A 72,089-nucleotide genomic window follows, 5' to 3' on the forward strand; every position below is an offset into this window, starting at 1 on the left:
TTGAGTAAACCCATATGGAGATGAGTTGAAAAAGTAGTTTTTTCTTTTTTCCCTCTAAAATATGATGATGTAATCTAGTCTTATTTTATTATTTCCACTATTATTTTATAATTTCCTTAGGAGGTCATATTTAGATCTCAAAGGTCCCCTAATGAAGCATTGTTCCCTTATATCATTTGTTGCATTATAATCTATTAGGTCATGGATACATTGTTTATTCGTTTACAAATAGAAACATGGGGAAAGCCATACATCATCACTACTAGAATATATACTCATAACCAACAAAATAATAACAAAAATATCATGAATACATTAGCCATAGAATCCACATATAAATGAGTATATTTACACATGAAAAACCAAGGGAATGAATTTCACATTAATGAAGGTAGAAACCAACCGAGGATGGGATTACCACATTCCACCCGACCATAGATTGGCTGAGCCAAATATCTCTTTAGCCAATCACCCTTGTGCCATATTCCAAGAATTTATGTGGGACTTATAACCAACCAAAAAGAACCAAATAGGCATGGATGTTGCTATAGTTATCCACCTACACTGTGAGGAATTTTAGTGCCTCCTAGTCTCTCTGGCTTTACCATAATCCACAGTTTGATCCAGGGATCACTAGGCCCTACACTAAGACCCACTCTCTAGGATTTATCGTACATCCCATCCCGGGACTACTAGGCCTAACAGAGAGAAATCCAACTCTTGGCTTTACCGTATATCCCGCCATTCACTGACAAGGATTCCTAGGCCCACCGAGGCACACGATCCTGGCTTTATTGTAAGCCACAGTATGACTCAGGGGTTACTAGGCCAGTGGCTTTACCATGATCCATAATCCAATTCAGGGACCACTAGGCCATGTGTTTCATTTCGAAGATCCACCTCACTCAACTTTGAATACATCCGACAATCCATCTCAATCGAATTATGAGAAACCATCTCATCAAGGCTATCCGGAAATGGGAATGATAAGATGAAAACATCGTCACACCTCGAAAAACCCATGCCATGACAGAAAAGAATCACATGCAATACCATGCATGCCAAATCTAGCAAAGAAATCGCACATGAAAATAAATACGTGCAAAGAATCCCACTGTAGTTGCTTGATCCTTCTCTTCCTTACTTGCTCCTTCCCTCTTCTTGCCTTCTTTTTCCTTTCTTGCTCCAAGCCAAGTGCTCCAAGAAAAATCTGTGTCCAAGAGTGAGAGAGAGAGAGAGAATAATGAGAGAGCTCCAAAACTGAACTGACCAAGCTTTCCAACTGATCCTCAAAAGCCTTTTTATTAATGAGGCCTATATTTTCTTCAATTTCCATTATTTTCTTTCAATTTCTTCCCTTCATGCAACCTGTGACCTTTCACCTTCCTTTCTCCTAATTTCCATGATTTTCATAAATTAATGTTCCAAAAATTCCATTTTCTTTTTCAAAGCCTTAGCCATTGCCTTTGCCAATTTTATTTAGCCATAATAAACCGAATGAGCACCCAGTAGCATGTTTTCCCACCATTCATATTGAAATACGTGTCCCATGACCGTGGTCTTATATATTTTTACATGGATTTTTAACCAAGGCTATTAAAACAACCTTTGTAGACATCTTCTTACTCAATTGCACCTTTAGGGAGGTTAGTGGCTATTTGCTGCATAATTTTCAAGGTGCCATGATGTAAATGGCTCAATCTTCTATGCCAAAGTTCACCAACAATGCAACTCTACACTTTCTCTGCCTTACTACTTAATGCAACATAATATTCCACATCCAACTTGTATAGGTTATTCACCCAAACCCTAATATGATTCACATGTCTAGTGGCTACATATCTTAGGAATATGTTCCCTTTTCTGAAGATTACATCATAACCATGGCCTTCCAAAACTGCTACAGAGACAAGATTCTTCTTTAGGCCTGGAACAAACATGACATATTTTAGGTAAAGAGGAGATCTCATCTCCCTTTGAAAGGTTACTGTACCAATCCTACTAGCACTGTACCTTCCGTCGTCCCCAAGCTTAATATGAATATGGAGATATTTCTCCTCCAGATCACTGAAAAATACCTACACCCTGTCATGTGGAATGAGGCACTAGATTCCAAGCACCACACACTTTCCACCACTGTGTTGGCCATGCATGTGATAAGGGTGCAGTCTAGCTCAAACTGTGAAGCCAATGCATCACTTGCTGCTCTACCTGAGTTCTTCTTGCCATATTTTTTTGTGGAAACTTTGTGCATAGTGCCTAAATTCATGACAATTGAAGAATTTTATTTTGGAAATGTCTTTCTCCTTGACCCCTTGGCTAGATTCTAGTTTGGTTTGAGATTTCTTCCCCTTTCCCTTCTTTCCCTTTCCAGCCGATGCAAAACGTTTCTTGATCCTCGCCCTTGGATGAAGTTCCATCTTTGGTATTTCGCTTGTTATTGTACCAAATCAGACCACAAGTGTTCCCAATTCGGTAATTTCTCCCTCCCATTTACTGATTCCTGGTAACTATGCCAGCTTTTGGGAAGGCTTAGAGGAGCTAGGCTCACCAAGTCACCTTATGCAACATTCACACAAACCCCTCCAGCTCATCATGAACTTGGGTAAATCTATTGAGATATAGTGTAATTGTATCATTTTTCTTCATCTTGATGTTTCGAAGTTTGTCTTTGAGGGCCATTTTTCTATGATCATTGGTATTCTTGAATAGATCTATTGACACCTTCCACATTGGGAAAGGATTTTATTTCCCATGGAGGTTTGAGATAATGTGATCTCACACTCACTCCAAGATTTTTCTCCTTGCCTTGGCTATATCTTTCTTCCAGTGAGCTAGATTCTAGGCATCAACTGATCCTGGTTTTGCAGTGTCTGTCTTGACATATTCCAACAATCCATTGTCATTAAGCACCACCTCCATACAATCCTTCCATGCAATGAAATTCAAGTTGCCTTCCAAGGTATACTCTAATCTCAGTCCGTTGAAGGTCATTTTCCCAACTGTGAAGAGTTCCTACTACACTAAAGCTGCAAATTCGAACCTCCTGGGAAACAACTTCAAAATTATTGCTCTAACGTGAATCATTCTTTGATATCATGTATAAATTTGGCGACAGAATTGCAACTTCTCAAGAAATTTTAATATAATAAAGATACAAAATTCTACTCTACTGATCTACGAAATTCAATTCACAATTTAGAACAATAATCTTAGACATGCAATAAGAAATAACACACATGCATAATATTTTTTCTAGGGGAAACCAAATGGGAAAAATCCCTCAAGCCTATTTTTCATTAATTAGATGAATAGATAATGTATTATAATTGCTTGCCTGCTTTGAGCACAACCTGCAAGTAAATAACATATATCTCTACTCAATGATAAGCTATCACCCAAAATTAGTCAATTTATACCTATACTTGAGCCTCTATTTCCTTGCGCAATTCCTAAAGAATTAGCCCCTATATTTTAGGAATTTTCGTCCAATTGATTTCACAATTCCCAAGGTTGATAATTTGACTGCATTCAACACATGTACACTCAAACTAGTTTACAACTGCTTGTTACACTGCCTTGGAATCTCCACCACATCTTGGAACTCAAATTATCTGCATGCACTAGTTATTTTAGGTTGATTGATCAGTTAAATGGATGATCACTGAGTTAGAATGTTGCCCCCCTACACAACTAACCTTACACTAGTTCCTCCAACTGTTAGAACTAGTTTAATTAAACTCAACTAGATATAATTGAACTAGATTACTAAAATCTAGAAATAACACATGCTTAACTGAACTTGAAGCCCTCTAACTCGAATTTATTGATCTAATTGAGTGACAAGAGCCATGTCAAACAAGTTAACTACATCCAAATTGTCTGTTGATGTGGAATTTTGAATTTTCTCAAATTGACTAAGGCAAAGTCAAATTGACACTTTCTTGCTACACTTCGCAATATGACATGATGAGCATGAACATGGGGAGGAGCCATTTCCAAAGAGTTTGTCAAAGTTTCAAGTGTTAGCTATGATAGTTGAGCATCCGGTGTAGACATATACAAAGACATTCAATAGGGCACCAAAATTTCTAGTGGAGGACTTTGGGAAATGGTTAAGCATTTCAAGAAAGATCTTAAGATGTTGACGTAGAGAGTATAGATAGTCTGAGACACTATCTTATAGGAGAACATGAAAATTGAGGAGCTCATAGGGGTATGTGCTGAATTAGTGAAGAAATTGTCTAGCGTTGAGGAAAAACTCAAGTTCCTCACAAGGAAATAAGAGGAGTATAGTTGGAAGTTCCATAGTAGCCCTCTCCAGGAGTACATTGATATGGCTTGCAACACTACCAACCCACATTTATACATTGGGGAGAGTAGGGAAAAGTTCTCCAAATGGATCATGTTGGGTGACTAGGTGGAGTAACATGAATTAGGCATCAAGAAACATCATCATAGTAGACTTATTCCATGTGCATGTATTCATGCATTAGATCCTTCCCACAAGATGGATTGGTGAGAGGTTATGCGTTGGAACTCTATTGATGAGATGATTCCTAGGAGGATAGTCTTAGCCAAGGGAATATTATAGCTTGGGCCCTTAGGCACAAACAATGATGAAGGGTCGAGGTCGTATCATAACCCACAAGTCCCAGAACTTAGGCGGCATTGGGATCCAAGTGGATCTATTAAGAGAAAGTTTGGTTGGAAGATTGTTTGGGATCCAAGTATCGAAGGATCCATTCTCAATCGTTTAGCATGGAGGCATGGGATAACACACTAGTTGGTATATGATCTTGGTATCAATGTACAAATGGTTCTGTTATGGATAGAAATAAATTGCTCGAGGGAAAATTATCTTAGGGTGGGAGTATTTGTAATATTCCCTTTCTTGATATGGTCAAAATTGACAAAATTTACATGTGGTATTTACCGTGGTATTTTCCTATGGTAATTTCCCCTAGTATTTTCCTTCATTTCTTGGGAAAAATAATAAAATAAATGCATCTAGAAAGTCCATCGAGCCTACAAAAAGGGAGAGGAGCTAAGAATTGGGATCATCTTGAGTTTTCTTATCCTATTATGCTTTGTTGAGAACTTGGTAAGGCCATTTTATTTTTATCCCCATGACTAAAATCTTGCGGTGACTTTTTCTAGTGGAACCATTCAGGGTCTATGATTGTGCTTCAGTGTTTTAGTGTAGTCTTGTTGAGCAACCGTGCATGCCATTTGGTAGGGAGGTTCACCTTTAAACATTATGGCATGTATCATTTACAGTTAGTAATATAAATACAGGATGGATCTTTTTCATATCCCTTGTGTTATGTGTTTGACTTGTTATTATTTCAATTAAGAAATTGAAATGTTCCAGATCTATTGATTATTTATCCATTTAGGATCTTACATACAACATTCTCAAAAACCATAAATTATGTCATATGAAACTTTTTCATTTGGTTTTTAAAAAGAAATTAATATAATTAAAGAAAATACTCCAAGGAGGGCACAAATTCACCTGAAAAATAATGGAAATTATGGAATGATTTTTGCCAAATCCAGGTAGAAATTTTAGTAAATCTGGGTTACAGTTGTCAAACTTCAGTATTTTGGGTGCCTAGGGGGTTTTTGATGGTGCTAAATCCATTTCCGCCATAAAAAAAATAATTCAAACTCCTATGATCAATTTTTTTCTAAAAAAAAAATCACCAGTGAAAATAACTTTCCGGCGGAATTTGTGGCCTTCTTAGATAACACCTAATTAAAAATGAAAAAAGGCATAATTACTTTGTATATAAAGCTCAATCTTTGATTTGTGTATAGTGTAACCATATAAATTAAATTTTTGGTAAATGTGGATATGAATCAATCACGAATAAACATCAAAAGACATACTTAATTGTATATCTCAAGTTGCCAAAATTAAAAAAATAATAAGAATTATATCTATAATAATAATAAGATAAACCTATGGAAATTAAAAAAAAAAACAAACCAACAAACATTTAACAAGCATGGAGATTTACCCCACTTTATTATGGAGATTATAGGCTTTGTTACAATATCATGGACCAATACCATGGCTTATCAATACTAGACGCCAAAAAATACATAAATCATTTCATATCACACTTGTTTATATCACATTATTTTGAATTAATGAATTTAATTGAAAGGACAAAAAATGCATAACTACTTTGAAAATAAAGCATCTTGACCTTTGATTTATGTATACTATTAAGAATATTTTAGAATTTTCTATGTGATTAAATCTTTGTCATTCACGTCATAATTATTGATACTTCAATTAAAATTATAGAAGTCAAATTCCAAAGTAGGCAGGTCTATTAGCATGAAGACTAGCTTATCCATACAAATTAAATGGTTTAAAATGTCAATAAGCATCATTCAATAATAAGAATCAAAACACTTATTTTATCATACATCTTCCAAACACAAGAATAACTACATTTGAAAACAAATCCTAGCCTTTGATTTGTGTATTCTATTAAGAATATTCTATATTATTCTATGGAGGTGAAATACCTACCATCTACCTAAAAAGCATTGATAATTAAATTAAAATTATGGAAGCCCTTTTTGAAAATAGGTATACCTATGTTGTAGTGGTGTAAATGTTTGTTGGTAAACATTTACATCTCATCTCTATTAAAAAACAATAAAAGGTTAAAAACAATATACAACATAGTATGGGGGAGAAGTTATAGTGCCTCCAAATGATTGTAAGCATTTAAACGTTGACTCAATTAACAATAAAAAGTTAAAAATAATAAAAATAATAAAATTCAATTTGGTATATTTTAATTTTGTTTTTATTATCATAATACACATATCACAATAAAATATATAACATATAAATAGTAGTTATAAATTAACATGGATTTTGCCATATAAATTAAAATAATGATTCCATAACCATATTTAAAGTTAATTAATAAAAATATATAACATATAAATAATAGTTATAAATTAACATGGATTTTTCCATCTAAATTAAAATAATGATTCCATAATCATATTTAAAGTTAATTAATAAGCCCACAAAAACTTAATACTTACAATATAACAAAACTTTTAACTATGGATTCACCCCCACTTTATCATGAATATTATTAGCTTGCTTTGTTACAAAACCATGAATCAATATCGTGGCTTATTACCACATGCTATTAATGACAAGTGTTGGAGGCAACATAGTCCCACTACTTAAGTGGATGTTATGCTTTTAGAAAAATTGAAAATTGATATATGAAGTAGAAAATTTTATTGCCTATTAATGGATATGGACTTGCATGAATTTGGTAGGTAGTAACCACTACTAAGTTGACACATTTATACTTTTACTCCTACATTTTAATGCATTGGAGAAAACATAACTTATTACCACATACTACCAATAACAAGTGTTGGAAGCAACATAGTCCCACCACTTAAGTGGATGTTATGATTTTAGAAAAATTGCAAATTGATATATGAAGTAGAAAAATTTATTGCCTATTAATGGATATGGACTTGCATGAATTTTGGTAGGTAGTAATCACTACTAGGTTGATGCATTTATACTTTTACTCTTACATGTTAATGCATTGGAGAAAACATAAATAATGGCATACATATATTTGTTGCGTGAAAGGCGCTCCACAATCCACTATGGGGGTAGATCTCACATAAACATGTAAACATAAAAATGTAATGTTTAACATTTAACATTTTTAATCTAATGTCGTCCCTATTTAGAAATCAATCTAATTATTATTATGTATTAACACAATATAAATTTAAATATAAAGACGTTTATGAACACTAAAAAAATAGGTATGATAAATAAATAAAAATATGAATAAAGTGGAGATATGGTAAATAAATAAAACACTTTTTATATTTACTCCAAAGGTATGGTAAATAAATAAAAATATAAATAAACTAGAGGTATGGTAAATAAATAAAACCTCTTTATATTTAAGGAGACTCAAAAAAGAGGTTTTATTTAGTTGAATCCTCTGGGCCAAATATCATTTTAATACCATGGACTAAATACCATATTTATAAGAGAGGTATGGTAAATTAATAAAAGTATATATAAACCAGAGGTATGGTAAGTAAATAAAACATTTTTTATTTTATTTTATTTATTTATTTATTTTATATTTACTCCATAATTCACTTAAAATTGATGGCACATGGATTGGCCCATGGTATTCATGTCGAGTGTAACCTATTTAAAGGGGGATTTAAACCAAGATAGATCTATCTTTACTCTGGATCTACTAAGCTCTGAGAGGGATCAAATATCCTGCTATGAAAACTAGAATAGAGTGAAAAAAGATTTGATCCCTCTCGGTGCGATAGATCCAGAGTAAAGATGAATCTACGCTGGTTATTTCTGTTAGCCTCCTGCTGCAGCAGGTTAATCATCTTTCATGATCGACATTTTTACATGCCAAATATGTCGTACTATGCATGCTGCAATGCTCCATATTTGCTACAGATGACCAGAGAAGTATCCATGAGAGTGTGCTAGTCTAAATGCCACTGCTGTGTTCCATTTTTGATGAGTTGATCCATTTTCATGAGTTTTCAGCTAAGGGAGGTCCAAACAGCTTAATCTTGGTCTCCCTAGGTTTCAATTTCCTGTTTTAGAATATAGAGAATAAACATCTGTCCAAACTGTTTAATCTTGGCAGATCTGTAGATAGGTAGAGAGACAAGGGTGCTCAACAGCTTAATCTGAGCCCCTGGATGCAATAAGTGTAGTTGTAGATAGGAGGAAAGCAAGAAGAAAAGAACAAAAAGCTGGGTATGCTAGTTCAAGTGCACCCAAACCAAAAAGAAGAGAAAATGCTAGGTGAGTAGGTCGGGTAGGTAGCTTTGTGGTTGCAGAATCATGGCTTGTGATCCATTTCAGATTGTCAAGTGTTATATCTATCATATCACAAGTTGAAGGCAGTTGTTCAGTCGGAGGACTTCAAGCGAGGCATGTCTAACTTCCCCTTTTTCCTCTTTCCCCAAATCACTCATTAATTCCCCCTAAAAGAGGTCAAGATCTGCTTGATACCTCTTAGTTTCATCATTCTCCATATCATTTGCCTTGGTGAAGATCTGCTTCACTCAAGGAATGTTCACACTTCTTCTATCAGTCATTTTCCCCCATTGATTGCCTAAGACATCATTCTTAGCGTTTTTTTCATCATTATCATATTAACTACTAACTTTATTATGTAACTCCCTATCTCTTTACCCCTCCCCTACTAAAACTATGTATATAACTCCCCTGTATACTTATCCCTTCCCCTTGGTTGAAAAATAACCATATATATCCTTGGGAATTGCTAAGTTTATCTGAAACTTAGCAAGAACCCTCATTGACCCCTCTAACCATCTTCCAAATGCATAAGGACTCATTCCTTTGCATAGTTTCCCTTCACATGTATAAAAGCATCTCTTTGGCCTTGGTTTGCCTTTATAAGGCATGAAACCCTCTTTGGTCACTAAACCCCTCTCAAAACCACCTCACTTTCCTCCTAAGTGCCTTTGGACTCCTTCCAAGGCATAAGAATACAAAAACCATGAAAAACCTTCACAAAATGATAAAATTCTCCCTTTTTGGCCATCGGACCCCTTCCAATGCCTTAGAATCCATCCGAGACACCAAAGGCTACCCCTCCGAATTCATTTTTCCTTTGCATTTTAATAAAATTCATGCTCCGATGAGAAAAGGATCTATTTGGTCCCCCTCTGATGCGATATCGCTATTGGGAGGGGGAAGTGGCATATAAAAAGCATATTTGGAAACCCTCTGAAGACATGTGCCCTCCCTCCGACGTGATATCACTGTCGGAAGTCGGGCGATATAATGTGTTAACTCTATGTTGCATTGCCAAAAGCCTGGGCCGGACCCGATCTCCATAAAGAAAGGGCATATAAGCATTTCGGGTCCGCGGCATTTCAGAGGTTTTATGTGTTGGGACCAATGGTCCGGCCCGATGCGATTTAGCGCCAGCCGTTGGATCGGCCCACGCCGGATCCAACGGCCAGCATTCAATCTTATGAACAGTAATCACTCCCGCCCCAATTTTGATGGATTTTCACGTTTAAAGCATTTTTTGCCTTATAAGAGGGAAAAGGGCCATTTTCTTTTAAACAGTTCGGCGCCCGTGCCCGCCCCACCTCCAAAAGAAACATGGCGTTCTTTAGTCCATATTGGATCTCTCCAGGCCCGAAATAGCTCCAAATTGCAGGATTTTGGCCTCGACGTGCCTCCAGCATCCAGTCTTCCGCCAGTTAGCAGTTGTTCATCATTTTTAGTACCATTTTTTATCGGCCAGCGCCGATAGCGTTCCAAAGGCCATGGAGGACATTAGCAGCAGTTATTTTTTGCATTAAAAGGCAGAAGGGGGAGATGGGATAGTTTAAAGAGTATCAGCGGTGAGAAAAGGCCCAGATTCAGTGCCAAAGTGTATCAGGATGCGGCAAATGTATCAGTGAAGGTGTTCAATGGAAACTTTGAACCCGAAGCAGAAAATCATTAAAGAGCCTCCCAGCAGAGTCAATAAAGTAGCTCTGAGCCATAAAGGCTCACCAACTCACAGTTTTGGCCACTTAAGGCAACATAACCACTTGCAGGCGCAGATGAATGAATTTAAAGCACACTTATGGCTAAAAGAGCCAGCACAGGGCCATAAGGACAGATGTTGATCCATTTTTGAGGTAGCTGCCCCAACGCAGCACTTAGATAGATATTTCTGCCATTTACTTCTATACAAATTAGGTTAAAGGCATTTATTTGAGGAGATCTATCCCAGATCTCTTGTTTGTAGATATTTTTTCTATTTAAACCACCCTCTGTTATGAAAAAAGAGTTGGTTGGTCGATAACTTCCTCTAGAATTGCATTGTATTTTCTGATAGTCTCTATAATCAAAGATCGCTGGAATGTTTGGGAGATGAACTGACTGTTGTGTTTTGATGTCTGAAGAGTGACTATGGAATCCTAACGCTTCTACATAGCCCAATAAATGTTTCTTATCTCTGTTTACAGTTTATATGTGTTTATGCCATCATTGTTTCACTATCTAAATAGCAGAAAGAAAGAATAGTTCAGAGCTTACTTAGTTGTATTATGTTCTCAATTTCTGTGATTTATCTATGTTTTCCTCTGAATTAGTCCTAAATATGAATACTGACTTGCTCATATTTACACTAGTTCCTTCATATATGAATGTTGTTTAGGAATCCTTGATTGCTCCTATATAAATGTTCATTCACCTTCCCTCTGTTAGCATAATGAGAGCTACTTAGTTGCCTTTCATTCACTAACCTTCGTTCCATCTTTATTCTAGCTCGATATTGTTTTATGTGTAGCTATCTTGCTCTGTATTCCTCTTGTGACCAAGACAACGCAACAACAAGCCTAATCCACGACTCCATGCCCAATGGTTTGAACTTCTCACACTATGCATCCCAACTCTGTTTGAAAGAATCCTCCATCCCACCAAAATCAAAACAAAACCCAAGAAAATCATAACTAGCCTAAAATCAACCCAAAACAAAGCTAAATTATAAAGAGAGAGCCCTCTCTGATTGCAGGTAGGCTAGGACCTGCAGTCCAAAGATTGGTTTGTGGTTACCTCGGCCGTATCCTTTAAGGAGCTTTAAGGACAACTTGAGTGATAGCAATTTCCATCTTGTTTCTATTTACTTTTTATGCAAATACTTGGTTAAATTATGGTAGGCCCTAACGGATGGTAAATATGTTATTTAAGTGAATGTGATCTATTTTCATGGTTTTTAATTAGGAATCTTAACAAAGAAAAATTATAGCACAAACCTTTAAAAATCATGGTATAAACATTGCAACTACATCCATAAATTATGGTCTAATGAAATGTTTGAAAGATAAATGTTTTTCAAAGCTAAACATTATAACTTGGAGTGATCAATGCTAAATTAATAGTGGTCAACACGAAAATCTATTGCTATAATCCTACCATGGAAAGACTAATAATCATATACTATTAATATTATTATTAATAATAATCATCTACTAATTCTCTCCATAGACGTCTGACATCAACTAGTACAACCATATTTATAAATGTGGTTGATATACATCCATGAGTATTACATTTATCAACCACATTTACTAATACAATTATGCTAATAACTTATTAATAATAAAAAAAAATATCATATCACTATTCCTAAAATAAAATGACTAAGTTCTTCTCAATTAAACATTGAATAGGTAATATGCATTGGTATGAATGATTCTTGTCATAGTGTAAATGGTCAAATATGATCTCCATGGTTTTCCAATCTACCATGTTTTGCTTTGATAGACTTAGAAATCAAATAATTACAGGGAAGTAAATATCTTGTCCCATAAAATTAGATAATAATAATATGACATGCAATACAATAAAATCTCACCTATTATTTTTTAAACCAATACTACAACTCAGTTACAATAAATCAAAGCATTAAGTTGGAAACAAGTGTAAAAAATATTCACATGCTATAGTCAGTCCACTTACAGATATACTTTGTCCACTGCCTCATATTTTCTTCTCGTGATCAAATCCCGTATTATTATTATTTTTCCTATTATTTATGTCTTTATTCGTTGTTTTTATTCATTTTTTGTCTAAGTAGTATCGAAAGACTTGGTATTGGTATCAAATATTCTTCTCTCTAACTTGTGAATTAAAACAAGTTGACTGATAAAATTACTCCTGTAAACATACTCAAACTAATTTTTGTTTATTATTTTTTCTTCTGCAAATAAATAGCCATGGTTGAATTTATTTGTAGAACAAGTAGTGCTATTGGATGGTATACAAATTTGCGGTTTTTTCTGATATTTTACGATTCATTAGACTTCATCTTCAGCTAATTAGAAAGTATAGATGCACTCAAATTTGAAATCTTTGGAAATTGCAATCACAAAATTTTTCATTTCTAATGTGTACAAGAAACATCAACATTTTCGTTTAGTCCATGAAAATGCCCTCCACTTCGATCACATCGTCAGCGAGTTTGAATGTTGAACCAATTTTACAATAATAGTGTCATGGCTTAACATGTCATTAATTCCATTTCGAAAATATAATTTTTATGGAGTGATTAATGTTTTTTAGAAATCTGTTAGATCTATAAGATTTTTTAAATTCCATGTTGAAATATATTCTCAACAAACTAAATTGTATAGTTAATATAGTATTTCTATTTTAAACCAATAATTAATATGTTTATATATGTTTAGTGTAAAACAATGTAAACTTTGAAACGGGAACTATAAACTCAAAACAGGAACTCTGGCCAAAAAAACATTAAAAACAATGCCAAAAATGAAAAGTGTGTATACAGGAACAATGGTTTTTTTTTAGGACAATTTTGAACATGTTTTAAAAATGGCAGTGAAAACGAAATTTTCGTGCAAAATACAGCTTGAAAATGAAAAAGTGATGATACTAGAACGATGATTTTTTTTAGGGTCAATTTTTTTTTTAGGGTAGCTCCCCCCACCCGCAATCGGTTGGCCACCTGCTCTCTCCCCCCACTCCCCACTGTAACTACCCTCTCGCCTCTCTCACCACCCTCTTCACCCGCCTCCTCCACCCCTCACCCCACGCGCCCCTCCCGCAAACCCTCTCACGCACCCCCCACGCCCCCCACACCCTACCCGGCCCTCACACTACCCGCCTTACCCGCCCACCCCCTCACACCCCCCTCACCCTAACCATCCTACTTGCTCACCCCCTCACGCCTTCCCCACGCACCCCCTCATGCCCTCCCTACCTTGCATAAAATAGAAGGAAAAAGGCACTTCAATGTTGTATTTTAGTAGCTCCCCAACTTCAATCCATTCCACAATCACTCTAGCTAAACCCAATTAATAAATAGATTACATGCCAATAAACATCAACCAACTCTCACTTTCCTCAGCAATGATGTAGAAATATATATAGCCTATTAAATGTGTTTACTGACTCTCACTTTCCCCAACAATGATGTAAAAATATATAGGAACTATTAAATGTGGACCATTAAAGTGACCTTACGTATGTAAGCATGCAACTAAGAACATAATAGATACATATTTCTTTAAATTTTAATTTTAAGATTTAAAAGAGGGAACCAAATATAATTATTTAAGGTTATTTATTTTTAATGTTTGATTCCAAGGCTCTGAATACCATTCATGCCTGTCAACAGTGACAAGAGCTTCCGCAAATCAATATATAAGAACCTCTCTTCAAACTCTCACTTTTACAAGGAGTGGCAAACTACAAAAATTATGTAATCTAAATAAACTTAACATAATGAGAACCCACCTCCGATGACCACTTTGTATATAGAGAAACCAATAAAATATTTAATATAATATTATATAAGCTGAACCCCTCATCCATACACCACATTTTATATTATTTATCATTTTCCAAATCATTTTATATTATTTATTATTTTCGGTATATTAGTTCAAGATTAGATTTTAAAGATTCGATCTTCAAGACTTGAAGCATTCGATTGATAGGTAGAGAATTCAGAAGCCACACACCACAGAAATTTAGTCAATCGACTGAGATAAATAACAATTCAAATCACCATAATAACAGTTATTAAGACAAAGCAAGGATTCAAAAGATTATCGTACATATTTCCGATAAATAAATTTTAAGTATTGACATATTTCAGATAAATAAATTTTAAATTACTAAGAGAATTAGACACAAAAAGATTACTAACAGAAGATGCTAGAATTTGTGACACACGAAGATGGTCATCCAAGTACTTCTGCTCTTGTCACTGTTGACAAGCATGAATGGTATTCAGAGCCTCAACTCTACACTCGTGATGATCTGAGTGGATTCTGGAAAAAAAACCCTACCTCGTCAATTACATCTCTTTTTGTTTTTCATGATGAGAAAGATACAACGGCCCAATCACAGGTATCATCAGGAATAGAATTTGTTAGTGTGGAGAATGATTCATCAAAAGTCTTGGAAAATACTCCGCCCTTAGTTGATGGCTGATTTTGAGAATTGGCCAGCCACCTCAGGCAGGCAGCCGGGCCGCTGGGGTGGTGCGGGGTGGGTGGCGCCGCCTACCCCACGCCACCCTGGCGGCCTGCCTGCCCGCGCTGCCCACCCCGCGCCACCTTGGCGGCCCGCCCGCCCGCCCACCTGCCTGCTCGCCCGCGCTGCCCACCCCGCGCCACCTTGGCGGCCCGCCCGCCCGCCCGCCTGCCTGCCTGGGGTGGTTGGATGATTCTGAGAATTGGCCATCAACTAAGGGCGGAGTATTTTCCAAGACTTTTGATGAATCATTCTCGCAGACAATGGATTGTCCGTCGGGGTGGTGAGGTTGGGACACTGAACAATTAGTGAGAGAGGCTTTTCCTGCGCAGATAAGAATTCTTGTAATAAAATCCGTGGTGCCTAGAGGTCCTGCTAACAATATGCATTTAGAGCCAAGGGATCTACTTGTCCATGTTAATGGTGAACTTGTGACACAATTCTTGTTCCCATAGTATTCCCATAGTTTAAGTGTCGGGAATTTCTGGTTATTCCAAACAAAATACAGTGGAAAAATCCTCTGTTTCCACTGTTGGGAATTTTCTGATAAATTTCGAAACAACAAAAAAAATATGAACAGAGAGTAATACTCTGTTTTCGGGATTTCTGATAATTCAAAAACACAAGAACAGAGCATAAAATAATACTCTACTTTGCCTCAAGATCAAAAACTGATCAAAATAATACTCTGTTTTAATATAGCGAAAACAGAAAAAAAATTGCTTTGCTGTAACTGGTGTTGCAGCAACGTAGTTTTTTTTAGTTGCTGTAACTGGTGTTGCAGCAACGCAGTTTTTTTCAGTTGCTGTAACTGGTGTTGCAGCAACGTAAATTTTTGGTGTTGCAGCAACGTAAATTTTTGACGTCAAGTATTTTTTGAGTTACGGTGTAACAGCAACGGTGATTTGACGCAATAACTTTTGGTGTAACAGCAACGAAGATTTTTGACGCAATAACTTTTGGTGTAACAGCAACGGAGATTTTTGACGCAATAACTTTTGGTGTAACAGCAACGGAGATTTTTGATGTCAAGCCTATTTTTGACTTACGGTGTAACAGCAACGCACAAAAAGAAACTTCTATTTATGAAAGATAAACTAACTGATAAAAATAAGTCCTCCTCACGTAGAGGGATCTTCACAAAATATAATGCTAAAGAGCATCTTCCTCTTGACAGAGGGATTACAGCAGGAACGCTTTAGTTCCACAAACCAACTATCTCAGAAAATTACAATTTCAGCACTGCTGTGTAATACAAAAAAAACTCTCAATCTATTTCCTCTATTTTCTACTTCTATTTCTATTTCTGTGTTTTCTACACTGCTGTGTCTGCATTTTATAGTGTGGGAAAGGGTCATCACCGCTTTAACTTGCTGATGAAGTCTCTGCTGTACTCAGCTGCTCATAATGAACAAAATTTGTTCTTTTGCTGCATTTCTTGAGTCGGTGATGATGAAATCTATGGCTAATAAATGCTACGATGGCTCGAGGCTGGTTCTTTTCTCTTTCAGCTATTCTGCTCATTAATACAGTTGTTGAGAAGTAATGGTGTAACGCTGGATCTGATCTTCCTCCTTCGGGAGCACAAAAATAATTAAAGATTGAAAAGATGGTAATTGGCGGTGACTTAAAAGATCAGGAATAAATGTGGGGCGCCGGATCAGAACAAATAAGTAAAGTAGCTTCTGCTGTTCTGTTCACTGCAGTTGAAATTATAATTTCAACACTCCCCTTTAATTTCAACTGCTGGGTTATCAGTCATACCCAGAAGTTTCCTTAAAAACTCAAAACTTTTCTGGTCCAATGGCTTTGTCAGAATATCCGCAACCTGTTCCTGAGTCCTGCAGTGTTGTAAAACGGTTTCTCCATTGTTCACCAATTCTCTGATGTAGTGAAACTTTGTGTCTATGTGTTTTGTTCTCTTGTGGAATACAGAGTTCTTGGATAATGCAATAGCTGAGCTATTGTCACAAAAAATAATTGTTGTTGTTGCCTGCTCCTGGCATAGACTTCTCAACATTCTCCTCATCCAAACTGCTTGACACGCTGCTGCTGTAGCTGCCACGTACTCTGCTTCTGCTGTAGACAATGCCACAATTGGCTGTTTCTTGGAAGCCCATGAAATGGCTCCTGAACCTATGTGAAAAATGTAACCAGATGTGCTTTTCCGGTCATCTACACTTCCAGCCCAATCACTATCTGTGTATCCAACTAAATCTGAACATTCTGAAACAGTATAAAATATGCCATACCTTTTTGTACCTTTAACATACCTCAGAATTCTCTTTGCTGCCTGCCAATGTGTTTCTTTTAGCTTCTCCATGAATCTGGAAATTAAACTAACAGCATACATTATGTCTGGCCTAGTTGCAATTAAATACATAAGGTTGCCAACTATGCTCTTGTACATGCTAGGGTCAAAATCCTTGCTGCTGTCCTCTTTGCTGAGTTTTAATCCCATCACTGTGGGAGTTATTGCTGCCTTGCTGTCCTGCATGTTAAATCTGCTCAACACTTCATTTACATATTTTGCCTGTGAAATAAAAATTCCATTTTTCTTTTGATCTACTTCTATTCCTAAGAAGCATCTCAGCAAACCCATGTCATTCATCTCAAATTCTTCTTTCATGACTGATTTGAAACTTTCAATCAGGTAGTCATCATTACCTGTAAAAATCACATGATCAACATATAACACAACAATTAAAATTTTACAGTCCTTTTCTTTGATGTAAACAGTGGGTTCTCCCTCACACTTCTCAAATCAGTTCTCCAGTAGATAGGAATCTATCCTACTGTACCACGCTCTTGGTGCTTGCTTCAGCCCATAAAGAGCTTTCTTCAATCTGCAAACTTTGTGCTCTTGGCCTTTCTTCTCATAGCATAGATGTTGCTCAATGTAAACCTCTTCCATTAATACTCCATTCAAGAATGCTGACTTCACGTCCATTTGGTAAACTTTCCATTTGTTTTGTGCTGCTATGGACAACACTTCTCTCACGGTTTCCATTCTTGCAACCGGTGCAAAAGTATCCTCATAATCTCTTCCATACTGCTGCTTGTATCCCTTGACAACAAGTCTTGCCTTCTGCCTTTCTATCTTGCCTTCAGCATTACTCTTGGTCTTGTAGACCCATTTAACTCCAATGACTTCTTTACCTTTTGGTAGCTCAACTAAATCCCATGTCTTATTTCTTTCTATGGCATTCATCTCCTCATCCATAGCTTCTATCCATTTCTTATCTTTAATTGCTTCTTCGAAATGAACAGGGTCATCAACATGACAATACAAGGCAAACAGGGAATTCATACCTTCATCATAAATATCACTTAAATTTCTGAATTTCTTACCTCTTTCATTCGGTGTGCAAGTGCTTGTAGATGCACTTGAATTTCCTCCTTGTGGTGTGCTTGGAGAAGCACTCTCATTTCTCCTCAAGGGTGTCTCTTGCTGTTCTAGTGTTGGCGCTACTATTTCGGGATGTGATTTAGCCAACTCCTCATCATCTTCATCATGAGACAAACAATTTCTAACATTAACTGTTTTCTCTATGCTTCCATCCCAAGCTTCCTACTCAATAAATTGAACATCTCTGCTCACAAAAAAATTCTTGGTGGATGGGATATACAACCTGTAAGCTTTGGATTCCTCACTGTATCCAATGAAAATACATTTCTCCCCTTTGCTGTCCAATTTCTTCCTTAGCTGATCTGGAATGTGTGCATAAGCCACACAACCAAAAACTTTCATGTGGGTGACTCCTTGCTTTCTCCCACTCCATGCTTCTTCTGGCACTTTATTCATTACTGCTTTTGTAGGACACCTATTCAAAATATATACTGCACAGTGTACAGCTTCAGCCCAATAATCATTTGGCAAATGCTTTGCCTTCAACATGCTCCTCGCCATATCCATGATTGTTCTGTTTTTCCTTTCAGCAACTCCATTTTGCTGTGGGGTGTACCTTGTTGTAAATTGCTTATTAATTCCATTTTCTGTACAAAAACGTAAAAATTCTTTGGAAATATACTCACCTCCTCTGTCAGTTCTCAAAACCTTGATACACAGCCCACTTTGATTTTCTACAAGTGCTTTGAAATTTTGAAAATTTTCAAACACTTCACTCTTATTCTTCAGAAAATAAACCCAAGTCTTTCTGGTAAAGTCATCAATAAATGTTAGAAAATATTGGCTGCCTGCAAGTGATGGAGCTTGCATCGGTCGACATAAATCTGAGTGGATAATTTCTAAGGGTGCTTTTTCCCTTATGCTTTTTCCGGTTGGAAAACTTTCTCTGTGTTGTTTCCCCAATATACAACCTTCAGAAAGGTTGTCTGGCTTTTCTATCAATGGTAATCCTCTTACCATTCCTTTTCTACTCAATAAATTAAGACCTCCAAAGTTGAGATGTCCAAATCTCAAGTGCCACAACCAATTTTCATCCTTTGGTATGCTTTGGAGAGCCTCTTGTGTCATTGCTGCAATTTCTTCTTTATTTTTCAAATCTGCCCTTATTCTGAGAGGGAACATCCTGTTCCTTGTCATCTTCACTTCAGCAATACAACGTTTGCTGGGTAATCTATCCATGATGGTGCATACATCATTCTCAAAGAAAGCATTGTAACCCTTTTGAACAAGTTGTCCAATACTCAAGAGGTTACACTTCATTCCAGGAACATAATAAACATCTGCTATGGTTTTCTTTTCACCTTTCTTTGTAAATATTTTAACTTCTCCTTTTCCCATAACATAAATTTTACTATCAGCCCCAAGTGTGACTTGTGACTGCACACTCTGATCTAAAGCAGAAAACAGGGCTATGTTTCCTGTCATATGGTTGCTGCAACCAGAATCTAGAAACCATATATCCTCACTGTTTGTTTCAGCCATATTACAAACTAACAACACATTATCTTGACTGATATTTTCTCTAGTGATATTTGCACTAGATCTATTACTCATATCATGCTGCTTCTTCCTACATTCATTTGCATAGTGCCCATATTTTTTACAATAATAACATTGGACATTGGATTTTTCATACCTTTGTCCTTGAGCATGATGTTGTCCACTTTGCTGGCTACTGCCATGGCCTTGGTTCTGATTTGAATTGTTGCCTCTTCCTTGAATGTTTGCTGAACTGTTTCTTCCACCTCTGTATTGGCTTCTGCCTCTTCCTCTCTTGTTTCCTCTGCCTTGACCTCTTCCTCTTCCAAATGACATCTGGGTCTTGAAGGCTTGCTCTAGAGATGAGTTTTCATTTCTACTCAACCTCTTCTCATGTGTTATCAGTGATGCATAAAGTTCATCAACTGAAAAATTTTAGAGATCCTTTGTCTCTTCTATGGGTGGTAACAATCACATCAAACTTTGAGGGTAGGCACCTCAATGGTTTCTCCACAATCCTCCTTTCTTCAAGAGTTTCTCCATGAGAACTTATCTGTGTGACCAAACCAATTGCTTGTGTGAAGAATGAGTCAATATTGTCTGACTCCTTCATATGCAGGTTCTCAAAATCTTTCCTCAACAACTGTAGTTTTGCTGTCTTCACTCTCTCCATACCTTGATAGGCTGTCTTGAGAGTTTGCCATGCTTCTCTGGATGTCTTGGCTGCTGCTATCCTTGGAAACACACTCTCATGCACTGCTTGATATAAGAATACAAGGGCTTTTGAGTCCTTCTTCTTATTGCTCTTCAACAACTCTTTCTCTGCCTGAGTTAATCCAATAAACTCTTCTTCATTTGTTGGCTCTTCAAATCCATATTCAACAAGTTCCCATAAATCTTGTGAGGCAAACAGGGCTCTCATGGTTATTGCCCAGTAGTCATAGTTTTTCCCATTGAACTGTGGAAGCTGGGTATTAAACATACCCACGCTGGTGCTGGCCATTCTTTCAATACTTGACTGTGTAAAAAAAATTCACTTAACTGTTTTCAACAGCTACACAAAAAACTAATCTGAAAAATACCTTGACAGCTTTTTCGCTCTGCTGGATAATTTGCTGGATAATTTGCTGCAGCAAGAAATCTTCTTTCAGCTTCTTTGATGTCTTCAAAGAGCCTGGACTAGCTCTGATACCATGTCGGGAATTTCTGGTTATTCCAAACAAAATACAGTCGAAAAATCCTCTGTTTCCACTGTTGGGAATTTCCTGATAAATTCCGAAACAACAAAAAAAATATGAACAGAGAGTAATATTCTGTTTTCGGGATTTCCGATAATTCAAAAACACAAGAACAGAGCATAAAATAGTACTATACTTTGCCTCAGGATCAAAAACCGATCAAAATAATACTTTGTTTTAATATAGCGAAAACTGAAAAAAAAATCGCTTTGCTGTAACTGGTGTTGCAGCAACGCAATTTTTTTTCAGTTGCTGTAATTGGTGTTGCAGCAACATAAATTTTTGGGGTTGCAGCAACGTAAATTTTTGACGTCAAGTATTTTTTGAGTTACGGTGTAACAACAACGGTGATTTGACGCAATAACTTTTGGTGTAACAGCGACAAAGATTTTTGACGCAATAACTTTTGGTGTAACAGCAACGGAGATTTTTGATGCAATAACTTTTGGTGTAACAGCAACGGAGATTTTTGACGTCAAGCCTATTTTTGACTTACGGTGTAACAACAATGCACAGAAAGAAACTTCTATTTATGAACGATAAACTAACTGATAAAAATAAGTCTTCCTCACGTAGAGGGATCTTCACAAAATATTATGCTAAAGAGCATCTTCCTCTTGACAGAGGGATTACAGCAGGAACGCTTCAGTTCCACAAACCAGATATCTTAGAAAATTACAATTTCAGCACTGTTGTGTAATACAAAAAAAACTCTCAATCTATTTCCTCTGTTTTCTACTTCTATTTATATTTCTGTGTTTTCTACACTATTGTGTCTGCATTTTATAATGTGGGAAAGGGTCATCACCGCTTTAAGTTGCTGATGAAGTCTCTGCGTACTCAGCTGCTCATAATGAACAAAATCTGATCTTTCGCTGCATTTCTTGAGTCGGTGATGATGAAATCTATGGCTGATAAATGCTACAATGGCTCGTGGCTGGTTCTTTTCTCTTTCAGCCGTTCTGCTCATTAATACAGTTGTTGAGAAGTAATGGTGTAACGCTGGATCTGATCTTCCTCCTTCGGGAGCACAAAAATAATTAAAGAGTGAAAAGATGGTAATGGCGGTGACTTAAAAGATCAGGAATAAATGTGGGGCGCCGGATCAGGACAAATAAGTAAAGTAGCTGATGTTGTTCTGTTCACTGCAGTTGAAATTATAATTTCAACATTAAGGTCATGCACATGAGAATTATAGAGTCATAATTGTCTGGAGCGGAGTCACAAATTGTTGAATTCTTTTAGATTACACCTGTAATGTTACGAAGTGAAATTTCAATTTCATCTTTGATGAATCTTCATGTTTGAATTCTTTTTAAGGTTGGGCTGGTCAGTGGTGAGAATTATATAATCTATTTCGATAATTTGAGGCCAGGATCATAAGAGTTATATAAGAGCAGAGTAAAAAAAATATGTTTAATTCTTTTGGATTTTCTCCTATAATGGCGTGAAGAGAAAATTCAATTTCATCGTTGATGAATCTGTGTTTTAATTGCTTTTTAGGTAAAGCCGGGTTCATGACAACTGTAAAACCTATTCTTATAGATTAGGGTCGTGCTCATGCGAATTATATAGACAGGAGCGGAGTCAAATTGTTGAACTTTTTTAGATTCCCGCCTGTAATGTTTTCAAGGGAATTGTTGAACTTTTTTAGATTCCCGCCTGTAATGTTTTCAAGGGAAATTTCAATTTCATCGTTGATGGATGTTTATGTTTTTTTATTTTTTATTTAAATTGATGTAGTATATGAAATCGGTAATGTAGCTTCTTCCCAATTCAAAACCACCTCTTTGTTTTTCCCCTGTTTTTTCTTTTCCAAACAGAAATTAAAACAGATAGTTTAACCTCTTCTTAACTCAAAATCACCTTCGTTGTTTCTCTATTAGGTTAAGTGATCACATCAAGGTATTAGGTTAAGTGATCACATCAAGGTCCTCGCTAGGCCCACTACTTTTAAAAACTGATCGGTTATTTTAGACTCATTTTGATTACCTGAACACTATTTGTGCTCCTTGACATAATTGAAGAAAATAGTGTCATAAAACTAACAGAAAATAACGGTTGCGGTTTGAAATAGATTGCCAGAGTTTCCCTTGACTCGAAAAATAAAAACCCTCTTTATCAAGGACATAGTATTCCCATGAACATGTTGTGAATCAACTCCAACATGTTCATGTTCATGCTCAGGCTTTGCCTTGCTCTGTTGTAATCTCCATCGTGGTTTCCGTTTCAATTAGATTGTGAAGAATTTGAGGAATATATATATCATTCTTTTTCCCATCTCTTATTTGTGGTCCGCCAATGCACCCTGCACGTTCATGTTTTGAATAATAAAAAATAATAAACAAATTCGACTTTGAACTTGCCATCGCCGCCGTCATCCTCACAACGCCATCGGTCTTCATTCACTGATTCTTGGAATGGTTTGACAATAAGTTTAAATGTTGTAAACAAGCATGCTACATCACAAACGTGCGTAGGAAAATAGAATATTTATAGATCAAATTTCTCTAAATGTTTTAGAGAATATTTATAGATCAATTGTGATCAAATTGCTCTAAATGTTTTAAAGAATATTGATAGCCTTTATGATTGGGATAGCTTACATGAAGTAGTTGTGATGAAAATAGTTTATCGATCAAAATTACAAAATAGCATACTATTGATTTATATATTTGTAAAGTTCTTGCTTTACTTGGAAAAGGGCGAGACTCAGGATATCAACCAGAGGAATGTTGTATAAAATCCGTACGTTTGGAGTGGGTACTGCTTTATTTCTTAACCAAGGTCATAATTATTTTATGTAATATTCTCCTTAGAAGAATGGTAGAATATCATGAGTTTTTAATTTTGTTTAAAGAGATTTGCTGGTGTATAAATATAATTTTATGAACACCAGAGCCATTGGGCCGATTTTGAATCGGCCCGATGGCTCTGGTGTTCATAAAATTATATTTATACACCAACAAATCTCTTTAAACAAAATTAAAAACTCATGATAGCCATAGCATTTATAAGGTCAATTTGAAGGGCGGATACGACATCTGGGCTTGGATTTTGTACGATGGTAAAAGGAAAAAACTGGATGTGCACGTCGCAAACGAGTCTGATCCGATGCCGTCGAAGCCGGTCATCTCCTCCATCATCGATCTGTGCAGCGGCGTTCTTGAAGAGGAGGCTTATTTAGGATTTTCGACGTCCATTGGCAAAGAGACGAAGCTCAACTATGTGAAATCACAGAATTTCACAATCTGGGAGTCTGAACCGTCGTAAAATTGGTGGGCACTAATTAGTGGCGCAATAATTAGATGCCATCAATGGAGAATAGGATTTTAAGCGAAACTGCTTTTGAAATTCCATTTCGACTTTCTGTCCAAATCATGATTACTACTTTGGAGGATTCCCTCTCAACCTTTTATAGCATTTTGGTTTTGATGACAAACAATGTTGAGGACAGATTGATTCATATGAAAGAAAGCATCCGGGCCGAGGGGGATTAGAGTCGTCACCGAGAAGATTCATTACGTTGGATGATTAAGATGACTGAAGATTTATATATTAGGTTTATGCACATAAGGGAAGTATCTTAGGTTTAAGACCTAAGATTTTTAACAACCTTCTAAATCCTTTCATGACAATTGGATAACTTCACCATAATTCTAAATTCTAACGAATTAGTTGTTGACATTTTCTTCCTTAATTTAAAAGTACGTGTGAGTCCAACAAATTCTGAAATGTACTCCTTAAATTTACTAATTTTATGAAGATCACTAACTAAATGGTATTGATAGAATGACAGAGCACAGTTCAATCTAAACTCAATTGACTATGATTATGGTTATGACTATGACTATGACATCAATACTTTTATTTTTAAAATTTATTTATTTTAAAAACACATCAATATAGCATTCTTTTTTTTTAATTATAAATTTTTTTGGAAATTTCAGGTGATTTCAAACTCAAAAGACCAAGAACAACGCTCTGATACCAGTGTTGGGAATTTTTCTGGTAAAATTCCAAAAACAAAATCACAGAACAAAGAACAATGCTCTGTTTTTCAACACAGGATCTTATCACAGCGGAAACTTAAAATTTATTTGCAGGGGACAGAGTTTTCACACACCAAATATTTCTATTCATTAATAAAAGAAAGCAACTGTTGTTACAAAAATATGATCTTCCTCTCTCACAGAGGGATTTACAAAAGGGATTCAGACTGCTGTGTCTGCAGTAAATTCTATTTCATTTTGCTGCTGCGTGTTACAGATGCACTGTTGTGCTTCTCTTTACAACAATACTTATTTACACTGCTGTGTATATTTTCATACGCACTGCTGCGTTCTTCCCTCTTCACACTTTAATACAAAAAAATATTACATATATATATGACAACAAAAAGAACTTACTTCACGTTTTCACTTGCCATGCTTCCGTAAAAGAAGTAATAAAAATTAAATGCTTTTACCAACTATTACTTGCCCATACTCCCGCTGAAATAAAATTAAAATCCTTACCAAAACTTACCAACCCACATTAAATTGCATTTATTGTTTTACTGACATTCACCGGCAGTCAATAATGTAACTTTTTCTTCACGTAAAACTCATGCTGCAGGCCTGTACTTAATTGTTGACTTCAATTGGATCGCATCGCAGAAGGCTATCGGGAGGTTGAGACAAGTTGAGAGCTGAGCAATCAGTGATGTGCGATAATATCGCATCGCTAAAACATATCGCATTTGGCAGAACACAAAAATTGGAGCACACACATATGGTGCGATCTGCGATATGCGATCGGATCACATCACACCATCGCAATCGCCAGAAATCACAGCACATAACGGAGGGTGACATGGTGAGTTTGCGATTTGCGATTTGCGATAGATCGCATCGCAAATAAAGCTTCAGTTGAAATTATTATTTCAACACTCCCCTTTAATTTCAACTGCTGGGTTATCAATCATACCCATACATTTCCTCAAAAATTCAAAGCTTTTCTGGTCCAATGGCTTTGTTAGAATGTCTGCTACCTATTCCTGAGTCCTGCAAGGTTGTAGAACAATTTCTTTGTTGTTCACCAATTCTCTGATGTAGTGAAACCTTGTATCAATGTGTTTTGTTCGCTTGTGAAACACAGAATTCTTGGACAATGCAATAGCTGAGCTATTGTCACAAAAATAACCGTTGCTGTAGCCTACTCTTGGCATAGACTTCTTAACAGTCTCCTCATCCAAACCGCTTGACACGCTGCTGCTGTAGCTGCCACGTACTTTGCTTCTGCTGTAGACAATGCCACAATTGGCTGTTTCTTTGAAGCCCATGAAATGGCTCCTGAACCCATGTGAAAAACATAACCAGAAGTGCTTTTCCTATCATCTCCACTTTCAGCCCAATCGCTATCAGTATATCCAACCAAATCTGAACTTTCTGAAAAAGTATACAAAATGCCAAATCTTTTTGTACCTTTGACATACCTCAGAATTCTTTTTGCTGCCTACCAATGTGCTTCTTTTGGCTTCTCCATGAATCTGGAAATTAAACTAACAGCATGCATTATATCCGGCCTAGTTGCAGTTAAATACATAAGGCTGCCTACTATGCTTTTGTACAAGCTAGGATCAAAATCCTTGCTGCTGTCCTCTTTGCTGAGGTTTTAATCCCATTACTGTGGGAGTGATTGCTGCCTTGCATTCTTGCATGTTAAATCTGCCCAAAACTTCATTTACATATTTTGCTTGTGAGATGAAAATTCCATTTTCATTTTGATCTACTTCTATTCCTAAGAAGTATCTCAGCAAACCCATGTCAGTCATCTCAAATTCTTCTTTCATGACTGATTTAAAATTTTCAATGAGGTAGTTATCATTACCTGTAAAAATCACATCATCAACATACAAGACTACAATTAAAATCTTAACATCATTTTCTTTGATGTAGACAGTGGGTTCTCCCTCACATTTGTCAAATTCATTTTCCAGTAGATAAGAGTCTATCCTACTGTACCACGCTCTTGGTGCTTGTTTCAGCCCATAAAGAGCTTTCTTCAATCTGCAAACTTTGTGTTCTTGGCCTTTCTTCTCATAGCCTAGAGGTTGTTCAATGTAAACCTCTTTCTTTAACACTCCATTTAGGAATGCTGACTTCACATCCATTTGGTAGACTTTCCATTTGTTTTGTGCTGCTATGGACATCACTGCTCTCACGGTTTCCATTCTTGCAACCAGTGCGAAAGTCTCCTCATAATCTCTCCCATATTGCTGCTTGTATCCCTTGACAACAAGTCTTGCCTTGTGCCTTTCTATCTTGCCTTCAGCATTGCACTTGGTCTTGTAGACCCATTTAACTCCTATGACCTCTTTACCTTTTGGTAGCTCTACCATATCCCATGTCTTGTTTCTTTCTATGGCATTCATCTCCTCATCCATAGCTTCTATCCATTTCTTATCTTTAATTGCCTCTTCGAAATGAATAGGATCATCAACATGACAATATAATGCAAATAAAGAATTCATTCCTTCATTATAAATTTCACTCAAGTTTCTGAACTTCTTACCTCTTTCATTTGGTGTGCAAGTGCTTGAGGACGCACTTGAATTTCCTCCTCGTGGTGTGCTCGGAGAACCACTTTCATTTATCCTCAAAGGTGTTCCTTGTTGTCCTTGGGTTGGCGCTGCTGTTTGGGGATGCATTTCAGCCATCTCTTCATCATCTTCATCATGAGACAAACAGTTTTTAACATTCACTGTTTTCTCTATGCTTCCATCCCAAGCTTCCTCCTCAATGAACTGAACATCTCTGCTCACAAAGAACTTCTTGGTAGATGGGATATACAACCTGTAAGCTTTAGATTCTTCACTGTATCCAATGAAGATACATTTCTCCCCTTTGCTATCCAACTTCCTCCTTAGCTGATCGGAAATGTGTGCATAAGCCACACATCCAAAAACTTTCATGTGGGTGACTCCCTGCTTTCTCCCACTCCATGCTTCTTCCGGCACTTTGTTCATCACAGCTTTTGTAGGACACCTATTCAAAATATATACTGCACAGTTTACGGCTTCAGCCCAATAATCATTTGGCAAATGCTTTGCCTTCAACATGCTCCTCGCCATATCCATAATGGTCCTGTTCTTCCTTTCAGCAACTCCATTTTGTTGTGGGGTGTACCTTGCTGTAAATTGCTTGTGAATTCCATTTTCTCTGCAAAAACATAAAAATTCTTTGGAGATATACTCACCTCCTCTGTCTGTTCTCAAGACTTTAATACACAGCCCACTTTGATTTTCCACAAGTGCTTTGAAATTTCAGAATTTTTCAAACACTTCCGATTTGTTCTTCAAGAAATAAACCCAAGTCTTTCTTGTAAAATCATCAATGAATGTTAGAAAATATTGGCTGCCTGCTAAAGATGGGGTTTGCATTGGTCCACATAAATCTGAGTGGACAATCTCTAAGGGTGCCTTTGCCCTTATGCTTTTCCCTGAAGGAAAACTTTCTCTGTGTTGTTTCCCCAAGATACAACCTTCACAAAGGCTGTACGGTTTCTCTATCAATGGTAATCCCCTTACCATTCCTTTTCTGCTCAACAAGTTAAGGCCTCCAAAGTTGAGATGTCCAAATCTCAAGTGCCACAACCAATTTTCATCTTTTGGTTGGATTTGGAAAGCCTCTTGGGTAACTGCTGCCATTGCATCTTTGTTTTTCAAATCTACCCTTATTCTAAGAGGGAACATTCAGTTCCTCGTCATCCTCACTTCAGCAATACATCTTTTGTTGGGTGCTCTGTCCATGATGGTGCATACATCATTCTCAAAGAAAACATTGTAACCTTTTTGGACAAGCTGTCCAATACTCAAAAGATTACATCTCATTCCAGGAACATAATAGACATCTGCTATGGTTTTCTTTTCACCTTGCTTTGTAAATATTTTAACTTCTCCTTTACCCATAACAGAAATTTTGCTATCAGTCCCAAGTGTGACTTCACACTTTGATCTAGAGCAAAAAACAAAGCTATGTTTCCTGTCATATGGTTGCTGCAACCGGAGTCTAGAAACCATATGTCTTCACTATTTGTTTCAGCCATGTTACAAGCTAACAATACATTATCTTGGCTGATATTTTCTCTAGTGATATTTGCACTAGATCTATTACTCACATCATGCTGCTTCTTTCTACATTCACTGGCATAATGCCCATATTTTTTACAATAATAACATTGGACATTGGATTTTTCATACCTTTGTCCTTGAGCATGATGTTGTCCTCCTTCTTGGCTGCTGCCTTGGCCTTGGTTCTGATTTGGATCACTGCTTCTTCCTTGAGCATTTGCAGGACTGTTCCTTCCACCTCTGTTCTGGCTTCTGCCTCTTCCTCTCCTGTTTCCTCTGCCTTGACCTCTTCCTCTTCCAAAGGACATCTAGGTCTTGAAGGCTTGCTCTAGAGATGAGTTTTCATTTCTACTCAACCTCTGCTCATGTGTGATCAGTGATGCATGAAGCTCATCAACTGAAAAGTTTGAGAGATCCTTTGTCTCTTCTATGGTGGTGACAATCACATGGAACCTTGAGGGTAGGCACCTCAATAGTTTCTCCACAATCCTCCTTTTTTCAAGTATCTCTCCATGAGATCTTATTTGTGTGACCAGGCCGATTACTTGAGTGAAGAATGAGTCAATATTGTCTGACTCCTTCATGTTCAGATTCTCAAAATATTTCCTCAGCAACTGTAGCTTTGCTGTCTTCACTTTCTCCATGCCTTGATAGGTTATTTTAAGAGTTTTCCATGCTTCTTTGGATGTCTTAGCTGCTGCTAACCTTGGAAACACGCTTCCATGCACTGCTTGATACAAGAAGAAGAGGGATTTTGAGTCCTTCTTCTTGTAGCTCTTCAACAAATCTTTCTCTCCCTGAGTTAATGCATTAAACTCATTTTCATCTACTGGTTGTTCAAAACCATCTTCAACTATTTCCCATAAGTCTTGGGAAGCAAACAAGGCTTTCATTGTTATTGCCCAATAGTCGTAGTTTTTGCCACCAAATAGTGGGAGCTGCATACCCATGCTATTGTTGGTGCTGGTGCCAGCCATTTTTGCACTACTTGACTATGCTTCAAATACTTCACTGTGTATTTAAAATAACAGACTGTCTTCAACAGCAACACAAAAAAAAACTTGAGAAATACCTTGGATTCTTTTGCCTGAGTCTTCACACTGCTAGAGAAGTTGCGACAGTAAGAATCCTTCTTTCAGCTTCTTTGAACTCTTCAAAGAGCCTAGACTAGCTCCGATACCACTTGTTGGAAATTTCAGGTGATTTCAAACTCAAAATACCAGAGAACAATGCTCTGATACCAGTGTTGGGAATTTTTCTGATAAAATTCCAAAAACAAAATCACAGAACAGAGAACAATGCTCTGTTTTTCAACGCAGGATCTTATCACAGCGGAAACTTAAAATTTATTTGCAGGGGACAGAGTTTTCACACACCAAAGATTTCTATTCATTAATAAAAGAAAGAAACTGTTGTTACAAAAATATGATCTTCCTCTCTCACAGAGGGATTTACAAAAGGGATTCAGACTGCTGTGTCTACAGTAAATTCTATTTCATTTCGTTGCTACGTGTTACAGATGCACTGCTGTGCTTCTCTTTACAACAATACTCATTTACACTGCTGTGTATATTTTCATACGCACTGCTGCATTCTTCCCTCTTCACACTTTAACACAAAAAAATATTACATATATATATGACAACAAAAGGAACTTACTTCTCGTTTTCACTTGCCATGCTTCCATAAAAGAAATAATAAAAATTAAATGCTTTTACCAACTATTACTTGAGCCCATACTCCCGCTGAAATAAAATTAAAATCCTTACCAAAACTTACCAACCCACAGTAAATTGCATTTACTGTTTTACTGAAATTTATCGGCGGTCAATAATGTAACTTTTTCTTCACGTAAAACTCATGTTGCAGGCCTGTACTTAATCATTGACTTCAATTGGATTGCATCGCAGAAGGCTATCGGGAGGCTGAGACAAGTCGAGAGCTGAGCGATCAGCGATGTGCGATAATATCGCATCGCTAAAACATATCGCATTTGGCGGAACACAAAAATTGGAGCACACACATATGGTGCGATCTATGATATGCGATCGGATCGCATCGCACCATCGCAATCGCCAGAAATCACAACACATAACGGAGGTTGACATGGTGAGTTTGCGATTTGCGATTTGTGATAGATTGCATCGCAAATAAAGCTTCAGTTGAAATTATTATTTCAACATATTTGTCAAAATTTTAATTTATAATATACATTTAAATCGTTAATGCCCATCGATTTTGCGATGGTTCAGACTCCAGATTGTGAAATTCCATGATTTCACACAGTTGAGCTCTGTCTCTTTGCCAGTGGAGGCCGAAAAGCCGAAATAAGCCTCCTCCTCAAGAATGTCGCTGCACAGATCGATGATGGAGGAGACGACCGGCTTCGACGGCATCAGATCAGACTCGTTTGTGACGTGCACATCTAGTTTTTTCCTTTTTCCATTGTACAAAATCCAAGCCCGAATGTCGTATCCGCGCTTCAAATTGACCTTATAAATGTTATGGCTATCATGAGTTTTTAATTTTGTTTAAAGAGATTTGTTGGTGTATAAATATAATTTTATGAACATCAGAGCCATCGGGCCGATTCTGAGAATCGACTCGATTCTCGCCACCAAGGGTGGTGGGCCGATTCTCAGAATCGGCCCCATGGCTCTGATGTTCATAAAATTATATTTATACACCAACAAATCTCTTTAAACAAAATTAAAACTGTGGTGGCTATAAAACACATGGCCAAGGACTCCAAAGGAGGTACAGACGAATTTATATCAGAGATCAGCATTATCAATCGCCTTCGGCACAAAAACTTGGTGCCACTGCTGGGGTGGTGCCATGAAAAGGGGTGGTTGATGATGGTTTATGAATGCATGCCCAACGGCAGCCTGGACAAACATATTTTTAATGGTGATGATTCGGTACGATTTCTGGATTGGAAGAAGAGATACAACATTGTCTCGAGCGTCACCTCAGCTCTTCTGTACCTCCACGAGGAATGCAAGCAGCAGGTGATCCACCGCGACATGAAAGCTAGCAACATCATATAAATATAAACCTTATAAATGCTATGGTTATCATGAGTTTTTAATTATGTTTAAAGAGATTCGCTGGTGTATAAATATAATTTTATGAACATCAGAGCCATCGGGGTGATTCTGAGAATTAGCCCTCCACCCTTGGTGGCGATTCTTGCCACCAGGGGTGGCGGGCCGATTCTCAGAATCGGCCCAATGGCTCTGATGTTCATAAAATTATATTTATACACCAGCAAATCTCTTTAAACAAAATTAAAAACTCATGAACCGTCGCAAAATCTGTGGGCACTAATTATTGCGCTTATAGTCTTGTTCATCACTTTGTTGATGGTTACAGAGATTATAGTGCTCCTCAAGTGCCAGAGTATGTCTCGGGTGGAAGCAGCTCTCATATCGGGCGCCTTACAGAACATTCTGGGCAGACCGCGGGAGTTCAGATACAAAGACCTAAGGAAGGCCACTAATAACTTCAGTGCGGAAGCTGAGCTTGGCAGAGGCGGCTTTGGGACTGTTTACAGAGGGATTCTCCCAAAGGTAAAAACTGTGGTGGCTATAAAACAATTTCCACCATAATATGCCTTGATGAGACCAACCTTAAAAAACTTTGTTTCCGAATTTATATGGAGTGAATCATTTCTTGAGCAATCCCAATAACACCTTGTATCTGCCTCCAAATTCAAAACCAATAAAATCAATAAAATAATTATTGAATCAAAACCAAAACAGTCACCGTTGTACAGCCATCCCAATCCATATAAACCAAAACAGTTGGCGAGCTGTTGTCATGTCCGCGGGATAGGCAATCTTTTTCAAGAAAAAACGAACAGATTGTTCGTTCAATTTTCTGTGCACTTTATGCACCGAGCGTATTGGTTTCCTTACTTATTGATTTATCGTTCACTCACATGGATGGAATCTTTAGACCTTTAGTGCTGAGAGAGTCCCATCAAATGATTGAATTGATATAAAATTTAGTTTAAATGTTGAGTAAAAAAATCTCACTTAACCCACAAGATAAATAAAAATGAAAAAAATAAAATTGAATGATCTATTAGTATTAACAATTACCTCCTATCTATATAAATATAAGCAATGCCAAATACATAAATCTATATAAACCTTAAAAAAATACAAAAAAATTGCATAAAGAAAAATACAGCGTCAACCTAAATTCCAGATTTCCAAGCAGGAAAACATGTCATTGTCCAAAGATTTACTACTGTAGTAGGGCAATCATTGCTATAACCCCTTTAAATTACAGATTGCATTCTGACCAAAAAAATAATTACAAGAACTTCATATAAATTCGGAAACAAAGTTTTTTAAGGTTGGTATCATCAAGGCATATGGTTTTTTAAGGTGTGGAGCTTATAAAATTACTAGATGATATCAAGGGAAAAACAATTTCCACCATAGTGTAAGGTTTAGAAGTTGAAGCCAAAATATTACATCAAAAAAAGGTATTTGTTTCCACGAATGGTACTTCTTTTATGGTTGTTAATCAAACAAGATTTATCATTTTATTAAAAAAGACTTACAGTGTCAAATTTAATATGTGTTCATTGCATTGCTCATCAAGAAGACTTAGTAGCACTAAATGCTTTGAAATGCATTAATGCTTAGTTATTGTTCATTACAAATTAGCAAGTAATGTAGATTAGGGTTCAATACTAAAATAAAATAAATAAACAACTTGTTGCACTACCAAAAATCATGGATCTTTGACATTTTAATATCTTCAAATTCTTGGACATAGATGGTTATTTTGGGGAATTGTGGAAAAATTTGTAGCATTATGTAATTTTTTGGAAACTGAAACAAATTAATAACTTGGAAATCAAAGTTAAATTTTGTGCTAAATTATGTAACCTTTAAATCTAACAAAATGAACATTCAAATCATTTTTTTGAAATAACATAAAATACAATTTTATACATTTAAGATTACACATATAGCTTTATTAATGCATCAATTTTTAAAGCACAACCTCCAAACCTAGGCTAGATTCTAGTTCATAATTACATTCCCATTGGAGATGCATAAAAGGAAATAGTTATGCTTGTATTCTCAAACATATTATCATAATTTGTAATCTTACAGGTGTGTTACATGTGTGCTATATATTGTGATCGTGAGTTATAATTGTGAGTTTCTAGATTACTATCTTTAGCTAATCAAATCTACGTTCTTAGAGCATGAATAGGCCTAATGGTTAAGAGCATGTGTTTCCTCCTAATAGTTCACAGGTTCAAAAACTAGAAGGGATTAGAGTAGGTATTCCTTCGTAGACATAATAATCAAATCGTTGCGTGGAGGTGGGTCTATTGTCCCACAAACAAGGGGGTTTCATACACCAATTTGGTGTCTAGCTTGGCTATGACCTTAAAATTGGATAATAATAATAATTAGGATATAGATTGTTAGAAATTCATAATCTATAAGGGTGAAAGCATGGAGCTGGGTTACACTTTTTGGCAAGAGATGGCACATTTGGGTGGAAAAAATGATTGCTCGATTGAGCCCTTTTTAAGAACTCGATCAAGCCATTTGAGCACTTAAACAATGTAACCCAATATTATTTAGGAGCTCGATTTAGCCATGTCTTTGCGGTAATCAAATGAAGGAGATTGGGTTTTGGATTTATTTTCTGGCTCAGGTAAGTTTTATTATATGGAATTGAATTTCAATATGTTATTTATTAATTTATATGTCATTGTACTAATTTACTTCATTATTTCTTTTGTGCTTGATAATTAGGTACAACACTAACATGTTGCCTTCAAAAAGGAATAAATTGCATTGCCATTGAAAAAGATCCAATATAGTGCAATTTTATTTAGCAAAGAATTAATGCTCTTCAATTTCTTCGAGATGCAATGAAAGAAATTGGGTTGAAGAAAGAGGACTTTAGTGAATCACGTGTGGTGAAAAAGGCAAAGGAACCCCAACCACCATTACACGAAATGATTGGAAAGGCATACATTGGGAGATTCACAGACATCAAAGATCCATTAGAGGAGGAAAATGAGCAAAATGAAGCAGAAAATATTGTGGAAGAAGACAATGATGAAACTCCAGAGGACAAAGAGTTCGGATTATGTGACATTGTTGATTAAATTTAAGTTATGCTTGGAAATCAAGCTCATTTTTGGAAACTATTAATTAGTTCTACATGTAATGTTTTGACTTTGACATTTTATGAGAAGAATAAGCACTCAATTAAGGTTGTTATGTGTTCAATATTTGCATTATGTGATTTTCGCATTCATTTTTATGTTGATCATTATTTTTTGACAAAAACAGTGGTTATTATTTTTTTTGACATGAAATCATAAAAAATGTTGACACCTAATCCTCATGATTGGGTGAATATATGGAAATAGATAAATAAGTAATATGAACAGTCATCGAGAGATGAACTGAACAGTCTCTCCCTGATGTATATAATGAAGACCTATCTGATGGAATAATACATATGAATCATTTTTGCCTTGAGGAGTTACTACCTAGCTTGACATGGTATCAGAGCCAGCTCCATTTTGTTAGCTTTTATGCCCTTCGTAACTCCCTATTCTGCTCCTATGCTCCTCTACTCTCCAGTCAAAAGCGCTGTCCATACAAAGCACTGTCTAGTTAGAAATAATTAATTCCTACTTGCCTATGGTTATAATTCTCCATTTGAGGAGTTTGTTCCTATATAATATGAATTTAGTTTCTCCTAGTTTCGTGTGTGGTTGAGAGAATCTCTCAACCACACTACTGTACGTCTAAGATAGAATTCCTATCTTAAGACTATTGCTTGTATAAATATGTGTGTAAATTTCCTCATTAAAATATAGAGAATATATTGCTGTGTACTATTTTAAGTTGGTATCAGAGCTTCAGAGCTCGTAAGGGCCTCTGGCCCTTCCTGGGCATAGAAATAAATTACTGAGTGTGTATATCTTTATTAATTTTTTTTGTTTGTCCATCAGAAAGCAGTTCTAGTGCTCCGTAGGACTGAGCCTGGAGCGCTGTTGGTAAAAGCTCTAGAAGGCTGCACAAATCGAAACTCAAGAGGCAGATCTATTTGTTGTATTGTTTCTGGCTGCGTGGAGATGGAATCATGACTCTTAATCTTATAAGCTGAGCGAGGGTGCGACTAGCAGAGTTGTCGTGAGTATTTGGTGGGCAAGCACTGGGCAAGCACCGACTGTTTTAGACTGCGTGGTGGCTGCATAGGTGGCTTGGAAGCTACGTGGGTGCAGCAAAAATCTGTGGATCTGTTTTTTTTTTCTGTTGGGTTTTGCAGCCTGAAGAAAGCTGCAAGAACGCTGCTGAGAGGAGCCGGTGAATGTGGAGCACAGGTCTGATCCCGTGGTGGCCCTATGTGGCTGCTAGTGTTTTGACCGCGGAAGAGAAGGATTGGATCGTGAAAGCTGGTCATTAGAATCGATCTGAGAGATCGTGATTGTGGCATGTATGTGTGCAGCGTGGTGAAAATTGCATGGAGGAGGCCGCATGGTTGAAGCCAACAAATCTTCCCGAACTCTGCGTGTAAGAGGCCGAGAAAGCAATCCATTTGACCGCTGGTTGAGCTTCCAATTTGTCCCAGCGATTGGAGCATTTTCGGCAAGTTAAAATATCTGGTGTGGCCATCGTGGAGCTGAGTCATGACTGCAACCAACCTACCAAAGCCCACTGGCGTGGCTGTTGTGTTCATCATGGTGTGGTTTCTGAATTTGACATGTGGTCGATTGTTATTGGGAACCTGGTCGAGGAGGCATGAATTCTCACGACTGGTCCGAGCTCCAGGGCGTTCAAAGGCAACAACTTTATATAACCTTCTGAAATTATGGAAATCTGTTCGATCTTCCGCCATCGCCAAGGGGAAAGGAATGAAACGGAAGCTGGCCTCGATGAATGTTCTGAAGAAGAAAAAGAGGGCTTTTAGAAATGGACACATCCAATCCACGACATCTTCCCAGAGGCACAATAGCCGATATGATCACTACAATTACTCAGACGATGATGAAGTAGAAGGTCGTTTTAAGAAGAAGTTGCGAAATTGGAACATCAAAACCATGTCCTGTTTTTTTGGGAGCGTAGACATCGAACCCAAAAAAGACCAGTTTGTGTATGTTACAGATCTGTACGCTCCAAGGTCTCAGATGTTCAATTCCTGCGAGAAATCTGATTGCAAGGCTGACAAGATGAAAAGCGAAAAGGATGCAATTGCCAGTGGAAGTGGCAGTTCTCCAGCAGATAGAAATGAAAATGAGAAATCGAGGAGCATTGTGATGCAGGAATTTAATGTGAAAGAATTCCTGTCCGTGGCAGCTACAATGGAAGCATCTCCATCCACTGATACCAAATCAAAGAAGATTGTGTGCTGGAATACTTCTCAGGCAGATTTGTATGGCGAAGAGAAGAAAAGGATTTCCGGTTTCTCAGAAACCGAAAAAGTAGACACTAATGCAGAGGGATCCGACTACGGGATGGATCGGCAAAGACGAGATTTGGCGGATCGCGATCGGATCGAAGCTCGGTATGATAGGCGTGACGCTAGTGTATTCCAAGATCTGGAGTAATGGCGTGGACTGGTGCCGCGTGTAATAATGGTTGATCAGTTTGACTTCAACCCATGAGGTGTGGCGGATTGCAGATCGTTGGTGTCTTGGACTGGACAACCATTGGGTTCATCAGATCTGGGCAGAGGGAGTTCTGAACGCAGGCACTTTCATGGCTGCAGAGGGATAGCAGTGATCTTGCTGCCATTATTGAAACCTCAGCAGAATTGATGGGAAGAAGACTGGTTATTTGGTTGTCGGCCAGAGACCAGGTTTCTTGGGGCAAATAAATGAACCAATCCTGGAACAAAACAGACCCTAGATCTCGGCTCACTTAGAGATTTTCGAGTTATTTCAGGCGCAACAGTATCTATAATTATGGCTCCGCCCAGTCCAAGGTTCGAATCCCGGAATCGACTGTTATTTATAGTATTATGTGTGATAACGTTAATTCATACCTAGGGCTCTGTGATTGCGAAGATGGCACCACCCGCGACCAGCAACGCCTATGCGACAATGATGTACATGGGGACGCCAAGGGACTACGAGTTTTATGTGGCTGTGCGTGTAATGTTTCGGTCCCTTCGAAGGCTGTGTGTGCATGTTTTCTAGAGTAAAATTGATCGGAGTAGCACTGATAGTCTGGGCTGCTGTGTCCGCTTCAACACGCTGTTGTATGGACTTAAGTACCTATGGTGTTTGGCACTAGAGTGTTGTTAGCCATGTCTGGTAATATGAACTAGCATATGCACTAGTGTGAGACGATGTAAGCCAGGGTATTTATGCAAGTGTGAGCCTGCTGACTGGTGCAAAAGCCGAAGAGTAGAGGGCATGGTAGTTGTGAATGTGTGAGAGGAGATTGCTGGAGCAAAGTCTGCGGTGTGTCTGCGATTTGGAGAGTGAGATCCAAGCAAGTGACAACAGATTGGTCGAACCGGTGGACTGGTTATGTTGACAGAGGATCGGCGGTGCTGTTGCTGTGTTTCTGGAGTGGCATCCCAGCGTGGAGAAGATTTTTGGGTCTAGAACACTCCAGAATTTATGCTTTATTTAGTTTCTTGGAATCATGTTTAAATATTATTGAGCCTTATTGAGCCTAGCTAACTCAATGTAGGTAAAGTTGTTTCGTTAGAATTCATGACTCTAACAAATGACAGGATAAGCATGGAGTTCCAAGAATTTATTTGACAAAGATGACCAAGATGTGAACAATGAAGAGATGAGGTAAAGCAGCAGTGACAACAATTATGATGGATAGCAAAATAAATGTTTGTTTGAGTTATTGTGGTTTGTGGAATAAACTCCCTAATATGTTATAAGTAAGCCTAGTTGTTGTAATGGTCATTGTATGTACCCAGAAATTCCAAAATGTGGAATGAAATGTAAATTTTTAAAGGCATCTGAGAGTTCGTGGTGATCATAAAACCACTTTGTAATGGATTGCCTTTGTGGCTGGTTGGTGGTGAGCTAGAAACCATCCATAGAGCCTTAGCGGCTACAGAATTTGCCCGAAGGTGGCACATTTAAGTTCCAGATTTGCCCGGTGGTGGTAGTTCGGACTTGCCTGGAGGTGGCACATTTAAGTTCCGGATTTGCCCGGTGGTGGCAGATCGGACTTGCCCGGTGGTGGCAGAGCCTTAGTGGCTACAAGATTTGCCTGATGGTAGCAGATCGGAATTGCCCAGTGGTGGCATATTGCCTGAGTGGCTAACGTGTACATGGGAGCTTTGTGCTCGTAGGAGCAGGTGGACTGCAGTAACACCTGGCTCACAGTCTCAAATATTGGTGTGTCTGAGCATAAGAGGGTTGGTGCACTTTTCTATCTGACAGTTGCATCGAAAGGCGCAATCAACGCAACTGTTTGCGGTTGTTATTTGGACATGAATATTTGGCTTAGAAAGGCACTGATCTCTCTTTGTTTTTGGAAGTCCTGCACATGCAATTCGCATGATGGTGGTGGATTTAACTATCATGACAAGTAGTCATTAAGGGGGGAGTTAGAAATAATTAATTCCTACTTGTCTATGGTTACAATTCTCCATTTGAGGAGTTTGTTCCTATATAATATGAATTTAGTTTCTCCTAGTTTAGTGTGTGGTTGAGAGAATCTCTCAACCACACTACTGTACGTCTAAGATAGAATTCCTATCTTAAGACTATTGCTTGTATAAATATGTGTGTAAATTTCCTCATTAAAATATAGAGAATATATTGCTGTGTACTATTTTAAGTTGTCTCTCCATTCAAAAACGCTATCTATTCATAAGCGTTGGTAGCCTGAACGCTGCCATTCAAAGCGCTATCTCTCCATTCAAAACTGTTGTCCATTCAAAAGCACTGTCCATACAATTCGCTGTCTCTCCATTCAAAAACACTGTTTATTCATAAACGTTGGTAGCATGAACACTGCTCCACGCAGTGACCTGCTCCATGAACAATGTGTTTATCTTTGTGCATCCATACCTGCATTGAACAATGCGTTCATCTCTGTGGTTGATTGAAGTCCATGCGTTAGCTCTTTGTTACTTTGTGTTAATATTGGTGCTGTTCACATATGCATTGATAGCTTGAAGACTGTGCGCCAATTGATCCTTTCAATGGTATAAAACAGCCTGACATTAGGGACTCGTTGGGGGTTTTGAATCTGATTGCAGGTGTTCACTATCGCTGCGGTGTCTATAGAACTAGCGACACATCAATGGAGGCTCGATCAGTAGTGGAGATTGTAGTCTCTTTGCTTGATGGACAATATTTGAAGAAATGGAATTTCTCTCCAAAATTGAATCTGTTCTTAATGGCCTGCATGCGGCCTCTTGAAGATCTCAACGTTGGGTTATAATCTTAATTGGGTTTCGCTCTTCATTTTGAAATTAAAATTGGGGTTGTGACATTTCACCATAGGGCTCTTAAATTAAAACATTTTCACCTGCAAGACAATTCGATATTGCTAGGGCATACACTTGGGCAATACTGTAATGTTTTCATATGTTTGTAGCTCTTCCTGTGGATGTCTTGTTGATACCTGAAGTAAAAAAATGAAATCTAGTGTTCGTTCCAAAAAAGGAAGAAGAAACCCATATACATTTTTAATAGTGCGTATTACCAAAAAAAAAGAAAAAAAAAAGGCTGATATATATCTCTGGGGTATTGACATTTGCTGTCAATTTGAGTTTGTTGTCCACTCACATCAGAACTATATTTTTTTCCATTAAGAGTAAAAGTTTTGCAGCAGAAGCTTTTTTTTATAGAATGCATTCAATCATATCCATGGTGGGAATAGTTCTCACTAGCAAGGAGAACTATCCTGAATGGTCCCGGATGATAAAACACACCCTCATTTTCAATGAGTTGTGGAAAGGAGTGTGTGTCGGAGACGAAGAAAATGAACCAGTACAACCTACCTCAGACAAAGAGCTCATCATTTGGGAAAACAAGAATAGCAAAGCTTATGCATTAATCGCAGCATCTGTAAATGAAGAGGTGAGTCGCCATATTTTGTCATATTCAACTGCCTTTAAAGCCTTACAAAAGCTGAAAGAACTTTATGACTCACATTCTTCACTTGAAGTTGTTCAACTCATGATTAAACTCTTCACTCTTGAACTGCAAAATAGTGATCTTCTTCCTCTTGCATCTGAAGTAAAGTCTATAATGCATGCTATCAAATCCACTAAGGTTGAATTGGATATTCCTCTTATCGCTTTTCTCAAGGCACTTTATCCTACTTACTCCAATTATCTTGAGTCATTGCAAGCAAATGGTAATCTCAAAGATATCACCTTTGACTCTCTTGTGAAAAAGTTTATTGAAAGAGAGAAAGCTTTTGGAAAGAAGACAACCCCTGAATCTTCTGAAGAGGTTGTGTGCCTTGCTGATAAAGAAAAGCATCCTGCTCAAGATTCTTCAAGAGGAAGAGGTGGTCGAAGAGGAAGAGGAAAATATTTCAGAGACAAGGGGGCAGACATTCTCAAGGAGAAAAGGTAGATCTGCACTGCATACGCTGCAAAAGAAATGGATCACATGATGCCTCTACATGCAAGCTACCATGGGACAAAATTGAGCAGAAAAGAAACCAACAGAAAGGTAAAACTGATGATATTGACAAAGGTAAAGCACCTAAATCCGCTCACTATGTTGTGGCACAATGTAACATTGGAGTAAATGAAGATTTATTTAATGCTTCACTTGCTTCTTGGAAAAATGATTGGTTGCTTGATTCAGGAGAAACCTGCCACATGACTCATAGAAAATATTTTTTTGAAGATTTCACTGACAATGTTGATGGAGCAGTATACTTTGCAGACCAATCAAAAATCAAGCCATCAGGGCTTGGCACAATCAGGCTTAAACTGCCTGTCTTCCAGACTTTCTTCTGCATCATGTTCTATATCTCCCATAACTCAAGAGAAACTTGCTGTCCTTGGTCCACATCGGCCAGCAAGGTCACTCCATTCATATGTTTGATAGCAAGCTTGAGGTAAGAAAAGCATTTGACCACTCACTTGTCATGAGGGGAATAGAAGAAGAAAGGCTTTTCAAGCTGCAAGGAACCTCTGCTCGTGCACAACATTTCTCATACAATTATCATCATGAAGAAGGTACACTTCCATCAAGTTTATTATGGCATGCTAGATTTAGACATTTGAACTATGACAGTCTCCGCTTGTTGAAGAAAAATGGTGTTGTTGGTTTGCCTACAATTCCTAGGAAACTTAAGCAATGTGATGCTTGCATTCTAGGAAAGCATAGCAAACAGTGTTTTCATGATTCACATTCAAGAGCACACAGAAAACTTGAACTCATTCATTCAGATTTATGTGGTCCAATGCCTGTTCCTTCTGCAAATGGAAATAAATATATCATGACATTTATTGATGACTACACCAGAATGTGTTGGGTTTATTTATTGAAGAACAAATCTGATGCTTTTCAAACATTCAAGAATTTTCATAAATGGATTGAAAATGATGCAAAATCTCATATTGGGTCTATTCGCACTAATAATGGAAAAGAATACACATCAAATGAATTTGAAAACTATCTTGGCCAACATGGGATCAAACATCAAACAACTGTGCCTTATAATCCCCAACAGAATGGTGTAGCTGAACGAATGAATAGGACAATCTTAAATATGGTACGATCCATGCTCTTCTTCAAAAATGTAAAGATAATGTTTTGGGCTGATGTTGTTCTATGTGTTGCATATATAAAGAATAGATTTCCATCTAATGCTATAAGAAATAAGACTCCATATGAAATGTGGTATGGACATGTTCCTTCGGTAAAGCATTTAATGGTCTTTGGTTCCACCTGTTATGCCTTGATACCAAAGGTACATAGAAACAAACTTGGTGCTAGAAGTCGTAAGTGTATCTTTCTGGGGTATTCAAACACCTCCAAAACATACCATCTCTATGATGAAGTAAATAAAAAGTTTGTTGTATCTAGAGATTTAATTTTTCTTGAATCATCCAAAACTGAAAATGTTGTTGAGCGGCAACTTGATCGGTTGGATAGATTCGCAAAAGCAAAATCATTTCAAGAATTTGATAATCAGATTCCACATCTTGAAGGGGGGATTCCTATACTAGAACAACATGTGGAATCTTCTTCTGAAGAACACTCTCCCCTGCATGAAACTCCAACAACGGATGATGCTTTAAGTGATGTAATTGATAGAATTGGGAGACTCAATCTTGATTCAGTCCCAACTCAATCAACGGAGCAGCCTGGACCATCTGAGAAAGGTCCCCCAAAGTGGCTGACAAAGACACTTGAAAGTGTTCATCTTGATGAGGTTGGAAAGACAGGAACTAGAAATTCAAACTGGCAAAATGGAGGTGATGTGGATGACTCTAATTCACCTGTTGATATGGATGTTTCTTATGATTGTGAATTGAACTTGTCTACAGATTTTGAACTAACTTCTTTCAAAGAAGCTGCTTCTCATGATGAATGGAAAGAAGCAATGCAAAAGGAGTAAAGAACAGCACTTGGAAGCTGGTTGATCCTCCATTAGGAACCAAACCAATTGGCTACAAGTGGGTCTACAAGAACAAGTATAAAGCTGATGGCTCACTTGACAAGCACAAAGTTAGGCTTGTGGCAAAAGGTTTTGCACAGAAGGAAGGGGTCGATTATGAGGAGACTTTTCCCCCACAGCAAAATGGGCTACCATCCAGACACTCTTTGCACTAGCAGCTCAGAACGGTTGGAAAGTCCATTAAATGGATGCAAAAATTGATTTCTTAAATGGAGATCTAAAAGAGAATGTTTTTATGTCTCAGCCTGAAGGATTTGCTATGAAATTACATGAACATAAAGTACACAAACTTGTGAAGTCCTTCTATGGCCTCAAACAAGCACCGTGAGCCTGGTATGAAAAACTAACTGAGCATCTTCTGAAACTCAATTTCAAACATTATGATCTTGATGATGCAACTTTATTTGTCAAGAAAGTTGGCAAAACAGTTCTATATCTTGTGGTATATGTAGATGATCTTTTGATGACAGGGAACAATGAAAGCTACATTGCATCCATAAAGAAGGAATTGGGCAAAAGTTTTGAAATCACTGATTTGGGCTATGTTCATTACTATCTTGGCATTGAAGTAACCCAACATCCAAAGTCCATATTTCTTTCTCAAAAGAAATACATTGGAGATCTGTTGAACAGGTTTGGCATGACAAAATGCAATCCTCTTACTACTCCAATGGAACAAAACTTAAAGCTCACATCTATTGAAGGAAAAGAATTTGAGGATGCAACAAAGTATAGACAGCTTGTAGGAAGTCTCAACTACCTAAATACTACAGACCAGACATTTCATTTGCTATTGGAATCCTCTCCAGGTTTATGCAAAATCCTTGTGAGGGACATTGGTCTGCTGCAAAAAGAGTTCTAAGGTGCCTGAAGGGAACTCAAGACTTTGGAATCAAGTATACACAGGTGGACGACTTCAACTTGATTGGATACTCTGATTCAAACTTCGACAGAGACAAAGAAACTGGGGTATCTGCTTTAGGTTATGCTATGAGTCTTGGATCAGGGGCTTTCTCCTGGAGATTACGCAAACAATCAGTTCCAGCAGATTCCACAACAGAAGCAGAATACGTAGCAGCAGCTGAAGCAACAAAAGAAATTGTGTGGCTCAGGAAAATTATTGAAGATTTGCAGGTAAAACAAGTACAATCAACTCCACTCATGATTGAAAATACCTCTGCAATAAAGTTGGCCAAGAACCCAAAGTTCCATGATCAAACGAAGCACATCAATACTAAATATCATCTGATTCGACATCATGTTGAGGCCAAAACAATCCATTTCCATCATTGTTCCACAAATGAGAAAATTGCAGACATCTTCACCAAAGTGCTTGGAAGAGAAAAGCTTGAACGATTCAGAACGATGCTTGGACTCACCAACATCCCTTCAGATTAAGGGGGGGAATGTTGACACCTAATCCTCATGATTGGGTGAATATATGTAAATAGATAAATAAGTAATATGAACATTCATCAGGAGATGAACTGAACAGTCTCTCTGAAGACCTACCTGATGGAATAATAAATACGAATCATTTTTGCCTTGAGGAGTTACTATTTGGCCTGACAAAAAAAACTATTATTTAACCATTTTTAGTTAAAATTTTCCTATAAAAATTGTGATTTTGACATGTCATCTCTAGCAAAAAATTACAAAAAATTATCAAACGTATAGTTTTTTAGTTATATTTATGTTAAAAATGGTTATTTTTTTGTCAATTGTTAAAAATTATTGTTTTTTTAGAGACAATTATTTCATTTGGATTGAAATATTAATTAACGATGTATAAATATGTAGAATATCGAAAATTCAAAATATCGATCTTCTTCTTTAAATATGCAAAACAAGAAAACCCTCACTACAAAAAAAAAATTAAAATAAAAACAAGAAAATATGAAGAAGAAGACCACTTAAAAAATTATTAAATTTAGAAAATAATTATTTACATTTCATACATTAGAAAATTTAAAGTCAAAAAATAGGTCTTTTAAAAAAATGGCCTGATGCAAAATTACCACTTTTTTAAATGAACGTGAAAATCACTACCATTCTAAAACGTAATGTACATAAAAAAATTTAAAGTGCCAAAAACTATGCTCTAAAAAAGACATGTGTATTTTGCATCAACCCTTTTCAAAATCAGGTCACTTTTTTGCTATCTCTACAAAACAGGTTACAGTATCAGTTCCCATTTCAAAGTTTACATTGTTGTAATAGAAGATAAATCTTAGTGTGTAAATATTTTTTTAAATTGATATCAGAGACAATATGGTCTAGGCCTTAGACCCTGTCAGGGAAAAAAAAAAGACTAAAAAAAAAGGAGTATATGTTAACTTTTTTGAGTGCATTGTTGTTATGTTTTGTACCATTGTGCTTTTTATATTGGAGTTTGTTGAATGATTGATGGGAGAACTATATTGAAGTGCGTTGCATAGTGGATCTAGTAAGTGAAACTCATATTACTGAAGGAAATGACCGTCACTGCCACCTCAAGTCATCTTCTCATCCCTGTCTGCAACAATATTGTAGTCGTATCATTTCAAAACCTGTGGTTGAGAACACAACTCCTACTTTGTATCGATGCATTGTGATTCGTGGCTTCCTCGGTGCTCCAACTACTATAGTTTGGGGCACAATATTGGAGAATCAAATCACAACAATTGGAAAGCTAGATAAAGCAACCAAATCACAACAATTGGACAGAGAACACGGAGTGCCTTGCTTGATTCGTCAGGATCCGCTAGCGATGGACACATGACATTCATTGGTTGAGTTAACGATAAAACAAAACAAAAAAAATTCCCACGCTGGACCACTGGTACAGATCAACAATTTCGACTGCTATCAAGGATGCCTTCAAATCATAATTAGGCACTAAGATGGATGGAGACTGAGACTGTGCATTGCTGCATGTTTATAACTCCATGTTGGTTTCAGACGGTGAGGCTACTTTACAATATAGGAGTTTTAATGTTGTGCCTATTTTGGACCCTATTTTTCATTGTAGAATACGGTACTTGGGAAGGAACTACAACAAAATTGTATGGGAACTACATCATCATCATCATCATCATTATTATTATTATTATGTTTTATAAGATTTTAATTGTGTTCAACATTATTTTTATTTGTTATCTACAATGCAAAAGAGGTTAGGAAATTGGTCTGGCAGTCTGAAGTTACTTATAGAAATAATCAAGTACAAGCAAAAATTCAGTATGGATGTTTATTTAGGTAATTTGGCAATTGTGGATTTGGGGAAGGATCTCCCAATTGTTGAATATGTAAGAGTGGTCTTCTTGTGAGGTTATGCCATAACTTGGAATTTTGTTCAGTAATTGAATTTGGGAGTTCAAGAGTGGAACCTTGGAATCCAACTTGTCGACTACACCCTTATAAGGGTTATGAGACAACATGATGGAGTTAGTCTAAAATATTTTGAAATGATAATGATGGGAGGGACTTACAATTACAGGTACATGTATAGTCGATTGAACCATGTACATGAAGGACATCCTAGTAGACTGAAGGTTGTAGTGGTTGGTACCCATGCACTTGGGGTAGATGGCTGTTCCTTTATATAGACATAGACATATTCTTTTTAATCATATTTGTAAACATTAGGACCACATCTATCTAGACTTTGTCGATTGAAAATCCAAACAAGTAGTAATCAACGGGGGGATTTGGAAAATATAATTCCTACTTGTCTGGTGAACAATTGATTAGCTTTCTTTAGGAGTTTGTTAGGTCTATGGAATGTTAGGCCCTATTTAGGTTAAGATAATATTTCTCTCTTAAACCAATAATTAATGTATTTAATGTAATGCAAGATAAGTTTTGGTGTGAAAATTGTTTTCTACATATTCCCAACCTTGAACAATAACTCCTGATAACTTTTCTCTGCTCAAATCCTTGTTTATTGTTAGGTTTCCCTTGCTTCGAGCGAGGAGGCATGTGACTGAATGTGCCAACATATAACTCTTCTTCATCATCCTTACCCTCTCACCTGATATTGATATGAATGCTGAAGCATGATGACTTGTCATTTGTTACCTCCATTCCTTGTAACACCAACTGCTCTTCCAGAGTCTTCATCACTTCAATACTACCAATATTCTTACCCGAGTTGTAGTGACTTCTTTTTCTTTAATTCATGAAGAAGTTCTTGAGTAGGAGAGCCTACAATCATGGTAGAAAGCTCATCTAAACTCCTATAAGTGTTTGGAGGCTTTAATGTCTTTGATGAACGAAGCCAGCAGACGATGTCATTAATCTCTGTGTTGTTGTGTGACTTTTTTTTAATGTTTTTGCTTCCTTAACAATGTTTGAGAGCTTATGATAATGAGTGAGCCTGGGAGGAGGAGAATTCATAGACGCTATAATATGTTGGGGTTTCAAGGGAAATGAGGTGGATGTCAATATAAATTGGTGACAATACATCAATCCCTGCTACATTCATTTTTCATTAGTTGTGTATTGACAATGGATACAGCTAGTACTCCTCCATGATGTCCTGCACTTCTTCTTGGTATTGCTACCTCTGAAAATGTGATTAGTTGGGATTCGTAATGGCTAAATATCATTTGCATGTCCGGGGAGGACAAGAGATGAGGCCAACCGATTTTGTAAATTCCTTCAAAAACGTACCCATGGTGGATATAGGGATGGCAATAATGGAGTGACTAGCTGGGCCAAAGCTTTCTCACCAATGTTGAGATATTAATCTCACTTACTACTAGGTGTCATCACATTTGATTCTTTTGTTTGATAGGTTTCATATACAGTTCAATTTTACTTCATTTCTACTCTATACATGTTGAGTTCTACTTTAGTCATTTATTATTGATGTTTACAATGTAATCTATTTAGTTATTTTGAATGTTAAGACACATACATGGAAAACACAAAGTGTAAAGGATAAACATGAGTGTTTGTTTATTATTGATTGATATACATTTATAGTATATTCACACGACCTTTGGTTTCGTATTCCAAGGTCTCTTAGACTTCCTTACACTATTCAACTTCCACACCAGCCCTTAGAGGATTAGGTGTCCAACAATCCCCCCTTAATCCGAAGGGTTATGTATGAGTCCAAGAAGAGAGATGTAATACAAAACGTGCAAAAATGCATGGTAGCACTAGGCTAAATGTGCTTTGTAAAATGTTGGTATAAGGAAGGTGGTTTAAGGATGACCACCAACACTGGAGTGCTTAGTGCAGTTCCCAGAACTCTTCCAAGTTTGGCATGAAGCTCAGGTCTTCTACTAGAGGAAGTGCTCCTGATGTTTTGAAGAGGGAAACCTTCAACCAATAAAGGTGTTGGAAATAATACTAAGAGGGGGGGGGGGGTGAATCAGTATTATCAAGTTCTTTTAACAAATCTTCCTTATTTACACTTTGAATTATTTTTGCATATCAGTACCATAAAATAATGAGCATGAACAAGAAAAACAGATAGTCACACCAAAGAACACCAGATATAAGGTGGAAACCCAATGTGGGTGAAAACCACTTGCTGCAATATGTCTCTATCTTCTTTCAAATTAGAAACTCCTGTTACAATGATTTTGTACTGGTGCAGTCCTTTACCAGTACGCAGGCTGCAACCTGCAGAGAGCTACAACTCTCTCTCATTTTCCAGTCTCTCCTGGAAGGGAGCTACAACCCCCTACTTCTTTTCTTTCAAGGACCACTTTTCATAAATTTTCAAATGGTATAGATCTGCAGATGTTTGTACTACCTCCGCACCTGCGCCTTCTGTGGCGCCGCGACCACCGCACCTGCGCCTTTTGTGGCGCCTCCGCACTGCGCCTTTTGTGGCGCCTCCGCACTGCGCCTTCTGTGGCGCCTCTGCACTGCGCCTTCTATGGCGCCTCCGCACTGCGCCTTCTGTGGTGCCTCTGTGGCGTCTCCGCACTGCGTCTTCTGTGGCACCTCCGCACTACGCCTTTTGTGGCACCTCCGCACTGCGTCTTTTGTGGCGCCTCCGCACTACGCCTTCTGTGGCGCCTTCGCACTGCACCTTCTGTGGCGTCTCCGCACTGCGCCTTCTGTGGCGCCTCCGCACCGTGCCTTCTGTGGTGCCTCCGCACTATGCCTTCTGTGGCGCCTCTGTGGCGTCTCTGCACTGCGCCTTCTGTGGCGCCTCCGCACTGCGCCTTCTGTGGCGTCTCCGCACTGTGCCTTCTGTGGCGTCTCGGTGGCGTCTCCGCACTGCGCCTTCTGTGGTGCCTCCGCACTGCGCCTTCTGTGGCGCCTCCGCACTTCCGCAGCTGCAGCGCTCGAGAGATCACCCTTCACAGATTCGCTTTCAACTTCCCTTTCATAGATCCAACTTTTAAAACAATAACCCAATATTTCAGATCTTAAGATATTCGATTTGCAAGAATGAATTAGCCAAGTGATCTCCTTTGCTTTATATAGGCAAGCTTCTTCCTAAAATCATGGATCAATACCATAGATAACCAATACAAGGGGCCCAAAAACATGGGGCTCAATAATACCAAGGACTAACCACCATGGACCAAAGGTAAGTTCTCCAACATATACACACTTTTGACGAGGTACCATGGTCCAAAACCATAGGTTCAAATACCAAGGACTAACTACCATGGACCAAAGGTAAGTTCTCCAACATGAAAGTGCGTGAAATTTTTCTCTACATGAAATAAACTTTTCTCTACATGAAATAAACTTTTCTCTGCATAAAAGTGCGTGAACTTTTCTGCACTATAATTTATCATCTGAGATGAGTGGGTTGCCATCAAGTACAACATATGTATCATAAAGCCATACCAGAATCATAATGCCAACAAGAGTCCAAGAAGAGAGCTGTAATACAAAACGTGCAAAAATGCATGGTAGCACTAGGCTAAATGTGCTCTGTAAAATGTTGGTATAAGGAAGGTGGTTTAAGGATGACCACCAACACTGGAGTGCTTAGTGCAGTTCCCAGAACTTTTCCAAGTTTGGCATGAAGCTCAAGTCTTCTACTAGAGGAAGTGCTCCTGATGTTTTGAAGAGGGAAACCTTCAACCAATAAAGGGAGGTCTCACCTCACATAAAAGGGAGAACCTCAACCTGAAAAAGGAGGTCTCAACCTGTGATAGTTTAAGGATGACCAACAACTCTGGAATGCTTAATGCAATTCCTATAACTCTTCCAAAACTGGAAAGAAGCTGAAGTCTTCTGCTAGAGGAAGTGTCCTCAATCCTTTGATGATCTATCACCGACTTAAGGCATGCTCAGGGGCATCTTTGTCTCTGGATACAACTCTGAATCTGGTATAACAGGTTGTGGCTCAGCTTGCTTGATGTGGCTTTGAAGCTTGTACATGACCATCACTTCCCCCCTTGTTAGATACAAGGTGAGATTATGGACAAAACTCAACTACAAGACTATTCAATACTCTAGAACAAGTTCGGACTTATGATTGAAATATCTTCTTAGCTGTTGATGCCCATTTCCAAGAAGCGATCCATCCAAGATGAATCTTTGTTCTCGCAGGAGGTTTGTTTCTGAAGCATTTGTTTAAAGAATGATTGGTTTTATGACAATCCTTACATGGATGAAGATAAAAAAAGTGATCTTTCATATGGCCAACTCGGTCACAGTGTTGGCATTTAACAACTTGTTGTGACTGATGTGGAAGAGGAGCAGAATCTAGAACAGCTGAAGGTGAACTGTCATGAAGGAATCCAGCACTCTGAAACTGGATGGGCTTTGAGTAATTTGGAATATGAAAGGAAACCTCCTTATCATATCCAAGACCTATTCTGTGCTTGTTATGGACAAGTTCTTCCCAAGGTCTGATGATGGGCTTGGGAAGTGCAAACTGAACTTCTGCTTCTGCATGTAATTTCACTCCTTCATTGGGTACTAGATCAACATTATTGATTTGTTGCTGATGGGAGTTTGTCTCAATGTTACTAATTTGACCACTTGCTGGTTGCTGAAGGATGTCACGATGCTTATGCTATTGTAACTTATCTCGCTGAAGCTGAGATTCAAGCTGCAAAAAATCAATCTTCTCTTGTGTATGTTGGAGACAAATTTTAATATTGGTTAGAGAGGTTTTGTTTATCTTAATCATCTCATCAACTGTGGAATGTATTAAATTATTCAATAGTTTCAATACATGATCCATTCGATCCATTTCAAACCAATATAATGATGTTATCTTCAACTACAAATTGTCATATAAAATGATAATAGCTACAACTATTAGATGAGTAGTAGGATACCAATATCACCAAATCACTATAGCAGATAGCGCAATATCAATTTAAACGCAGAAAATGACTCGCTGTTGCAATTTACTTACTTCTTAAATTATTCAAACTACTCACACTGTGAAAAAGAGAGTTAATCTTTGATTTCCTTTGCAAATGAAATTTGTCGAAAGTTCTAGTAGAGCTTGGTTTGTGTCATCAAGATACCAAAGACAATCAATTCCAAGGAAGCTGGATCGAACCCTGTGAACTGATTTCTCATCAGCAAACTAAAGCTTCAAAATAATCAAGTACCTTCACCCAGTGCTAGAATCAGGAAAATTCCAGCAATGCACAATCGTTAGCAGCATTGAATGACAATCTCGATGGGAGCTCTTATTAGTTGTGACCAAGCATATGCGAGAGGCTAATGCAAACGTTCTCGTAATTTCTTCTTACAACTACAAATGTCCAAATCTGAGCACATAGGGATACGGTGCAGTCTGTACAGTCACGTATTATAGTGGAAAAATCAAAAGAGATTCCATTCAAGACGCAATATCACATCCCAAAGCCTCAGTGATGCAACTAGAGGTCTGCGAGGTTGAAAGGAAAAATACCAAAGACAATGGCTATCGAGGAGAACATGGGGCATAGTATGCAATGAGTTTATGGACTCATCTTTTGGACACGTGTGTACAAAATGGAAATTATGATGAGGTTCTTGACGTAGAAGCTTTTGTCATGAAGTTAGCAACCATGCATTCGAAATTGCCTTCGTCGTTTAGAGTATTTAATGAGCATGAAATGCGCTTACAATTCTTGAAATGCAGAGAAGCATGGCTTTCAGCTATCATTGACGATTTGGACCAAGGGAATGTATATAAGTTCTTAAATCGAATGGAAGATTTCCACATAGTGCATCTTTTTTAATGTTGTTACACAATACTGGGTTATATTTGTTGATGACACGTTTGGGAATGAAGAGAAATATGATGGTGGTCTGATGACACATCTGGAGATACTTTAAAGCATCCAGACCGTTGAAGCGAAGCACCCCACGGCTATTGAGGCGGGAACAAAGGGCCCCTGCTTGATCAATATTCCTCTCTTCATCAAAACATACACGGTGGTTAGTGCATGTGGTGGAGTAGCCGACTATGGTGGCAGAGCCGCTTCTTCCTTTTATTGCCTGCAACAAAAGGCTCATTTGGTTTAGCTGGATTAACCTTTTTTGAGAGAGGGCTATGCTCCCGATGGATTTCACAGCTATCAGCTGCCAACGAATTCCATAGAGGGAGTGTATTATTCAGAGGACCAAGCATAAGTCACTGCCATTCCGAAGATCATTTCAGTGTATGAGGCCTACGATGATGAGCAGGCAGAACTTCGTAACATTGCTACTGCCAAAGGGTTGTCTCTCAAGAAGAGAAGGGAGAGAAGAATGATGCTGACTCTAGATATTTACGATGTGGAGGAGACCAGTTTCAGTGTTTACAAGAGTCAGCTGTTCCCCATGGAAAATGTGGATGAGAGTAGATTGCTCGAGTAGCTGAAACCTACAAAACCCTGCAAAACGATTTTGATTATTCAAGAGATGGTGTCGCCTCTTCATCTTCTAATGGTTGGGACCTTCATAATGAAATCCTATTTTAAGTACTCAATACTCTTTTGTTATTTTTCTGGTTAATTGTTTGGCTAGTGTGCAATAGTGTATAGATAGCTATTATGGCTTGGGATTTTGGGGACAGGACATATGAGAAACACAAGTTTACACATGCCACCAAAATAAGTGGCTCAGACAAGATTGAGCAAAATAACCAAGTCTTGAACACAGAGATCAGGCATTACAATGCAGAGAATGAAGTAATCATATTCCATCGTTGGAAAGAATGGAGTAATGGAGAAATGGCAGAGACATTTTTGCTATTTGAGACAGTGGATAGAGAACCAAAAACAAATGTAGCTACGAGAGGTCAGCTTGATAGTGCGCAACATGAAATAGGCATGCAGACAATAATGTCAGTTCTGCATTCCTACTGATAGAACTAACATGCACAAAGAGGCCACAATTAGTGGCTCAAATTTGAGCAGGGCAGAAATTCGCCTGCAACTCCGATACCATGTTAAGACACATACATGGAAAACACAAAGTGTAAATGATAAACATGAGTGTGTGTTTATTATTAACAATGATATACATTTATAGTACATTCACATGACCTTTTGTTTCGTATTCCAAGCTCTCTTGGACTTCCTTAGGCTATTCAACTTCCACACCAACCCTTAGAGGATTAGGTGTCCAACAATTGAAAAGAAAAATCTATACTCCATTATTCTGTTTCATTTTTTTTCATGGTATTAGAGCATTAGGTTGCATAAGGCTCCAAAGAGATTAGTGCTTTAATTGTTTTTGGGCTCACAAAAATGAAACAGAGGTCCTGAGAGACAAAACAGAAAAGAGCACTTGCCTACATGTAAAAAATACTCATTGCATCATATTCACAGCTTAGACAAGAAGAAATTGCTTAAATCATCTCAAACTTACCAAATTGTCCAAAAGTTAAAATATATGCACCCTGTGCATTGAAGGAATGTACACATTTGTGTATTAAAAGCTGCCAGAGCTGCACACATGAATTAATGAAGTCCGCGTAAGAAAGGTCCACCCAAGAATTCATTTAGAGGTAAAAGTTTCATCTTTTTTAATTCATAAAGCCACCTTAAAGGATTATTTGTTGTTTTTCGAATCTCAAAAAGGTTCACAACAATACATAGTCATGAAAGGCTTTTTGCATTAAAGGTTTTAATTCATGATTTAAAAAAAATTTGTGAATATATATTTTTTTTAAAAGAGATATTTTAAGGGGTTGTTTCAAGGGGTTTCATATGTATTCAAAGGTCTAATTATTTTTTGAATTTATTTATTTAAAATGGGTTTATTAAAAAAAATAAAAAATTAGCTTTTGTTTAAAAAAGAGGGCGTTGTATTTTTTAAATGAGTTTTAAAAAAACACTGTAAAAGGGCATACAAATTTGTATTTGAAGAAATAGCTTTCTCCAACACTTTGCCACAGACTCTGACTCTGCCTTGCAAAAATTACAAGTTTTGGTATTTAAGAATGAAGACATTTCTGCAAGCTCAAGAGTGTTGGGATACACTTTAGATCACCTATGTAGAGCCCACCCGAGAAGCATGGGCGACCATGTCCAATAATCAAAGGAATGTAGCTATTGAATTCAGAAAGAAAGAAAACAAATGTTATAGACATATTTGGGCACTGCAACCCCAATCACATATGTCCATAAACCAAGGGCTTCTAAGTCCCTAAAAGTGTTGTTTCATACCCTAAAGGAATAAGGTTAGCCGATTACATCATCTCCCAGAAGTTCTCCATGAAAAACTACTCAGAAATGGTCAAAACTGGACCATACTGGTTGCTCAATGCTGAGGGTGAGATGCATCGCACCTACTACACATGGGAGCTACGATGCATACTGAAAAGTCCTTCTATAGGGTGCGATGAATGAGAATAGACAAGTGGTAGAGACAGTTTGCTAGGTGGATGATCATGGAATCTTCCAGAAACTTCGCCTGTGACACTTGCCTCTCAGAATCGCCCAAGGATGAGTAAGAGATCAATGAGATCTCCAAGTGGAATCAAGAACTATCAGAGAGAGGACACTAATCAAAATCCCAGAAGCTGACTCACCCCCTTGCAATCATTTATATATGGATCCCACATCACAGAGATCCGGAGGCTGGAATTTGGTATTTTGTAAGGAAGTGTTGTTGGTTTCTTGGTGCAAATCATAGTGTTGGGTGATCTAAGATTTTCATGAGGTGAAGAAGGGCTTTCATGCTAGGAGGATGACGCTGGGTTAGAACAATTGGTTGTAATCCTCTTTGCTATTCTTGATATTAATAAAGCTATTCAAGTTTTCCTCCACATTCTTGTATGTTTGATGATATATGCATTTGTGTGGTCAATATATCTCTGGTCCTATATTGTTTATGATTGTAGATCTTTGTTCTTCGATAGTATTATGCTTCTTTGATTCCACAGGTGCTCTTTAAAGCTGGGTAGACGAAAGAAAAGCGGCAAGGATCTGTCAGAAGGGAGAGGAACCAAGCAAGGAACCAAGCGCAAGACTGAGGTTGGTGCCCTTTGTTCCCCTCTTATCTACTTCTCATAAAGGAAAGCGAAAGTAGTTTTAGTTTGTTTGTTTCTAAGATAGCTACCAGTCTCAGTGGGACTAAAAGCTCCGAGTGGACACTAGATTTCCCTATAACAAAATGGCGACTCCGCTGGGGAGAGAATAGCTTGTTTGCTTGTCTATACTTGTTTGTTTCATAAATTTACAGATGGAGCATGAATTTAAGCCAGCTAGCCTTCGAACTGCATTTTCTATGCAAGTGCAAAGTAGATCAATGTTGCTTCAGTCTATCTCCGGGTTTTGTTTATAAACTGAACAATCGATTTGCAAACATCCTAATTGCCCTAGTGGTGGCTCTAGTAACATCATTAGATCAACCCCTGTGATTTCTATTTACTGACTATCATTAGCACGACCTAAATCCCTGAACTAAGCTGCAAACTGTGACTCGGAACCCAGTTGAAGTCTTGTCCCTGGACCATTGCACTTTCTTCTCTTGGGAATCTGGATGCATTGCACTTCCCATGTGCAGTAGGTGCGCTGCATCGCACTTTCCCTGTGTTGCAGGTGCGCTGATCAGATAATACCTCTTTTGTTCTCATATTTTGGTTTTGTGTTCACTCTCTTCAGCTTTATTCAGGAGTTTTGTTATCTGTGATCAGTATACCACTATGGAAACTCCCTTCCTTTGCATGATTCTACCTCCATAGTACAAAGAATTGTGAATGTTTTTATGTATTGTGTGCCATTTACAGTTCTCTTTTACAAAAAGTAGCATAATCAAACTGTCGTCTTTTGATTTGGAAGTGTTGCAAGTGTCGTTTTCCGTCAAAGAAAAGAATTCTATTGTTGTGGATGGTTGATTATACTATTACTCTTGTATTTTATTTGAATTAGTAGCTTTTCAAGTGTCGAAAGCAGTTTTCAATTCGAAATAGTAAAGTGTCGTCATTATCTTCCTTTCATTTTTGAAGAGAAATTTGTTAGTACTGTCGCTTTGAAAAGATAATTCAGATTTGTACTTAGCATTCGTCTTGTCATTCACACATTAAGAAAGCTGAAAACAAATACATGCATGTGCATTTGCATTTAGACTGCTTGTTGGTTCGATTTAGGATAGTGCATTTAGTGTGTGCTCTCTGCTCTATGTTGAAATAATATCATCTCTCTTTCTTTATGTTGATGCCTCGAAAATCGCTGCAACAACATTGGGGATAACCACCCGGTCCGGACCTTAGTACAACTCCTTTTCCGTTTGGAATAGTGGCTCCGACTGGGGATAATGGGACCAGTTTCCCAAAAATGGATAACCAGGATGAATGGATGATTTATAAACTAAGCTAACGGTGATCGAATAACTAAAACTATTAACACGAATACATAGACTATAATCTGTCCTGGGAACTTATTGAACTTTAAAGTGCAGCGCTTGATGATCTGTGTCTATAAACAGGCATATAGATGACTCTATTTAACAGACATAGACATTATTTCATTCATGATTACTATGCTTAAATAGATAATCAAAGAGATTGAAGTGATATTACCACACTTATCATTTATATCATTGACATATACATGATTAAAAAGAAAGGCACATCATAAAACATCCAATAGTGGAATGAATGTAGATCTGCTGTTACAGCGCATGCATATAATCAATAATAGCAAGAATAATCACATAACAATTCATATGAAAGGAATGAATTCAGACATAGATAGAAATACCATATGAGCTGCTTGACACTCCCAATATCAATCGCTACTTGTAATTCTTCCTTCAACGCAGAAATATTCTCAACAAAGACAATAGTGCACAATTGCATAAAAACCTCCTTGTTGAATTAAGAACAACTGGTCCAGTTTCATAAAAGAATATTGACTGAAGCACAATAGTGCAAACTTCAGTCTTTAAGTCTGGTACAAAACTTTACGACCCTTTCCAAAACAATGAAAGGGTCTATAAATACTAAATTAATCTAAATATCTAATAAACTGAAATCCTACTAAATTGGTATCAATAAATTTCTATCCTATTTTCCTCAGCGATCTGGCACTCGGTGGTATGATTCATCAAGTAAGCTGCTTGCCTTTAAATCTGAGCTGACTTATCGCAAGTATTGGCTCTACTTCAGGAGGTTTGTTGAGGCACGAACTGAGCTGGGCGGCATAGGTGGCATCTTGAATATCGGGAATCATATACCCGATTGCATCTGTTAGGCACTTAAGGGCGGCTCTCTGTGTATGCGGCTTTACCAGGAAGAACCAATATGTGTCCCAGGTTAAACTGTTAATCCCAGCGATTAATCTCCCCTTTTCCTCTAAATCAGGGTAACATGATTGCTCCAATGTGTTCGTTGTTGTCAACTTTCCTGGTGTGCATTGGGAGATCATGTTTGATAAATAGAGAGTGTTATTAACCAGTTCAACTAGATTGCTGGAAGTTGATTTACATCTTGAAGCTGCCCTCTCTGCTCTCATTAACTGGGACTGCCATTCCGTAAAGAGTATATCTTTATGTGTTTCTAGGATTCTGGGCAAATTCGCCGCTTGTCCTTGATCAGAATCTTGCCAGTCAAGAAATGCAGCTATGGTTTCCTCGGCTTGATCTAATTCAGTTCTGGCCTTCTCTACCTGCTTATTTATGGATGCCGTTAATTCACACAGTGGCTCTGCCTGGGCGATTTGTTGACACAGAAGCTTAATTTGAGATATTAATGCAGTGTTTATTTGTAATGCTTCTGCTCTAAATTCAGCCACTTGTGGAACGCCCTTTGTTTTTTCAACCTGTGCTGATAATTGAGCGATTTGCTCATCCTTTGTTTTCAGCATTAGTTCATTCGCGGCCTTTAATTGTGCCAATGCCTCTGATAATTCTTTTTGCTTTTGGATCGCACTTTGGTCGATCCTTTGCTTTTCTGCCTGCAATTGTTGAGTCAGTTGATTATTTAATTGTTGTTGCGTCAACAATTGCTGCTCCGCCTGTTCTGCTTTCTGTTGTGCTTCGGTCAGCTGTGTCTGTAACGAGAAAATCTCTTGATCCTTGGTTTTCAATAGAAGACTTACCTCCGATGCCTTATCAATTGTTGCTGCCGAATAGGCTCCCGCATACTGCGACAGTTTTGTCAGGTCGTCGGAGGGGTCAAATTCCTCCTTCCAAACCACATTGCCCGTAACAGTTTGCTCTGGGAAAAGGGAAGGTTGATCAGTCCTTCTTCTTTTCCTTTGTCGTTTAACCACTGCTTTATGCCTTGGGCTGTAGAAAACATCCAAGGGAGGAATATCTTCTACCTGCAAAATGATTTGGTCGGAGGGGTCCTTTGGTATTACCTCAACTTCTTTAGAAATGGGTGGGCCGCTGGTTCCACTTAGAACCTGAGGTGAAGTGATGTCCTGCGTATCCGTTGTCTTGGAAGTGTCTGTATCCTTTGAACATTCCAACCCACTGATGATGGAATCAAATTGCTTCCATTCCTGGAGCAATTTAGGGTCAATACGAGTATCTATATTGACATCAATGGTGGTTTGTTTTTGCTTTTCGGCTTGGGACTCCTTTTGCACCTTTTCCAGTTCCTTCTTCTGTCTTTCCTCCTGTTCTTTTCTCTGTTGTTCCTCCTGTGCTTTCTTCTGGCTCTCTTCTCTTTCTTTTCTCTGCCCCTCTTCCTGTTCTCTCCTCTACTTTTCCTCCTGTTCTTTCTTATGATCCTTTGTTATAACTGGAGGTTCCTTTGGCTATTGCCGACCAGGCTCGCTTGATGATGTCGCTGGGGTTGTCGCTAGTAAATCTAGAGGCAGAGTTTGCAACCTATGTTCTCTAAGTTTATTAAATTTAGTCAACCCTTCATCCTTATATTTCGCTTTGGCGAATGCTTTAACCTGATTTATTGTCTCAGCTGAAGAGAACAGGTCGTCAAACATATCTTCTTTATGGTCAAATCTTGTCAATTTGGCCTGTTCTAGTGCATTATAGACAACTTTGTTTGGATCAAATGGCCTATTTGGGATAGTCGCCAGAGTTAAGGATTGAATCTTTGTGGCTTCCTTTTCTGCATGTTTGAGATCATGCAGAGTATAGACACCACACCTCAAGGGAAAAGAGGGCCAGCCCTTCTTCTTTTCCTTCTTAAGAGTTTGTGTAACACTCTCAGCCATAATCTGGTAAGCGATTTCCCTTGCTAGCAGTTTATCAGGTATGTATAAAGGGAGGACATGGGGGTCGGCTTGGCTGCCGAAAACTCTTATGTAGGTAAATCTCTCCTCTCCAAACCATCTACCTATTGCGGTTAAATCAAATCCGGCTTGATAAGAAATCTTGGGAGCAGGTTTATCGAAAATGGAATAATAAATAGGCAACATAAAGCCATTACAGACTTGGTATAGATGATGTTTATAAGAAGATTTCCACAATTTCTGATGATATATATGAATAGGTGTGGGGTCTTGTGCAGTCCACCTCCAGCCGAGTACGGGGAATTCAGAGTTAAAACACAGGGTATCTAGAATGTAGGCACTGTAGTAGAATGGGGGAATTACCCTTTCAGAAATACGGGTCTTGCTTCTAAACTCAAGCACAGCTGTTGCTAATTTGTCTGAGAGGATAGTGGCCCAATCCATAATTACACTGTTGCATGCTGCTTCCATTAGGGGAACCATTTCTATGATAAAATTAGCAGAGTCATGCAATCCCCATAATCTACACATCATTATTCCAGCATAGCAATAAGGAGAAGCCAGAGAATCAACCGAGTACTTACCGGAAGATTCGTGTTTGTGCTTTGCCGGATTTTGTCTCCAATCCCGGATGGGTTCGGATTCAACTTCATTTTCGTTTGCGAATTTCTCCAGGAACGCCTTATTATATATCTTCTCTGGCTCGGGCAAATGATACATTTGCCTTAGATCCTTCGCCCTGAATGACCCGAAACTTCTCCCGTCTCTGGTGCTGAAGGTTCTATCCAGGATTTGGATTTCTTCAATCGCCCATCGCACTACATCTGTGTATGGGAGAATTTTCTCCCTAGCTGCTATCCGGTGAAGGAAGGAATCAGCTAAGTCCTTGAGAGTACCCTCAGACTTTCGGGTTAAATCCACAGTAGCTTCTACTGTTGTCACTGCTGGTTCTTCGGCTTCAATCAGGTTGTAGGTACCTTGCCAAGTAACTCTGACGAGACCCAAACATGTAGTATCAGATATCAATCCCTTCTTTTTGTCCACGACAGCTTGTCCTGCAGCTGGTGTAGCGGAAGCGCCTGTGGTCTTCTTGGATTTCTTCCCCATTTTTCTTGAGCTTTCTCCTTTGGATGAATTCTGCACAGAGGCGAAAATAAACGTAACACAGAGATATGCCAATGAAAATCCAATATGGGAAAGATATATTGATCAAAGCGTGCTGAGAGATTAACTCTTAAAAGTGGCCGCGGATACAATCCATGGGAAGATCTTACAATTACATTAAATGGTCGTTTAAAACCTGCCACCCCTTAAATGCCCATTATACCATTATTCGGCCGAATGACCCGTTTAAGCGTGCTATGGATGTTTTGGCAGTTGGGTGCAGGTGCATCATTGCTTAGCAGATTAAGCTTTAAATATGATTTGATCATAATATTCCTCCATTTAACGGCTTTTTTGAAATCCGCGCTATATCATAATCGGGCGTCGAGAACACTTAAATCCTTATGTTGACAATTTTGAAACCCCGATCGCCGATAGCGATATCGCATCGCATCGGGAGAATAGGTATTATATAAACATATGGATAGCATACCACCGATCGCCGATAGCGAAATCGCATCGCATCGGGGTGAATGGGCATAACAATGTGCATAGATAGTGTATCGCCGATTGCCGATTGCGATATCGCATCGCATCGGGGTTATGACCTGGGCGCCTTATTATTGTGCATAGGATATTGCCGATTGTCGATTGCGATATCCCATCGCATCGGGGTGAAAGGGTTGGGGTGCTTTAAGACTGCGTAAAGACATCGCCGATAGCCGATAGCGATATCGCATCGGCGGGAACCCATATGTCACTTATTTGTGTTTTCTATGTCATTGCGATATGCGATCTTGCGATCGCTTTATCGCAATGATAAAAGATTGTTTTATTTGATCAAAAATGGGTTTTTTAAAAGGTTTTATATAATGTCTTCATTTGGTTTGCGGACCTTTTTCAAATAATGCAATATTGATACCAATTAACTTCTAAAGGGACCCATTTCATATGATAATTTTGTAAATATAAATGATATGAAATGGGGGGTTGTTGTATGGGCACAACAATTGGCGATTCGCTGGAAGAACCAGTTATCTCTGAAAAGCATAGAAATACTTAAAATTTTGCAAAATAGAGTTCTAATCAAAGGGGAAAATTCTAATATAACTAGGTATATATGCATTCCAAGTAAAATGAATCTATTTTTGCTAATTTCCTCTCTTTTTTAAGAAAATAGATACATTCTAAGTTTTAAATAGGCCTCTATTGGTTTATAATGATAAAACAGAAAACCTTTCCAAATCAGCTTTTATAGTGAACTCTTCTGTCATAGGTAGAGCCTCTGCTGCCAGCAAACGTTTATAGTTTCGGCAGGGATACCTTTTAACCATGCTATTGTCCATTGTTCCATCCAATTAAGAGTGTGATTAACAGAATGAATTCAAAACATGTTTTCATATTTTGTATTTCATTTCCTTTTTCTGTTATTGATAAGATAAAAAGCCATTGTCCTGGTTTGGTGGCCAGCTATTGACAATGCCATTCACTAGTAGTAATTTAACCGAACAAGCTGGCTCGTGATGAGACCCCTTGTCTTATAATTCTAAGCCATTACCCTGTTTTGGTATGCAGTTTTGGTAATGTCGGTTAAACTATTTCCCTATGAACATGGTAAGCAGGCTTGTAATAAGACCTCTTATCTTTAATATCAAATATTTTAGAATTACACTCTGAGTAATCATAAACTTTAGTGAATGGGATGAACAATCTTCTCCTTAAGAGTAAATGGATGACAAGGTAAGAGTTGAAGATGCTGAAATTGGATTAGCTTCTATCTTGATATTGATAACCTTTTGAGACCAATTTGAAAACAAAAATGATTTACAATACTTTTAAACTTTGAGAGGAGTTCACAAAACTTGAAATGTGGTTTCAAAATACAATGATACCTAATTTCCTAGAAATTATCCCTTTTGGTTAAGAGTTCTAATATTTTAAAAGCAAATATCACACTACTTTTGTAGATTAAATTTTTCAAACACAACAAAGGTCAATAGTAGATACCTTACAACATTATTTTTTACAAATCTTACAAACTACAAAAATCTATCAAACTAAAAGGAGAAGGGGTTACCTCCTCAATTAAAGAATTTCTTCAAGATAAGGCCATTAACAGGGAGAGAATCTCTCAACCCTGATAAGTCTTGAAATATAAAGATCGAATGGCCTATCTTTCATAGATCTGAAATGGTCCAAGCCACATCTTCTGGAACTTGGTGTGTTTTCCCTTGTCCTCATGGGCTTTGTCCCATTTCAGAACTAAATCACCGACTTGAAATTGTTTTGAACCGGATGAGACTGAATCAAAAGCTGCCTTGATGATTTGCTGATGTTTGGCATGAATGACCCTGGCTTTTTCTCTTTCCTCTTCTAATTTTAGAATTTGATCATGTCTAAGTTGAATAGAAGAAGAAGGAGTTTCCTCAATGAACTGAACTAGGGCTAGAGAAGGAAGAACAAGATTTGTGGGTAGTACTGCTTCTTTCCCATACACAAGGTTGAATGGGGAAGATCCTATAGAAGCTTTCTGTGTTATCCTATCAGCCCATAAAGCAAACATTAAGGATTTATGCCAGTTTTTATGATTCTGTTCGATAGTTCGCTTAATGATTTTGATCAGATTTTTATTAGTAGATTCCGCTAAACCATTGCCCTGGGGATAGTAATTAGCAGAATATTTCAATTTAAATCCTCTTTTAATAGCGAAATCAAACATAGCATTGCCTGAGAAATAAGATGCATTATCAAAAACAAGAGCATTTGGGACACCAAACCTGGTAATGATGAATTGATCTATGAATTCAATGATTGCTTCAGAATTTGCTGTCTTCAAAGGGATTGCCTCAACCCACTTAGTAAAATAATCGGTAGCAGTAAGGATATACTTATGCTGTTTTGAAGACGGTGGAGTAATTTCCCCAATGATATCCAATCCCCATTGCTCAAGTGGTTGTTCAATGTTGACTGGTTGCAGAGGGAAAGCTGGTTTACGTTGTCTTCCACTAGAAGTTTGGCAATTGAGGCATTTCCTTACATACTCGTGGGCATCTTTAAATAGAGTAGGCCAATAGTATCCAGCATGAATAATTTTGTGAGCTGTTGTGTCAGCTCCAAAATGTCCTCCTGCTGGTCCATCATGTAACTCCTGCAAAACCTTTTGTGCTTTAGGTTTCTCAAGGCATCTTAATAAGATAGAATCATAATTCTGCCTAAAAAGCACATCATCAATAATTGTAAAATTATTTGCTTTTAACCTAATGGCCCTTTTGTTCTTGTAAGACAGGTTTGGAGGTGCATAACCATTCTTTAAATAAAAGATTAAATTTGCATATTGAGATTCAGAATCAGTAACACTTATCTGATTGATTTCTTCAGTTTGATCTGTATCGCTTGATTCTGGAATGTTGGATGCTCCTGCCAATATCCTGCAAAAACCTTGGCCCCTAACAATCTTTGCTGGCCTAATTTCTAAGTCATACTCTTGAAGCGCTGTGACCCAATTTGCCCTTTTTTCACCCAGTTCTTTTTGGATTAATAGTTGCCTAACTGCAGGGAAAGAAACTATAACTTTTGTGTGGGTTTTCAAAAGGAAGGGTCTATAATGCTTGACTGCTTTAAATACAGCAAAGGCTTATTTTTCTACATCGGAGTAATTCAATTCAGCACCCTGAAGATTTGAGCTAAAAAATGAAATGGGTGCTTCCAAATTGTGATCATTTAGTTGCGTGAGTACTGCAACATACGACGAGTTGGATGCGATGGTATACAATGTAAAATGATTAGAAACATTTGGAGTATTTAAGGCTGGGGCATTGATTATTGATTGCTTGATTATATCAAAAGCTTCTTTTTCTGCTGATCCCCACTTAAAGACTGAATTTTTCTTAATCATTGTTTGAAGTGGCAAAATAATTTGAGAAAAATCTGGAACAAATCTTTTAACAAAATTGATCTGGCCTAAAAATGACTGCATCGATTTTTTATTGTGTGGGAAAGGGATTTCAGAGATTTCTTTGATCCGATTAGGATCAATATAAATGCCATCTTTGGACACAATAAAACCCAAGAGCTTTCCTTGATCAAGAGCAAAGAAAGACTTTTTAGGGTTAAGAGAAATACCATATCTTTTGCAACGTTGAAAAATTTGATTTAGATCATGCAAATGATTATACCTCTCCTTAGAGAATATAGTAATATCGTCTAGATAGACGACTACTGTTCTATTAATCAACCCTCTAAAAGCTATATCCATAGCTCTTTGGAACATCGCTCCTGCATTTATAAGTCCGAAAGGCATTTTCTAATATGCATATGTTCCCCATTTTGTTCTGAATGTAGTTTTAAGCTGGTCATCAGGATGAACCAGGACTTGGTTATATCCTGAGAAACCATCTAGAAAGGACATCAATTCAGAGCCTGCTACTGATTGAAGTATTTGCTCCATAGTAGGTAATGGGAAATTGTCTTTCAAGCTTGCTTTGTTCAAATTTCTGAAATCAATACAAATTCGAATGTCGCCATTTTTCTTTCTGACTAGCACCATATTAGAGACCCAGTTTGAGTGTCGGACAGGAAAAATAATCTTGGCTTTCAAGAGCTTGTTAAGTTCTGATTTTATCTGGCTCTCTAAGTTTGGATGTATTTTTCTTAACTTCTGCTGAATCGGTTTCTGATCGGGAAGCACTGGAATGGTATGCTGGATAATGGATGTATCATAAGTCTTCAAATCATCATATTTCCAGGCAAAAACCTGTTTATTTTTCCTTAACAGTTTAATGAATGCCTCTTTCTCTTCAAAGGAAAGTCCTAATCCTAAATTAATATTTTGAGGAGCTTGCTCAGTACCTAGATTTATCAATTCAAACCTTAGGGTAGAGCTTTGGAGCTTTGCATTAGTTACAGGTTTAAACCTGTCTTTAATATCATAAAGATCTTCCAACTTTACCACAGGCTTAGGAATTGCATTTTCCTGAGGTGTTTCTCTCATTTGGGAGTCATGCTCATCTTCCTCAATGATTTGATTATCATAGGACTTTTCAGAAGTTAAGAATTGTAAAATATCCTCATCATGGTTGAATACTCTCCAATTAGTGACATTGTCAGGAACTGAAGGCCTAAAAAGAAATTCTACAGAAAATCTATCTGGGTTGTAGCCTTCAGAAGGTAGGAGCTTGGAAGCTACATTAGCTAGGAGATCGGCTGCCGAGTTTTGAGACCTGGGAATAGAGGAAATGTTGAATGCGGAAAAGTGCGAGGTAAGTTCTTGTACTAGCGATTGATAATGCTTGAGGTGATTTGAAAGACAATGAATTGCATTCCTCACCTGTTTAACAATAATTTCAGAGTCACCAAATACTTTTAGATATTGCACTTTAAGGCCGATTGCCTTATATAATCCCTGGACTAAGGCTTCATATTCGGCTATATTATTAGTGCATTCAAATTCTAGCCTACAGGACAACATTGTCTTTTCTCCTTGTGGGCTAACCAAAATACATCCTGCTCCTGAGCCCTCGCTAGACTTGGACCCATCGAAATATAAAGACCAAAATAAAGAGGTATTAACAAATGTATTTACAGTTTTCTCAGCATCATTGAAACATCTAGACCTATCAGTTTGTGAAAAATTCTCAATTTGAGATGTAAAATGATTGACTGGGAAAGGAGATGGTTGGGCAACAAATTTGCCAAAGAATGATTCTGATGAATAATTCCCCAAAATGTTGTTGTTGAACGCTACGGGTTGGTTTTCTTGCTCAAATTCAGTAACTGTATGGGTCATATGTTTCTCTCGATCGATCCTTATTTGATTTGGCTTACCCTTATAGGGAAGCCACATATGTGACCAATCAGTGGAAATATACCCATGCAATTTTTTGGACCAATCCCTACTCAAAATTAAATTGTAAAATTCAGGTATATCGGCTATTAGGATGTCAATCCTTTGTACTACTCTGGGATCCGCAGACAATCTGATAGTTACGGAATTAATCTCTCCCACAACCTGTACTTTGGTCCTGTCCAACTGTACAATATGAATAGCAGACTTCTGGGGTTCAATGTTCAGTTTAGAACAAACTGAAGCTGGCATTATGTTAGACGATGCCCCTGAGTCAATTAAACGGTTGTGCAGGTTTCTGTTATAGATCTCATAGGTTAGAAGGAAGGGTGGAGTATGAGAATTTGATCTATCTCCAATCAGGACTGAATCGGTAGCTTCAACCATACCTGGAGGAGGTTGGCCTGAATCATTAGTAGCTTTTGCACTGGGAAGAGGTGTAGAGGGAACAGCATTCAATTCTTTAAGAAGTAATTTCTGTTGATGCTTTAATTTACTAAGTTCAAACATGGTAATGTTTGCTTTAGTTTTCTTCATGTCATCAACAATGTTATACTCCATTGAATCGGATACCACTAATGTTTTGGATGTTGAAGGAGTACTAGAAGTTGAAAGCTGGTTTTGGGGAACTGCTACAGGTGATTTCTTTGCAGGTGTTTTTTCTTTGGTTGTAGCAGCACCAACACTCCTTTTCTTTGATGTTACCTGAACAGGTTCGGAAGTACTTTTGCTTCTAGTAGTGACCAGGAATGCTTCTTCTTCGTTATCGGTATCGGAGTTGGGGAGTATAAAATCCCACATTCCATGACATTCCACTGTTGCTTCTTCATCATCAGTTGGTGAGATTGTTTCTTCTTCCTCTTCTTCTTCTTGCTCTGAATCTGCATTAGATATGACATTTGGTGGCTTTGATTCATTTCTCTTATAAGTCCTAAAGGGTCTTTTGGTTGAGGTTTCGGCTACCTATTTCTTTATCTCAACCATTTCATTTGATAAAGTTTTTAGGACTTTTTGCAAACCTTCCATGTCATATGGGTCTTTTGGGGTTTTCTTCCTTGAGTCATCTTTAAAAGAGACTTTTTTGACTTTTCTGTCTTCCAGAGCAGCTTTCTTCTCTAGAGCATTGATGCGTTTTTCCACAGCAAGTGCTTCTCTCATGTTTTCAGCTAAGGTAGGTTTCCCAGCCCTGTCTACAAAAATGGCTATATTGGTAGGTAGGGCGGTGATATACCATTCGCTTCGAATTTGTTCACTTGGTTTGGAGGCTGTAGGGATTTTATTCAGGAGTTTATTGAAGCGGGCATTAAATTCCTTAATTGGTTCCCTATGCTCTATTCTCAGATTGGAGAGATCGTTTGTTAGGGTAGTCAAAGACCTGTCATCTCCATATTTGGTAAGAAACTGCTCTTGGCAAGTGTTCCAACTGGTAATGGAACCAGAGGGTAAAGAGAAATACCAGGATCCTGCTGATCCTTGCAGGGTGTAAGGGAAAAGTCTAACAACAACATCTTGTTCTGTTACTCCTTTCAAGTTGACTGCTGACATGAAATTATTAATGTGTTCCTCAGCCTGGGTTCCATCATCTGGATTAAACTTGGGTAGCCATTTTTCAGGATAATCTGGTAATGGATGCAATGGTGCAGGCATATTGACTGCACCAGGTCTGGTCCATGGATCTGCCATTATAATAGCAGTAGTAGTTGATACTACCGCTGGAACTCCAGATGTTTGGGAAGGAAATAATGTTGAGGAATGAGCAGGTTGGGATGCTGAAGCTTCTAATCCCTGGTGAACAACAATATGTAATGGGGGAGTGGATGGTTGACTTTGCAGATGGAAAGTTGAAATGGAGGATGTGGATGAAAGCTCTCCACTGTCAGATTCTTCAGTATATTTCTTCGCCTTTTTCCTTTTGGGTAAAGGGAACTCAGTGGGTTCAATACCGAGCTTTTCGCTCTGAAGTCTGGTGAGAGGATGAGATAAATTGAACTGCGAAGTCGCACTGCTTTGTGATACCTCAGATTTCTGTGGTGAAATCGAGAAGCTCTGAAGTTTGTGGATAAGAGACTGGACTTCAGGTGATTCAAGACTTAATTGTTCTAGAGTATGATGGGTTTGAGCAGTGGTAGTTGATTCCTCTTCTTCTTGTTTGGATACTGGAGAACCAGCATGCGAATGAGAAATTCGAGGGGATTCGGAGGGAGATTTACTCTTAGAATGGCTTGCAGATTTGGGTTTGCTTGCCATTCACAGTCAGACCCTCCTTCTAGCGCCAAAAATGTTGATGCCTCGAAAATCGCTGCAACAACATTGGGGATAACCACCCGGTTTGGACCTTAGTATAGCTCCTTTTCCATTTGGAATAGTGGATCCGACTGGGGATAATGGGACCAGTTTCCCAAAAATGGATAACTGGGATGAATGGATGATTTATAAACTAAGCTAATGGTGATCGAATAACTAAAACTATTAACACGAATACATAGACTATAATCTGTCCCGGGAACGTATTGAACTTTAAAGTGCAGCGCTTGATGATCTGTGTCTATAAACAGGCATATAGATGACTCTATTTAACAGACATAGACATTATTTCATTCATGATTACTATGCTTAAATAGTTAATCAAAGCGATTGAAGCGATATTACCACACTTATCATTTATATCATTGACATATACATGATTAAAAAGAAAGGCACATCATAAAACATCCAATAGTGGAATGAATGTAGATCTGCTGTTACAGCGCATGCATATAGTCAATAATAGCAAGAATAATCACATAACAATTCATATGAAAGGAATGAATTCAGACATAGATAGAAATATCATATGAGCTGCTTGACACTCCCAATATCAATCGCTACTTGTAATTCTTCCTTCAACACAGAAATATTCTCAACAAAGACAATAGTGCACAATTGCATAAAAACCTCCTTGTTGAATTAAGAACAACTGGTCCAGTTTCATAAAAGAATATTGACTGAAGCACAATAGTGCAAACTTCAGTCTTTAAGTCTGGTACAAAACTTTACGACCCTTTCCAAAACAATGAAAGGGTCTATAAATACTAAATTAATCTAAATATCTAATAAACTGAAATCCTACTAAATCGGTATCAATAAATTTTGATCCTATTTTCCTCAGCGATCTGGCACTCGGTGGCATGATTCATCAAGTAGGCTGCTTGCCTTTAAATCTGAGCTGACTTATCACAAGCATTGGCTCTACTTCAGGAGGTTTGTTGAGGCGCGAACTGAGCTGGGCGGCATAGGTGGCATCCTGAATATCGGGAATCATATACCCGATTGCATCTGTTAGGCACTTAAGGGCGGCTCTCTGTGTATGCGGCTTTACCAAGAAGAACCAATATGCGTCCCAGGTTAAACTGTTAATCCCAGCGATTAATCTCCCCTTTTCCTCTAAATCAGGGTAACATGATTGCTCCAATGTGTTTGTTGTTGTCAACTTTCCTGGTGTGCATTGGGAGATCATGTTTGATAAATAGAGAGTGTTATTAACCAGTTCAACTAGATTGCTAGAAGTTGATTTACATCTTGAAGCTTCCCTCTCTACTCTCATTAACTGGGACTGCTATTCCGTAAAGAGTATATCTTTATGTGTTTCTAGGATTATGGGCAAATTCGCCGCTTGTCCTTGATCAGAATATTGCCAGTCAAGAAATGCAGCTATGGTTTCCTCGGCTTGATCTAATTCAGTTCTAGCCTTCTCTACCTGCTTATTTATGGATGCCGTTAATTCACACAGTGGCTCTGCCTGGGCGATTTGTTGACACAGAAGTTTAATTTGAGATATTAATGTAGTGTTTATTTGTAATGCTTCTGCTCTAAATTCAGCCACTTGTGGAACGTCCTTTGTTTTTTCAACCTGTGCTGATAATTGAGCGATTTGCTCATCCTTTGTTTTCAGCATTAGTTCATTCGCGGCCTTTAATTGTGCCAATGCCTCTGATAATTCTTTCTGCTTTTGGATCGCACTTTGGTCGATCCTTTGCTTTTCTTCCTGCAATTGTTGAGTCAGTTGATTATTTAATTGTTGTTGCGTCAACAATTGCTGCTCCGCCTGTTCTGCTTTCTGCTGTGCTTCGGTCAGCTGTGTCTGTAACGAGAAAATCTCTTGATCCTTGGTTTTCAATAGAAGACTTACCTCCGATGCCTTATCAATTGTTGCTGCCGAATAGGCTCCCGCATACTGCGACAGTTTTGTCAGGTCGTCGGAGGGGTCAAATTCCTCCTTCCAAACCACATTGCCCGTAACAGTTTGCTCTGGGAAAAGGGAAGGTTGATCAGTCCTTCTTCTTTTCCTTTGTCGTTTAACCACTGCTTTATGCCTTGGGCTGTAGAAAACATCCAAGGGAGGAATATCTTCTACCTGCAAAATGATTTGGTCGGAGGGGTCCTTTGGTATTACCTCAACTTCTTTAGAAATGGGTGGGCCGCTGGTTCCACTTAGAACCTGAGGTGAAGTGATGTCCTGCGTATCCGTTGTCTTGGAAGTGTCTGTATCCTTTGAACATTCCAACCCACTGATGATGGAATCAAATTGCTTCCATTCCTGGAGCAATTTAGGGTCAATACGAGTATCTATATTGACATCAATGGTGGT

The sequence above is a fragment of the Pinus tabuliformis genome, chromosome 2_1 (assembly GCF_031772625.1).
Source record: "Pinus tabuliformis cultivar Carrire ecotype Pingquan chromosome 2_1, CPIR1, whole genome shotgun sequence".
In the NCBI taxonomy this organism is placed as follows: Eukaryota; Viridiplantae; Streptophyta; class Pinopsida; order Pinales; family Pinaceae; genus Pinus; species Pinus tabuliformis.